The 60,948-nt window shown below is 43.7% G+C and overlaps 2 protein-coding genes across 2 annotated transcripts; both read left to right on the plus strand.

Moving 5' to 3' along the window:
- The first annotated feature begins 7,435 nt into the window (after positions 1–7,435).
- On the plus strand, positions 7,436–17,866 carry ASNSD1 (asparagine synthetase domain containing 1). Its single transcript, XM_033168619.1, has 5 exons — positions 7,436–7,509; positions 9,966–10,019; positions 11,392–12,953; positions 14,260–14,441; positions 17,283–17,866. Exons 3-5 carry the CDS (start codon positions 11,490–11,492, stop codon positions 17,536–17,538), a joined length of 1,902 nt encoding a protein of 633 aa, XP_033024510.1. The 5' UTR covers positions 7,436–7,509; positions 9,966–10,019; positions 11,392–11,489; the 3' UTR covers positions 17,539–17,866.
- Positions 17,867–23,119: 5,253 nt separating this feature from the next.
- Positions 23,120–60,709, plus strand: ANKAR (ankyrin and armadillo repeat containing). Its single transcript, XM_033150928.1, has 23 exons — positions 23,120–23,750; positions 26,361–26,798; positions 29,260–29,423; positions 29,954–30,069; positions 31,207–31,384; positions 33,057–33,286; positions 34,926–34,960; positions 36,203–36,410; positions 37,451–37,659; positions 39,082–39,186; positions 40,677–40,921; positions 42,501–42,669; positions 43,873–44,114; positions 44,316–44,469; positions 44,565–44,726; positions 46,507–46,613; positions 48,328–48,450; positions 51,098–51,256; positions 52,505–52,622; positions 55,179–55,288; positions 57,675–57,871; positions 59,189–59,235; positions 60,268–60,709. Exons 1-23 carry the CDS (start codon positions 23,153–23,155, stop codon positions 60,510–60,512), a joined length of 4,359 nt encoding a protein of 1,452 aa, XP_033006819.1. The 5' UTR covers positions 23,120–23,152; the 3' UTR covers positions 60,513–60,709.
- Positions 60,710–60,948: the final 239 nt, after the last annotated feature.

Raw genomic sequence — 60,948 nt, forward strand, 5'->3', positions numbered from 1 at the left:
CAGAAAGGCAAGGTTCTTTTTTCTTTTTTAAAATAAATTTATTAATTTTGTTTTCCAGATTAAAATTTTAGTCACATATCGAACATACAACATAAAAACAAGATTCCAAAGAATCTCCTGGACTTCCCAGGAAGTCTTCCAGAGAAGCGGACACGGGGCAATGGATTCAAACTACAAGAAAGAAGATTCCACCTAAACATTAGGAAGAACTTCCTGACAGTAAGAGCTGTTTGACAGTGGAATTTGCTGCCAAGGAGTGTGGTGGAGTCTCCTTCTTTGGAGGTCTTTAAGCGGAGGCTTGACAGCCATCTGTCAGGAATGCTTTGATGGTGTTTCCTGCTTGGCAGGGGGTTGGACTGGATGGCCCTTGTGGTCTCTTCCAACTCTATGATTCTATGATTCTATTCTATGATTCCCTTTTCTGCTTTGTGGGTCCTATTGTTAATCATTTCCCCCTGCATCTTTTATAATAATCCAAATCTTTTACCTCTCCATTGTGTCCAAAATTCACCATTAAACTACAAGTGTTATTCCAATCCTACTAACAATTTTAACTGTTTACTATGATTTTTAAGATAAATTATAAAGTTCCCCCATTTCTTATTAAAATTTTGGTCTTCCTGATTTCTGATTCTTCCGGTCATTCTAGCCATTTCGGTATAATCCATCAACTTGATCTGCCGTTCTTCTTTGGTAGAGACTTTATCTTCTTTCCATCTCTGGGCCAATAACATCCGCGCAGCCATGGTCGCATACATAAATAGTCTTTTCTGCTCCCTTGGGATTTCGGCTCCTAGAATTCCTAAAAGAAAGGCTTCGGGGGTTTTAGAAACAGAAAGGCAAGGTAAATAATAATAAATATGTTAAGTTTCCAGTTTCATAAAAGCAAATTTAAAAATGGAAATACAGGGGCACCCCCCCTTACACGGGGGTTCTGTTCCTGGCTGTTGCACACGTCAGCGCTGACCCTAATAAACAAGAAGAAACTACCTACCTGGTTGTGGCTAATCATGTGCAGGAGGGGGGGACAAGGGGGCATGGACACTGGGCGTTTTGGCATCCTCCTGCAAATGAAAACTCAACAGAGCTACATCATAGACTCCTCTCCCATCAGTCAAGGCTTCTGATATTGGCCTGATACAAATGACTAACTCACCAAAGCCCTATTCAAGCATTCTTGCTCCCATGTTTCCCAACAGGTTTCTTTCTAGGAAAAGTGCAACCATCTGTACTGATATAACCTTTGTGTGCTATATGTGCGTAAGATTCCACATTTCCTGCGGAAAACAGGGGACATCACCGCTGCATACCAGAATGGGGAGGGGTGAGGTGCCATCATGGTGCAAACACACCCGCAGGAACCTGTTTTCGGCGCCAAAAATGGTTTCGTGTCAACGGTCATACACATGCTGATCACACTCAGCAAGGGAGGAGCCTGTATCACTTTCCTTGAGTTTTCCAGTTTTAAGTATTTGAGCAACCACACCATCTTTACATTACATTGTAATTAATAAGTGTTGGAAATGTAAAGAGAAAGAAGGGTATGTGGTTTTTTTAGCATATGTGGTGGTCTTGTAGTAAGGTTAAAGCTTACTGGGAAATGATATATAATGAAATGAAAAGGATGTTTAAAATAACCTTTGTAAAAATAAACCAGAAGCTTTTCTTTGGGGAATTATAGGAACATACCTAAACTGTATAGAAACTTATTCATGTATGCTACAACAGCGGTAAGAATGTTACTTGCCCCAAAATGGAAAGAAGTCCCAGCAAAGGAATAATGGATACAAAAACTTACAGAATATGCAAAAATGGCGAAACTTACCGGAAGAAGAAGAAATCAAGATTATTTTTTAAAAAAATAAAAGAATGGAAATGGTTTATTGAATATTTACAGATAAATTGTAAACAGACAAGAACATTGGCAGGATTATTGTATTAACCTGCAGTTTCATAAGAGTATATATTTAAAGAAGTTGAATAAATGAGCAAGTTAAGTTAATTTGGATATGCAGAAGATATTAAAAATAAATTTAAGGAACCACAGAAAGCGGGGGAAGGAAGTCAAGTTTTGAAATGTCAGAATGATTGTAAAATTAGTGAAATGTATAAACCTGAAAAATTAGAAAATAAAAATAAAAATTGAGACATTAAAAAAACCCATTACATTGTAATTATGTTGTTATGTTGAAATAACCACTGGTGATACTAAATGTTTTCATCAGTGCAGGAGAAACATCATGCCATGCTTAACAATATTGTATAATATATGGATCCATAATGGGACCACCCATAAAGAAGGAGGTGTCAAGTGACTTAAGGACACCCCTGGATTTTCCAAATAATGTTGCACACCACCCCAATATTCTAGTGGGGCAAGATTCCAGGCATTCCAGGCGCTTACCCATCGTTTATGTTTCCTTTTGGAAATGAGGCACAGCAGAGACCGTGGTGTCTTTATGATATGTGGTTTATTTACACATATATACATCCTGAGCCTACGATGGAGGGGTTCACAGCACCAACACCCAAAATGGTCTTGTTTCTCCCATAGCTGCAGCCTTAGATTCAGATATAAGTCAACCATCTTGTTCTGACCCTCTCTCCAGCTTGCTGCTCTTTACCAGCCTGCAACCTTTTCCCCTCTAGGTCATATCACAACCAACCTTAAAGACATTAATTCAAGCTGTGGCTTTGTCTTCTAACTAACTCTGAGTTGATTTGTCATCTGGCACAGGGTCTTTGATTTCTCTAATGGCTCATTACCTTTCCTTTGTTCTCGTAATGGCCATTTCCCTGAACATAGAGAGCTAGGTCTGGGGATTAGGAGTCTAGCATCCAGTTTAACTCCCCAAGCCTTCTGAATTCTAACACCTGCTGGGCCTAGGAATTTAGGGAAGGCTGCCACCCACAAACTCATAGCAATGAAAAAAAAGGAGGGGGGACTAAGTCCCATCCCACTGCTAAAAAAAACAAAAAAACTAACCGAAAGAGAATTGAGCTCAGTCGCCACAGAATGTTGACTGACTGTTGAGGGAGGGAAACGGAAAACCAGAGGGTGGAGGAAGAATGGACTGGGTTGGCAGAATCCTGAACAGGGGTTAATTATGCCGCATTGCAACATTTGAAACTTCATGTTGTTAAGTTTGTGGTACTTCGGAGTGTTGATGGAGTGGTTTTTATGTAGGTGTTATTGGACTTTTACATGTGGTATGTTGCCTCCAAAAATGCAGTCTACTGACATTCCAGGAATCATGTTGAATAATCATTAGTTTTATATTACACACACACATCCTTTTTCTGAGGAATACACTCTCTCTCCCTCTCTCTCTCTCATACACACAACATACCGGTATATAGCTTTCTTTTTCAGTGCAATCAAACTTTCTCTTGAGGCACAGATGCCAGCACTCCCCAAAAAGGGGAAATGCAGCAAGTTTTAGGGCTATGCTGCAAATAAGTAGAAGTTACTTGCTAAAAAGAAAACCAAGATGTGTGCGATTTGGGGACAGTTTCACTCCCACCCTTGAAACCCCACCCACCCATCATGGCTTCGTTGCAAAGATCTTCAAGAACAGTTCAAGCCCAGCCAATAAAAGCTAAAATTTGACCAGATGACCACACAAAACACTATTAGAGAAAAGAAACAGGTCAAGTATTCTACCTGAAGTATGGGTTACACGGGCGAAGAGGCAAACGATTTAGAGGTTGTGTGTTTCCCAAGTTGAGGGGAATAGAGGAGAAGCAGAACTTACCCACACTGCGTCAGAAAAGCTTTTCTGTTTCTAGGTATGGCTCCGCACAGCTCTAAAGTTGACAGCCTGACATGATCCCAAGGCGTCCACTAGACGGCACTGCACACTTGTATTAAGAGACGGCTAGGGATTCCTGAGCTAACTTTTTAAGAGTGTTTGGAAAAGGACTTCTGCGAGTTAATTATCCCACTCCCCAAATGCTGATAAAGAGAATGCCACTAAAATCAGTTAGGTACTTTAGTAGTCCTAGTCTCTTTAATTATTATTGACATATTATTTGTCAAGAGACCCGAAAGTTTCAACTGGCCCAACCTCCTGCAACGCAGGGAATGTTTTGCCCAACGTGGGAATCTTTTGTGGAACAGCACCCCTGTTGAAACACAACAGCTGCCTCCTATTTGTAATTTCCAGGAAAAAAATTAAAAACAATTTTCTTCTGACAAACTTTTTCAGCTGGATTGGGGAAGAAACAGTCTCTGCCTCAGGTGTTTATTTGTATTGCTCCCAAACTTATTTTTAGATGTTTTATTGTATCGTTGTAAATTGCCTCGAAATGTTTATGAAGTGTGATTTATTAATATTCCAAACCTCGCTCTCTTTCAAGTGGTAAACCTGTGTTTGGCTGTATCATTTCAGACCACAGGGGACACGCAAAATGCTTCACACAGAATTCTAGGTGTCAGGGAGAAGGGTTTTTGCTTAGCCAGGAGGTTCAAAATATTGTTCGTACTTTTATCCTTGAATTATGCTGGCTACCTTCACCGAACAAAACAGCCCACCCGCCACAAAGCGTTGCGTTGCTCAAGCCTCGGGGTGGTCAGATTAAGCCTCTTCAATCTCAAGGTCGTGGGTTCGAGCATCACGTCGAGCAAAGCATTCCTGCATTGCAGGGGGTTGGACCAGATGAGACTCGTCGTGGTTCCTTTCCAACTCTTACGATTCCATGAAATGTAGGGGAATCGTCACCCTACAGCCACCTCTAACAGCGGCTGTTTGGGATTTGCAGCCCCTATCCACCCAAAATAGTCCCTTGCACGAAAGCACACCGAGGCTAGGGCAACAAACGAACCCGTATAAAAAAGCGAAATCTGGAGCGCTGCAGCGTCAGCCACCGATTTGCATGCAAAATGCGCCGGGGTCTGTTCCAGTAGTCGTAAAAGCAACCCAATGTAAACGGCAGCCTGCAAGCAGGCCACATTGCAGGCCAGGATTCCTTGCAATCATCAATCTAAAGCGAAATCTGGAGCGCTCTAGCCTTAGCCACCGATTGCATGCAAAAACGCGTCGGCGTTTGTTCCAGAAGGAAAAAACAACCCAATGTAAACGGCAGCCTGCAAGCCGGCCACATTGCAGGCCAGGATTCCCGGCAATCACCCATCTAACTCTTATAAACTGGTCCCCCCTCCCCAACCAGTCTGCCTCTTCTAGCTCCATTTCGTGCGTAAAAGCGCAGCGACTCTTTGCAATCCTTCCTTCCGTTTGCATAGTTTCTCCCTCCCCTCCCCCCCAGCTCTTGAGCGGATTTAAGCCGTCTTCATTGGTTCTCCAACACGTCCGTCATTCTGCCGACCCAATCGGATGAACCACAGTGATTCACCCACCCTGCTTCCGAGCCCAAGGCAAGAAGCGCGTCGTTGTGGGCGGAGAGGGTCGTTGGATGGCGGAAGAAGTGGAGCACCGGGTCCTCTGCACGTGTGAAATGTAAGGTGCCCGTGGGGAAGCCCTAGGGAGGTCTCAGGCAACCCTGACCTCGTTGGATTAGATTCTGAGTTAAAGTGGGACTTGTTCCCTAGTTAACTGTGCGCAATAGACACCAGAATCATTTGATGTTGTGATGGCTGCTGCCTCCAGCGCTCCACCCACCTGCGAAAGGCACCCGGGTTTTCCAGTGGGTTACCCTAGTTATGTCGTCTGAGGCAGCTGCTTCAGTGTGCCTCATGGGAGGGCCGGTCCTGTGATGGAGTCAGGAAGCGATCCGGGGTTTTAGCCTGGGAGGGGAGGTGGAAAATGGATATTCAACCTGAAGGACCATCTCCATCCCCATCATGCAGCCTGGACACTGAGGTCCAGCTCCGAGGGCCTTCTGGCGGTTCCCTCACTGCGAGAAGTGAAGCTACAGGGAATCAAGCTGAGGGCCTCCTTGGTAGTGGCACCCATCCTGTGGAACACCCTCCCATCAGATGTCAAAGAAATAAAAAACTATACAACTTTTAGAAGACATCTGAAGGCAGCCCTGTTCAGGAGGGTTTTCAATGATGGGTGTTTTATTGTGTTTTTAATATTTTGTTGGAAGCCGCCCAGAGTGGCTGGAGCAACTCAGTCAGATGGGCGGCATATAAATAATAAAATCGTTATTATTCAGAGAGTTGCATTTCCTTACTTTGCACCATGTGCAAAAATGGCATCATTTTCCACAGATCCAGCTTGTATAAATGGACTGGGGTGTGTGTGTCTATTTTTGAATGTAAGAAAGGGAGCCTTCGCCCATTTCCACCACAAACAAAAGTCCTGCTTAATATCAGCAACAGACTTTGGGCTTTCAAATTTCAGCAGCACCCTGTGCGATGCCAAAATTTGGTGCCCTCTGCCCTCACTTTCTCTTCTGCATTATTGTTGGGGTGCTCCCCCCCACCTGGCTTGGCGCCCAGTGTGGGTGAACCAGTCGCGCTCCCCTAAATCTGCCTCAGTTAAGCTAGTGCAGAGTTCTCCAAACCTGGGCCTCTAGCTGTTTTTGGACTACAACTCCCATTATCCCTAGATAGCAGGATCAGTGGTCAGGGATGATGGGAATTGTAGTCCAAAAACAGCCAGAGGCCCATGTTTTGGAAACCCTGATCTTATGGCATGAGTGCCTCTTTTATCCCTTCCTTCTAGTTTAAATTTATCTTGTGTTAGTTGGTGAACTTGCACTGGCTTTACTTCCCCTCAGAAGTGGGGTGATACTGCTTACTTGGCCTACCTGACACCTCTTACGGTGGCAGGAGGGGAAGAAGTGGGGCTGAGGCAGCAGCGAGGTCACTGCAGTTTAGTGAACCATAGTGACAGTGGTGAGGGGAATATGGGTAACCCATCTCCCCATCCCACTGTGGAAGGCATTGTGACTCTTGAGCAGGGGTCGGCAAGGTTTACCTCGCCTGGGCCAGTTCACTCCAGTGGAGATCCCTCTCTGGGCTGGATTGCGTACGCGCATGTGTGTACCTGTCCGCGATTTCCGGCGTCTGCATCTGCGCAGACATGACTTCCGGCGCTGCAGAAATGAGTCGCCGGCTGCGCAAGTTTAGCGCAGCGGCAGGGACTCGCCAAGCGGGCAGCTCGGTTTGGGGGCTGCTCAGGGGCCGGTTAACTTACCCCCGTGGGCCGCTTGTGGCCCGTGGGCCTTAGGTTGCCGACCCCTGCTCTTCAGTACCGGTTGCTGTGATTCACAGGTGTGGAGAGTGTTGTGGTGTTCAGGTCTTGCTTGTGGGCTTCCTACAGGAATATGTTGGGCCACTGTGCGAACAAGATGCTAGACTACATGGGCCTCTGGCCTGATCCTAAAGCTTCTCTTCCACCCCACCCCCCTTTCCTTCAGATCTCATGATCCTGACTGGTTTTGAGGTGCGATTTTCATCTGTCGCAAAAGCAACTGTTGATCACACCGTAAAAGAAGTGCGGGTGGCCTTGGAATAGCGCGGACTTGAAGCAAATGTCGAGCCAAATACCACAAAAGGCAGAGGAGATGAAGCTGTATGACAAAGAGGAGCTCAACAGAAAGGTGAATGGGAAAGGCATAACCTTAACTGAGGGAGGTGGCGCATCCAACACTTTGGTTTATTATGGAATTGGTGCTGTTCATGCATGCAAGTGGGGTTTGGGGATGTGGATTTATCTATCTGTCTATTTATTTATTTATAGCCACCTGATATTGTCCTCACCAAAAGGCCAAGCTGTGGTTTTTCCTATTTAATCAGGATTTAGCATTTCCATTGTTGTTCTTTTTTGTTGTTTGTTTGTTTTTTGTGGCTGTTTTGTATAACTTACTGGAATTTCTGTGCAAATGGTAAACTAAGATTAAATGGGGAAATAATGTGGGGCAGCATTTTCATGAAGACAGCGTTGTGTGGTTGTTGTGTAAAACTTGGACGCAGCTTCATTTTATGCCTTCTGCCTTCTGTAACAATCATGTTCTTTATAAATATATCATGGCAATTTTCCATTGTGGGGTGGGCAGCTCCAACGGTCAGCTACCTTAGCTTGTATGGATATGGCTTGTCTTATATTGGTACAATATTTGTGCTCTGCTGTTTTTCTATGCTTGGTTGATGTTATATTGTTAGTGGAAAACAATAATAATTCTTTTTACAAAATAAAACTTGTATGCATGAGCAGTGTTCGAAACTCCCATTGTTCTGGGCGCATCTTGCGACAGGGAATTTTAATTATCACAAGCAGTTTCTGAGCTCTGGGCGCAGAACTGCGCCTAAGGTTTCTGATTAAAACTGCACAGTGGAAGAAAAGGAGGACCTTTTTCTGCCTCCCCACTTTGAGCTACTGTCTGTCGACTGGAGAAGAGACCCTCTTAAGAATATTAGGGGGGTGGACAGAAGAAGGACTAGATCATGTGAAAATTGAACATAATATTTTAACTGCAGAGCGCCAATGTGGTGTAGTGGTTAAGAGCTGTAGACTCGTAATCTGGGGAACCGGGTTCGTGCCTCCACTCCTCCACATGCAGCTGCTGGGTGACCTTGGGCTAGTCACACTTCTCTGAAGTCTCTCAGCCCCACTCACCTCACAGAGTGTTTGTTGTGGGGAAGGAAGGGAAAGGAGAATGTTAGCTGCTTTGAGACTCCTTCGGGTAGTGAAAAGCGGGATATCAAATCCAAACTCTTCTTCTTCTTCATTCATTCATTCATTTTCAGCTTTGTAAGCGCGCCTAGACATGCCTTTGTTGCGCCCATAACCTAGGTTTAAGGTGTCGTTTAGCTCCTAGCTTTCATATCTCAATTTCTAACACTGTGCATGAGCAGCACCAAGTCCATGGGAAACTGCCACACAGAGGCACCCTAAATTGTTGCTGTGTTTGCGTTGTTTCTGGTGGAAGAATCTTGAGCGAGCATTAAGCTCTGCTGTCAAGAGAGAGATAAAAGAACTTGCTGTGACATTTTAACATCGTGATGTCAACAGTCCATGATCTTACAACTGAAACCCTAAACACACTTATTAGAAAGAAAGCTCTGTTGTACACAGTGGGATTTACTTCTGAAGAAACATGCACTTGTGCCATCCTGTTGATGCAACAACTACCATATTTCTCGCTCCATAAGATGCACTTTTTTCCTCCTAAAAAGTAAGGGGAAATATCTGTGCGTCTTACGGAGTGAATGGTGGTCCCTGGAGCTGAATTGCCCACGGGCCAAAACCAGATCGTGCTTTTTATTTTACAAAGAGAAAAGGGGGTGTTGAAAGGACCCCCGCTCAGCAGCTGATCAGCAAGAGATCGGGAGAGAGATAAGTCCAGGCTCCCTTTCGGCCCCACCCCCTTGCCCAGGCCTCCTTTGTTGAATGTGCTGCAGAGGGAAGTTGTTTGTTTCCCCAGCGACATGTGACTGGCTGATTAGATTATCTGTCTGGAAACAGTAGAAACGGCTCCCTTTCCTTAAAATTTTTCAGAAATGTGAGTTGAACCCCATAAAAACGGGGCTTTTCCTCTTTGCTTTTCCCCCTTTGCAAAAAAAGCTGCAAAACCTTTAGCTGATCCTCAAAAAAACAGGGCTTTCCCCTTTGCAAAAAAAGCTGCAAAACTTTTAGCTGATCCTCAAAATAACAGGGCTTTTAGAGGAGGAAAACCAGAAAAAAATTTCTTGTTTCCTCTTCTAAAAACGAGGTGCACCCTATGGTCCGTTGCGCCCTATGGAGCGAAAAATATGGTATGTCTTGCAAATCATGAGAGTCCAATTAATGGAGTTGTTAATTCTCAAGGCATAGCTGCTGCCTTCAACACAGAAACACACATCAATAAAGCAGAATTCCACAACTATTTCTATTACTGTGTATTTGCAGAAGGTGCAACCACATTGCTTCTTCCCATTAATGTTGGAAGGAAACTCAAAAGTGTGCCTTCAAGGCCAGCCCCACGCTGTGCTCCTGTAACGTCCAAGCATATTGGTGGTATTGGATTTAGTTGCGGAACATTTGCATTTTCTCAGTTTCTTTCCCCTTTTGTTGCAGATTAAAGAGCAAAAAGTTGTAGTTGACGAAGTTTCCAACTTGAAGAAGAACCGGGTAATTCCTTTTGCTAAATTGTAACTGACTATATATGAAGAAACCTAGGGAGCTTTGAGAATGTGGTGTCTATAGATTTGTGCATAACTGCAGCAGTGCACAGAGTAAACTGAGTTGTGATAGCTTTGGTACCTTCCATTTTTGTTCTGAAAGATATCTGTTATGTATTAGGTACATGCAAAGCGGCAGCTACTTCATGGGTCCCTAGAAATGTCGAAACAGGAAATTTAATCACACGTGCATCCTTTGTGCCCACTGAATGAGTGGGATCCTAATCAATGAAAACCATGACACACTACTCTGGTGTCAAAGCTTTGTAAAAAAAATATTAAGATAAACCTGTTTATAGACTTTTATAATCTAATACCTGAAAAAGGTAGAGAAATAAGGTGATTTCTGATTTTTTTTAAAAAAAAATCAATTGTAATTTAAGATCAAAATTTAAAAACAATAATAAAAACCTCAGAAATAAGAACCATTATTTTCCCCCCAGTATAGTTAAACCTACTTGTTTTCTTCTTGTCTTGCAGAAAGTTTACAGGCAGCAGCCCAACAGCAACGTATTTTTTCTAGCAGACAGAACCCAAACACTATCCGAATGCAAAAGTATGTTCCTTGGCTCTCTTAATTTTTCATTTGTGATTGGATGTAGAGAAGTTGCGTGATGTTACATAGTACAGATTTTACATGGTATTACACTTGTACAGATAGCGTTCCTTTATATATGCCCAATTACATCCTTAATATAAGTAATCAAAATCATCATCATTAGAATGTAGGCAGCCACCCAGAAATCTGTATGATGATTAGTGCTATGGGGGCCTGTATTTCATGAACTAGCTAGGAATTTTTGGTTCTTGGACCCATATAAAGTGTGTTGTGTGATGGTGGGAAACATATCACTAGTCTGAAAATAGCCATGGATAGATGGATAGATAGATAGATAGATAGATAGTTCAGAAAGCTCAGGTTTACTGAGGATCAAAGTTGTATATTTACGGGGTTTCTGATATTAAGAAGAAGATTGAAATATTCTTCATATGTGGTTGAGATTAAGGTTAAATCAATTAGAATGATGTTTAAATGTAGATTTAAGAAGCTAGCTTACCTCAACAAAATAAACAGGGTGAATTGATGGATGGGTTTCATTATAAAATAGAAGTTCTTATACAGTGGTACCTTGGGTTAAGAACGTAATTCGTTCTGGAGGTCCATTCTTAACCTGAAAATGTTCTTAACCTGAGGTACCACTTTAGCTAATGGGGCCTTCCTCTGCCGCCGCACCACCACCGTGCGATTTCTGTTCTCATCATTTTATTTTGCAGTTTTTAACTGATGTGCTAAATACAGATTCCCCTCTCTTTTTTTACAGACACATTAGATGAACTGAAGAAGGCACACCAGGAAATGGAGAATTCGGAGAAAGTCAAAACCAAGAAATAAGCGAACACATCAAACACGCGTTTAACAATGTGTGGAATTTGCTGTGTGGTCAGCTTGTCTGTACGTCCCCCTGACGGCTTTTTCTTGAAAGAGGATATTTTATGTAATCTTAGGAGAAGAGGACCCAATAGTAGTCAACAACTGATAAAGACTGTACCCCAACTTCCATACCACTGCTTATTTTCTGGCCACGTGCTTCACTTAAGGGGACAGTTGACTCCACAGCCTGTGGAAGATCCTATGAGTGGCAATGTGTTTCTTTGGAACGGAGAAATCTTCAGCGGAGTTCCTGTAACGGCCGAAGAGAACGACACTCAAGTTATTTTTCGGCAACTTTGCTCGTGCCGTCGTGAATTGGATGTTTTGTCAGTGTTATCTTCCATTCAGGGTCCATGGTCTTTTGTTTTTTATCAGGCGTCGGAGCATTGCTTGTGGTTCGGCAGAGACTTCTTTGGCCGCCGCAGTCTGCTGTGGCAGTTCAATAAAGAAGTAGACAAAGTTCTCGTTCTTTCTTCCGTAAGTGCCGTCTCTGGTAATCCGTGGCAGGAAGTTCCGGCATCGGGAATCTTCAGATTGGATCTCAAGGCCTGCGCTGCGTCCGAAGCGGTGACTTTAACGCTGTATCCTTGGAAATACCCTTCCAGACAGAATGCTACCGAGAAAGCAGTCATTGGTGACTTCAATATGGCTTCCAATTATTTCCCAAGTTGCGTGACTCTTGTGGTGAATGAATCACACGCGTTGGTAGCGCCTGTCACTCCGTTAAATAAGGAGACCCTTAACATACGGGAGGAGTCCCGGTTATTTGATCCTACCAACAATGTAGCAGATGCGGAAATTCTGCAGATGTTTCTTGCAGAACGTCAAAAGAAGGAACTCGTCCGCCAGTTTATTGACGTGTTGAGTAGAGCAGTCGAAAGACGAGTTTTATGTCTGGCTAGAGAGGGCGATCATTTAAGAGGAGAAATGTCAGGGGCAGCTTCGAGGAAACCCCATGTCGCGGTGCTTTTTTCTGGGGGCATTGATTCCATTCTCATAGCAGCCCTTGCCGACAGGCACGTTCCCTCGGGAGAACCCATTGATCTTCTCAATGTGGCCTTCAAGGTAACAGACCAAGGAAGAAAAAGCAGTTCCACCAAGAAACACAGCAAGGAACAGAAACAGTCGCCCCCTAGTCAGGGATGTTTCAATGACACCGGCATTGTGAAGAGTGGCTCTTCGTCACCTTTTAACGTGCCTGACAGAATTACCGGCAAGGCAGGGCTGGAAGAACTGAAAACCGTCAGTCCTTCCAGATCGTGGAATTTCGTGGAAATCAACGTTACGCTTGAGGAGTTAAAAGCAATGAGACGACAACGCATAAGTCATTTAGTTTATCCATTGGGCACTGTTCTGGATGATAGCATTGGTTGTGCTGTGTGGTTTGCTTCCAGAGGAGAAGGCCTGATTACCAGCCAAGGAGATATAAGACCGTATAAAAGCATTGCGAAGGTATGAAGCTAGCTATCAATTTATGACCTAACGACTCTCTCACGCACATGTATTTTACTCCATAGTTGGTATTGCAATCCTGAGCCTACAAGGGAGTAAGCCCTGCTTAAACTGCAGGCATAACTGTGAAGTCCCTTTCTATTTTATTAGCTCTTTTGCCACACACGTGAAACTGAATATGGACAAGTTAAATGCATGTAAGTTGCGGGCTTACTGTCAGTAATAGAAACTGAGATACAAAAGTTAGGAGCTAAATGGCACCTTAAACCTAAGTTATGGGCACAACAACGGAATGTCTAGGCATGCTTTTTTATAACAAGAATACAAGCTGAAAATGAATGAACTGCAGTTAAAATATTATGTTCATTTTTCACATGGTCGAGTCCTTCTCCTGCCCACCCCCCTACTATTCTTAAGAGGGTCTCTTCTCCAGTCTTCAGAGAGTAGCTGGAAGGGGGGAGGCAGAAAAAGGTCATTCTTTCTTTCCAGTCTGCAGTTTTAATCTGAAATCTTGGGCGCAGTACTGTGCCCAGAGCTCAGAAACTGCTTGCGCTAATGAAATTCCTAGTTGCGAAATGCGCCTAGAGTGATGGGAGTTTTGAGCACCGCTTACTGTATTCTTTTTGTAACGATGATGGGTCTATAATTTAAATGGGATGAAAATCTGGCACATCCGTAATAGTCACCTTCTGCATATTTCCATCTGAATAAAATGCAATTCTGCTCCTGTCTAAATAGATTGCCAGTTCATTGGGACAGAATTGAACCTTATAAAACTCTTATTTGGAGCTCCCTTATCTAAATAGAGTTTAATTTGGATGTAGCTATAATTAGATTTACCAAAGTACAGGTGAAACTCGAAAAATTAGAATATTGTTGAAAAGTCCATTTATGTAAGCAATTGTTTTCATTAGCTACTGGAGTTTAATATATGAGATGGACTCATGACATGCAAAGCAAGATATGTCAAGCCTTTGCTTGTTATAATTGTGATGATTATGGCGTGCAGCTGATGAAAACCCCAAAGTTGAGATTGTGAATTTGGGGTTCTCATCAGCTGTACGCCATAATCATCACAATTATAACAGATAAAGGCTTGACATACCTCGCTTTGCATGTCACGAGTCTATCTCATATATTAGTTTCACCTTTTAAGTTGAATTACTGAAAGAAATGAACCTTTCCACGATATTCTAATTTTTCGAGTTTCACCTGTTTAATGCAAAATATTGCGGAGTAAAAGTGTTTTAGGGTACAGCTGGTTAAGTAAGTAAACGCTAAGACTGCAAGTTGTGTTCTGTTGCAGGTTGTACTTACTGGAATTGGAGCAGATGAGCAGCTCGCCGGCTATTCTAGGCACCGGGCTTGCTTTGAAAAACATGGTTTGGAGGGATTGAATGAAGAACTGGAAATGGAACTGGGGCGAATTTCATCTAGGAACCTTGGCCGAGATGATAGAGTTATTGGGGATCATGGCAAAGAAGCTAGGTAAGCTGTTTGGAGGGGGAAGTTACTGAGCTATTTCTTTTAAAATCATCATAACTGAGGATATTTCGTTAGCATCATTACTTCATTCAGGTGCAAGAAGTTGGAGTGATGATGATGATTTATTAAATTTCTATACTGCCCTTTATCTGAGGATCACAAGGCGGTTTTCAATATAAAAAGACAAAAAAATACATACCGTAATAGCAAACAAAATCAATACCCCACTCCACCCCACACCGGTTTAAAAGGCCATAGATTGTTTAATTAGCCAACGGTCTGGGAGAAGAGGAATGTTTCTGCCTGGCACCTAAATATATGCAGGAACTTGTAGTGCTGCTATCTAAACCACTGAGCCTCTTGGGCTTGCCAATCGGAAGGTTGGTGGTTCGAATCCCCGTGGCGGAATGAGCTCCCGTTGCTCTGTCCCAGCTCCTGCTGAGCTAGCAGTTTGAAAGCATACCAGTGCAAGTAGATAAATAGGTACCACTGCGGCAGGAAGGTAAACGGCATTCACATGCTCTGGCTTCCGTCATGGTGTCCCGTTGTGCCAGAAGCGGTTTAGTCATGCTGGCCACATGACCCGGAAAGCTGTCTGCGGACAAACGCCGGCTCCCTCGGCCTGAAGCGAGATGAGCGCTGCACCCCATAGTCAAGTTTGGACTTTTACCTTTACCAAATATATGCAATGAAGGAACTGGCTGAACCTCCTTCAGGAGAGCATTCCACAGACAGGGAGCCACCACAGAAAAAGCCTGTTCTCATGTTGGCGCCCTCCAGACCTGTTGTGGAGGAGGCACAGGAAGATTGCAGGGTTCAAGATTGGTTCATATGGGGAGAGGTATCATGGTCCTGAGCCGTTTAAGGCTTTATAGGTCAAAACCAGCACACTTAATTGAACCCAGAAACTTATAGGCAGCCTGCTCAGACCAGGATCTCTGTAACCATCTTGCCCTGTTGAGCAACCTGGCTGCAGAATTCTGCACTAGCTGAAGTTTCCGATCCATCTTTAGAGGCAGTGTGAGAGATCCAATTCCCTCCCCTTCAATACTTCCCCAACAGTGACTCTCCATAAGTTTCACTGACAACTAGGATGAATCCTTCAGTGTTCATACAGGAGTTGTCTCTGGGGTACCTCAGGGCTCCACGTTTGAAAACCTCTTGCCACCTATGGGATCTCCCTACCAGGGTTCCCAACTACTGCAGTTTGCCTCCCCTTTAGGCAAATAAGTGGCACACCTGGCTTCACTGTCCAGCCCTCTGTATGACAGGAGAATAAGCAAACAGTTTCCTCTTCCACAGGAAAGCTTTGTTCTCTCCTCTTAGTCACACCTCTTAAGGTACTGATACACTGCCACAGTCAGCGAACGTTTAAGCATATTTAACTTTATTAGGTAACTTGAAAACATGGATGTCTCGGGTTATTACTGGTACAAATCTTCTCATGTAATTCAGCTTTGTTATAATATTTCCTGCATCCCTTTAGCAATGGTAATGACCTTTCCTCCCATTCCCCAAAGCCTAACCTCCCATTTTCCCTCTCTAATCCTCCACCCCCAACTGCCAAAACCCCAAGTGCCTTTCATCGGTTGTTCCCCCTCCTTTTAGAATGCCAACTAGCTCCGCCTCCCAGGGAACACCTACCTAAAATGGGAGTGATAGGTTAGCCCATGATGAACCTGAATCATCAGCAGGCCTTATTCCGCCACAGGCAGCACCACGTATAATGTGTTGCAGTAATCTATCCTAGAGTTTACCAGAGCATGGATGACAGAAGTTAGGCTATCCCTGTCCAGATTAGGAAACAGCTGGGCCACCAGCCAAAGCTGATGGAAGGTGCTGCATGTCATCGAGGCCACCTGAGCCTCAAGCAACAGAATCCAGGCGTACCCCCAAACTGCGTACCCGCTCCTTCAGATGGCGTGTAACCCCATCAAGAGCAGGCAATCTCCCATCCATCCGGTCTAAGGAACCGCCCACTCACAGTGCCTCTGTCTTATCTGGATTGACCTTCAGTTTACACATCTCAGAGGGATGTGTGTCTCCACAGTTTCCCACAGTATCCTTGTCTAGCTCTGAGCTGCTTGGTTTTTTTTATAGGTGTATGTATGTACAGTCATACCTCGGGTTATGGCCGCTACAGGTTGCACGATTTCGGGTTGCACACTGCGCCGAACCCGGAAGTAACGGAATGGGTTACTTCCGGGTTTCGGCACTCGCGCATGCGCAGAAGCGCCTAATTGCATCATGTGTGCGCAGATGCAGCAGCGCGGGTTTGCGAACACACCTCCCGCACGGATCGCATTCGCAACTTGAGTGTCCAATGTATGTGGTGTGTGTGCGTGTGTGTGTTTTAAGTGTTATATGCTTTATTGAAATTGATTAATAACAAAACATTCTTATGTATGGAATATCCGAATATACAAATAGAACTTAATTCAATCTTACACAGTCCATTTCACCATACATTTTTACTAAGATACATAAGACTTCCCGTCACTTCCCAGTGTATTTACCATTTCTGTTATCGATTGTACTTATAACTTGGTTCTTTTTATGTTATCTTATACTTTCTTATACCTTTTCGTACCTATTTTCCTTATTTTTTGTTGTTACTTTACATAGAAGTCATTCAAACGCTGCCATAGATGCCACACCTAGGTGTATGTATGAATAGTTAACACATACGGATACTTTTAGGAAACTACTAATTAGCTCTAATTGTAACTGCCAAATAAAATGATTCAAAGATTTTCTAAAATATTTTTTCTCATTTTTCTCTTTGAATTCTCTTTAAAAAATAAGTTTTGCTTGGTGTTCTTTTTTTTTGTCTTTTCGTTTTAGGTTTCCGTTTCTTGACGAAGAAGTAGTATCTTTTCTCAATTCTCTTCCCATCTGGGAGAAAGCGAACTTGGCTCTACGTCGAGGGATCGGGGAGAAATTGCTTCTGCGCCTGGCAGCAGCTGAGCTTGGCTTGACAGCCTCGTCGGTCCTGCCAAAGAGGGCTATGCAGTTCGGTTCCAGGATTGCAAAAATGGAAAACAGCAGCGAAAAGGCATCTGACAAATGCACAAGACTCCAGTCACTTCCAGTCAAGTAGCTGCGTGCAGGATTCCGGGAAGCCTGTTAGGAACTCAATCACAACCGTAGTCACAGTTCAGGAAATGCCAGATATAGCCAAGGCAGTGGTTCATTGCGTTTAATTGGGAATCGGCCCCCGTGGGATCAGCACTGGGACTTACTTCTGAGTTAATGTGTGCAGGGTCAGTGCTAGAGATCCCGCCGAGAACAAACGCATGGAGTCTCACAACCCACGACGTTCTGTTGGCTTCAGTGGAACGCCGTCGTGACTAGCTAGCTAGATGGTCCCTGGTTTGTTCTGAAAGATGTTTCTGTGTTGTGAACGTGAAAGAAAATAAAGGGTTTTGTAAAAAAAAAATCTTGGACTTAGTCGTATCTTACCCAAGGGCATCAAAGCAAACACTCATGAACTGTAGTTCCTTCTTATGGTGTTCCCACAAAGGGAACCAGCAAGTAGTTGAAAGGTTATAGAGCTGCTCTGTGTGTGCAAACAGTTTAAGCCGTACGCTTGTAAAAAAAAAAAAAAAAAAAAAGTTATACAATGCCATTGTTTTTAGTTCCCAAGTATCTCTCCATAAGGAGCCATTGGTCAGTGCTGGCTCTGTACACTTGTACAGTTATTCCCATGTAACATGCATCGAGTGCACATTTTTTTTGTTCCTGCATGCAGAATACGTCTTTCACATAGAGCAGAGGGTTTTAACCTTTTTGAGTAGAAGAGTTTGAAGAAGAGTTTGAATTTGATATCCCGCTTTTCACTACCCGAAGGAGTCTCAAAGCGGCTCACATTCTCCTTTCCCTTCCTCCCCCACAACAAACACTCTGTGAGGCGAGTGGGGCTGAGAGACTTCAAAGAAGTGTGACTAGCCCAAGGTCACCCAGCAGCTGCATGTGGAGGAGTGGAGACGCGAACCCGGTTCCCCAGATAACGAGTCTACCGCTCTTAACCACTACACCACACTGGCTCCCCTGACTAGCTGGCAGCCTCTCGCCCTTTTTCAAACACCCTTGTGGAGTGTTCCCTGTAGCCTTCTCTCCTCTCTCCTTGGGAGTCCTCTGGGCAGTTGCTGCTGCTGTCCCTGGTCTCTGACCTCCAAAGAGAGGTGTCTACCAAAGTCACCATTTGCCTGGGGAGCTTGTAGCCAGGGCTGAGCTGCAACAAACAGCTGTGCAAGGCTTTGGGAGGCAGAGATGCAAGAGGGCATCAGAGGAGGGACAGAGGCCAGTGTTGCCCGCAGCACCCCAACCATCCTTCAAGGCACCCCAGGGTGCCACAGCACACTGGTTGAAAACCACTGGCAGAAAATACTTTTTGTGTATGCAATGGCCACACGGATGCTACGAGCCCAGAGATGGAAAGAAGATGAAAGTCCCTACCAGATAAGAATGGCAAACTTAAGCTGTTGGTCACTAGGCCGAAATGGCAAAACTGACCGGAATATTCAGGAATCAAGAAGACAAAAGTTTTAAGAAATAATGGGAAAGATTTATACTGTATTTAAGAGACCACTGTAAGTAAATGAAAACTTTAGGATTTTAACACTTGTAACAAATACGTTGGATAACATGGAGAGACTTAAAATATGGATGAAGAAATAAGACGCAGTTGAAAAAATACGACAATAGGACCCATGGAGGGGACGGAGGGAAGTCTTGAGTTTCAGAGGAATCTCTAAATTTGAGTGTGTATTTGATATTGATATAATTTTACACTTGTGAAATCAAATAAAAATTACTTATGAAAACCACTGGCATGAACACTTTTGATGAGTGTAGAAGCAGCATGTACCTGTGTGAAGAAGCCTATGGAATAGGTGTGCTGAATTTTCCAATAGGACCAAAATTGCTTAGCATCTTTGCTAAAGAATACTGCAAGTAAATTTAGGCAGCCAACCTTGGGCGCTAGAGGAGAAGAGTCTGATGATGGGCAGTCCCATCTTCTTCCTCTTCTCAAGGACATCTTAGCCGCTTGCTGTATTGCTCCCACCAGTTTCCTTTGCATAAGCGATGGGGAGGATGGTGGGGTGGCCCGAAATCGGAGTGCATTTTTATTGGGTAGATCAATACTGCAGCTGCACCCGAAATAAACATATGGTGCAGTTGCTGGCAGAGATATTGATGTAAATGACAACAAAACTGGTTCAGCCGCCAAGAGAACCTCACTAGAATGAATACATCAGCAAAGGTTTGCTGCAGTCATCGTATTGTTCAATGTGGATAATAAATTACTGTTGTAACAGTGATCAGGTGCCAAAATCTCTTTGCAGGTTGTTTGACCCACGCTTATCCCTAAACTCCCCACTTGAGCTGGAAGAAAATTATGCAACTGATGTTTGAAGAGCGGCACAAAGGCAACCGAAAGCAGAGTTAAGAATTCCACTGTTAGTAACTAATTCCAGAAGTAACCTACTAGGCTAACCCAAATTCACTACAAAGCCCAGTCCAGTGTGGGCCTTGAAGGAAACACAAAACAGATCACAACCTTTTTTGTGCAGATGAATGCAATCCTGAATTCAAGAATTAAAAGCTACTGTTAATATACCACAGGAATAATCTCTTTTGGAGGAGAAGGGATCCTGAAATGAAATTAAGATTGTTCCCGATTGCAGAGGCGTTTCTCTTTAAATGGTGGAATGGTAGTAAGTAATCTGAAGAGATTTGTTGATCGTAATAAAATTAGTGGTTATAAAACTGCTCATGGAACATGCTGACCCGAAGTTCTTAATATTTTTAAATGGCAGATCTGGAGCTGTTTTGTAGAACGGATTGCAACACAGGAGGTGAAACAGGAAGGATAAAGGAAATTTGCTTTTCTGTCTGGCATCAGCTGGATGGCTCCTTGCCGAAAGCTCTTGTCTCATCTGATTTTCATTTCTTGGGAGTCATTTTTCAGCTTGCTGGCAACAGCTGTGCATTTGTTGACAGAACCACTAAGAATTTGAAGTAGAAATACTGATTGGCCGGGCATAGGCAAACTCGGCCCTCCAGATGTTTTGAGACTACAATTCCCATCATCCCTGACCACTGGTCCTGTTAGCTAGGGATGATGGGAGTTGTAGTCCAAAAACATCTGGAGGGCCGAGTTTGCCTATGCCTGGACTAGGCTGCCTAGATTAGGCCACGGAAAGTTCTAGTGTGGCCACGATACCCCTCTCTATTTGGAAAGGCGAGCTGTTGGGTGTGAAATAGGGAAGGGGGCAGCCTTTCAGAGTCAGAAATCCCATCGGATGCAGGCAGACAAGCACAGTGAAGTTCCTAAAATACTTAATTTCATACTGAACTGTGGAAGGGACACTCAGAAACAGCACATAATACAATCAACGTTGTCTGGGTCCACTGAAGAGCTGTCTGCCCCCCAACAGAAAAGGTGGAAATTGCCCACCCGCAGTCTTTTTACTGACTCCATCCCACAGGCTCCCTCACAGTTGACTTCCCTCATTGTTCTTTGGTTTCCATGGCTACCACATCTAGTCAGCAGCTTCTCTTTCCACATTGTCTACTACACAACAGCTGAGGGAAACAAAACTGGGTGCTCCTTAGACCTGGGTCAAGAGACAAGGCCTCGCAGTTGCTTGCTGTGGTACCTGCACAGGCTTGGAAAAGCATTTTTCTGGTGATGCTTCTATTTTTTTCCTTCTGAGATTTTGGCAATATTGCACTTTCTCTCTTAACTACGGCAGTCTTCCGTTTCTCTCCCCCCCACACACACCCACATCCCGCAATCCAGAAAACATACAGTTTAGAATGGGTGTTCAAGATGGCAGGTGGTTTTTCCCCTTAAGGTTTTTCAATACAGTGGTGCCCCGCTAGACGAATGCCTCGCTAGACGAAAAACTCGCTAGACGAACGGCATTCGTCTAGCGGAAGCTGCCCCGCAAGACGAAAAAGTCAATGGGGCTGCTTCGCTAGATGAAAACCTCCGCGCTCCATTGCCACTTCACTAGACGAAAAATTCGCTCTACGAAAAAACTCGTAGAATGAATTATTTTCGTCTAGCGGGGCACCACTGTACCTTCATTTTCCAGTGTGGGTAGATAAGAAAAAGAAACAGTAACCAAGTAGACTTTCCCCCTTACCCTTACTTTTCAAGTCATGCTTAAATAAAAATGATAATATTATTGTGGTAGCTTTCATAAGGGTCCAATTCAAAATGGTGTCAGGGCTAGAATTGTCATAGTTGTTGAGGTATTTTTTTTTGGGGGGGGGGCAAAGTTGTTGAGCTTTTTAAAGTTTTGCCCCAAGTTGTTGAGAGATTTTTGAGCTATTTTTAAGAAAGTTCGCCAAAATCTACAATACCAACATGGCAGTTGCCTTACGTCCAGATTTTCCAGGACATTTTCAGTGATTTCCGCCTGGGCGCAGCTTCTGGCGGCCAAATCCCAGCTATCTGGAAGTATGGCAACCCTAGTCAGGGCAGGATATATAAGGGGACTTTCTTGTCTCATAAGAAATTGCTTAGTTATTGCAATTCTATTATTTATTTACTTATTGCCTGCTATCCACCCTAAGCCCCCAGTGCAGATTACAGTAATTAAAAGACAATATTAAATATTAATATTAAAATATTAAAAACAGGTTTGTTTAAAAAAACAACAACAACCTTACAATCACAGAAATAAAGCTGTGGCCAAAGCTGCATAAAGAAATGCACCTCTAGAGAGGCATTCTTCTCTAGTCCTATTTGAGTGCCCAGCTTCACCTGACAGTAATTTCTACATGTACCGTTGCGCACACAACACTGGTGGCCCCTCTGCATGAATTGAAGGCATACCCCCCCCCAATAATCATAATTTTATTGTTTATATGCTGCCCATCTGACTGGGTTGCCCCAGCCACTGTGGGCAGCTCCCAACAAAGTATTAAAAGCAGGTCTGTCTTAAGCTTATGCGGCACCAGGGTCAAAGATCTGCCTGGCGCCCCCCTCTCCTGGTTGCCCAGTCCCAGGCGCGGGTGGAGCCAGCCGGCCGCCTCAGCATCTTGCAGCCTCGGTCGCCCCCGAACTTGCAGCGCAGAGCCACCCGCAGCAGAAGAGCCCTTCCCCAGACTCAACTCTCGGGCCCCGGACTCTCAGCCTGGCGCGCCTGAGAGCCTGGCGCCTGGGTGCCCCGCACCCCATGCACCTTTGGGTAAGACGGCCCTGATTAAAAGCACAATAAAACATCAACCATTAAAAACCTTCCCTAAATAGGGCTGCCTTCAGTTGTCTTCTAAAAGTTGTATGGTTATCTACCTTCTTGATGGGAGGATGTTCCACAGGGTGGGTGCCACTACCAAGAAGGCCCTCTGCCTGGTTTCCTGTAGCTTCACATCTCACAATGAGGGAACCGCCAGAAGGCCCTCAGAGATGAACCTCAGTGTCTGGGCTGAACGACACTCCTTCAGGCATACAGGCCCGAGGCAGTTTAGGGCTTTAAAGATCAACACCGACACTTCGAATTGTGCTCGGAAATGTGCCTTGTTAAAGGTCAAGGAATATACTACTCAGGCTCTGTGTATTAGTCCTATCTTCCTAGGAATATTTCTGTTCCAACAACCCATAAGCCACTTGATTAACTCATGTGCATTACATATTCTCTCTCCCTCTTTTTTTTTAAGTATTTAGGAAACAATAAAACAGAAAAAGAGGCAATATTATGCTGAGACCACTAAAAAAGCCAGTGCTTAGGAATGAGCAAGCAGATGAGGCAGCTTATTTAGCTCACCTAGCTGCGCAGAGAAACGCCAGTGCCTTCTTCGAGAAGTACGAGCGAAGTGAGCTTCAGGAACTACTGACCACTTCATTTTGTAGCTGGTTGGCAACCAAAGATAACTTGCGCCAGACATTGGACCTCCCCACTGGGCTGCTGAGACAAATGAAAAGCGTAAATGTCCCAACGGCTATTTTTCTAACACCCGTGGAGCCCGACTTAGAGTTGGACTGCAGAGAAATCCATCAGATCATCAGAGAGTTGTCTGTTGGGATTTACTGTCTAAACCAAATTCCGTCCATCAGTTTGGATGCTAATTACGACCAAAGTACTTCTTGCTCCCTCCCTCCAGCGTACTTCGACACCCGAATCGGGCAAATGTTGATCGCCGTGGATTACATGCTGAAAGCCTTGTGGCATGGGGCATACATGCCCAAAGAAAAACGCGTCAGATTCTCTGAACTGTGGCGTTCTAGCATGGATATTGACGCAGACGGCATCCCTCAAACAGAAAGAACTGCGTGTGCAGAGTTCTGTCAAGCTGGTAAGACGGGGTTGTCATATTTCAGGAGGTGAAAATCCAAAACCCGGACAAAAAAGTTGCTGCCTAAAGTTTTTGCCCAAAGTTGTTGAGCTTTTTCTTTGCAAATCCCCGCAATTTAGGTTTAACATTTCGGCAAAAAATTATGCTTACACAATGGGTTGCCATACCCCTGGGTTTCCCTAGACATTTTGAACGGCTATTAAAATTTCCGCCTAGGTAAGAGTGATCTTGTATGCATCCCAGTCTCTAAGCCAGGGGTCCCCAAACTAAGGCCCAGGGGCCAGATGCGGCCCAATCGCCTTCTCAATCTGGCCCGCGGGAATCAGCGTGTTTTTAAATGAGTAGAATGTGTCCTTTTATTTAAAATGCATCTCTGGGTTATTTGTGGGGCATAGGAATTCATTCCCCCCCCCAAAAAAATATAGTCTGGCCCCCCACAAGGTCTGAGGGACAGTGGACCAGCCCCTTGCTGAAAAAGTTTGCTGACCCCTGCTCTAAGCAGTAACAGGTTGCAAGGGGCTCATCTGGTACCTTGGGTTTGGTTTCCTTGGAATGAAGGTCCTGGTGGCTGATGGCGATTCTGTGATATAAGGTTTTATTTAAATATACAGGCTGAGCATAAGAAGGACATTTACACCGCAACAAATCTAGACATCAACCTAGGTGCCTCTGTCGCTTTCAGATCCAGTTTTTATCTTCCCAGTCTATTCTCTTTCACACAGAGAAACTTGGAAGACACCACCTCCAGTGGGAGAGGAGAGAGACATTCCCTGTTCCAGAAGGATCTCTAGTTATTTTGTTCTCTGGCAACACATCACCTGTGCTTGGTCATCTCTTTAGTTATGCAAAGGCCCAGTCCCTCAATAAAAGGGTATTTTTTCTCTATGTTTGTCTACCCCAGGGGTAGCCAACTCCCAAGAGACTGAGATCTACTCACAGAGTTTAAAATTGGCAGTGATCTACCCCCTTTTGGGGGGGTTCAGGTCAAAGTTGTTGAGTTTTTCAGGTAGGAGATAAAAAGGTTGAGCTGATTTTAGGGGAGCCACAGTTCAGCTAATTTGGGGGGAGCCAATGATCTACCAGTGATCTACCACAGAGGTCCAGTGATCTACCGGTAGATCACGATCTACCTGTTGGAGATGCCTGGTCTACCCAATTCATTGTTTGTTTAAGATACTTATACAGTGGTACCCCGCAAGACGAATGCCTCGCACAACGAAAAACTCGCAAGACGAAAGGGTTTTGCGATTTTTTGGTTGACCCGCAAGACGAATTTCTCTATGGTCGTGCTTCGCAAGACGAAGCATTCGTCTTGCGCGGTACCACTGTAAGAAGAACCCTCCTGCTTGCGCTGGCCCTCCCTGCTTGCCGCTCACTAACGATCGCCCTCCCCGCGCTCCCTGATCGCACACCCGACACCCGGCTTCCTCCTGCTCGCCTTCCCCGCGCTCCCCATCGCACTCCCCACGCCTGGATCCTCCCGTTCGCGCTCCCCGATCGCACACCTGACACCCGGCTTCCTCCCGCTCGCCCTCCCCGCCTTCCCCAATCGCACACCCGACACCCGGCTTCCTCCTGCTCGCCCTCCCCACGCTCCCCATCGCACTCCCCACACCCGGCTTCCTCCCGCCACCGCCGCTCACTACAGTACAGTACTGTAAGTAACCGCTCTCCCCGCTCGCTTTCCCGACACCCGGCCCCGACTGGTTTTTTCCCATAGGAACGCATTAATTACGTTTCAATGCATTCCTATGGGAAACCGTGCTTCGCAAAACGAAATTTCCGCAAGACGAAAAGACTTGCGGAACGAATTAATTTCGTCTTGCGAGGCACCACTGTATAACACTTTTCAGACAGACTTCACAAAGCACCTTATGTGAGGTTATTACAAATAAAAGCATTAGTATTTGAAAAACTGTTTGTTCAGAAGTGCTTCTTCCCTGCTCTTCCCAGGGCAAGATGCTGCTGCAGAAGCCTCTGTGGTGAATACTGTCCGAAGAAAGGACCACTGCTGAGATCTAGAGGGTTGCAGATTACCATGGCTGTCCCTTTCTGCCCAGGCCCTTCAGGGCAAGAGATCTGACATGACCTCTTTGTCAGCCTCTTTTTTTGCAACCAGTCAGTAACAGGGATGGAAGTGGGGGAACCACGGCACTATTGATGTTGACACATTTGTGAGAACTGCATCAGACTTTATAGACTTCATGTATACTTGGAACACACTTGCGGGTGGCGCTGTGTTCTAAACCACTGAGCATCGTGGGCTTGCCAATCAAAAGGTCAGCGGTTCAAATCCCCACGATGGGTTGAGCTCCGGTTGCTCTGTCCCAGCTCCTGCCTACCTAGCAGTTCCGTGCACTCTGGTTTCTGTCACGGTGTTCTGTTGCACCAGAAGCAGTTTAGTCATGCTAGCCACATGACCCAGAAAGGTGTCTGTGGACAAACACCGGCTCCCTCAGCCTGAAAGCAAGATAAGCGCCGCAACCCCATAGTCGCCTTTGACTGGACTTAACCGTCTGGTCCTTATCTATGTAGGACAGGGAATATCTGTATTTTAACTGATCTGTTTTTATTTCATATATTTATATATCTTTTATATGTATGCTATAGGTCTAATGGATATTTCAAAAGAACCAGATTTCCTAGGAATCTATGAGGAAAACCTGAATGAAGATCCAACGTATGACCCTAACAGCCCAGAGGAAAAAGCATTCTTTATGCAGTTTGCGGACGACATATTTCTTAAGTTGACTTTTGCCACCACAGAGGTTCAGCAGTATGAAAATGTGTTCAAGTTTGATGCAGCATACAATCTTTGCAATGCGATAAGGATGACTGAGGACCGCCTCGATATGCATGGATATCAGAGGCTGCAGCAGAGGCTAGCTCTTCAACAAAAACTTGTCAAGAAATACCTAGAAAAAAAGGTCGAGATCCGGAAAAACATAGCATATCTAAAGCTAATGAGTTTTCTTATTCCATTTATTGTCAACTTGAAAAGGAAAAATAAAATCCCGAATTTAAATCGGCTTCTTCAGCCGTATTCAGGTAACACTATGTTCTATCCTTTTGCTGAGAGATTGCTTTTAATCCGTGAACAAGAAATAGGCCATATCTGTAAGAGCAAGCATATGAGCCCCTTACCAGTAGTCTAAAATGGTACAGTCCTGATTCAGGTTTACTGGCTCACTGAGAACTAGAAGTGCTTTTGAAATATACTCAGAGTCAAGTGTGGATTTCATGCTCTTTATTCAGCTCATTGTAACAGGAATGCAGTTTCCCCCAAACGTCTGCTTTATATACACTATTTACACACGTGATTGGCTAATTCCGGGATACTCCTGTATGCCAATCGGGTTGCGGATTCACTTCCACTTGGAGTTGGATTGGGTGGCTCCTGCGGACCAATCAGACTGCTGCATTCTGGATCCTATTCAACTCAATACATAACAGCTTTTTAAAAAACAAACAAGCAAACAACAATCAGGCCAACCAACAATGATACATCACACACAATCCACATTAGACAACAGTGGCATAAAGAAAAGAAAGCTAAAATGCAAGGAACACTTAGTAAACAAAAACAAAAAACCAGGCAATCAACATGACATGCTTGTATACCCTGCAATGGACTAAAACATATGAAACTTTGTGTTAACAAAACCATACGAGAGGCAATGCACCTGAAACGTACCCTCCAACATTTCTCTGATAAAAACAGTGATGTCCTATTCCATAATAATAAATCTACTGTTTATTAACCAGGCAGAGGGCCTTCTCAGTAGTGGCACCTGCCCTGTGGAACGCCCTCCCATCAGATGTCAAGGAAATAAGCAACTATCTTACTTTTAAAAGACACCTGAAGGCAGCCCTGTTTAGGGAAGTTTTTAATGTTTAATGCTGTATTGTGTTTTTAATATTCGGTTGGGAGCCACCCAGAGTGGCTGGGGAAATCCAGCCAGATGGGTGGGGTATAAATAATAATAATTATTATACCCCACCCATCTGACTGCCTTGCTCCAGTCACTCTGGGCAGCTTCCAACGCATATAAAAATATAATAAAAACATTTAACATTTAAAAAAACCTTCCCCGTACAGGGCTGCCTTTGGATGGCTCAGGGGCTGGATAACTCCAGATCCCCAAACATTTCTCTGATGACAATAGGGACATCCTAAGAAAAAGCAGGACATTCCGGGATCAGATCAGAAACTGGGACAGCTTCTGTAAATCAGGGACTGTCCCTGGAAAATAGGGACACTTGGAGGGTTTGCTAAAATTAAGGCACCAGTCCCCTTCCATATGAATGAATAACCATTGATTGGGGTTCCTTATGGCAATAATTAATAAGGGAAATAAAAGGGAACCAGTCACCCTGGAATTTGTTCCTCATGAACTAGAACTGGAACTAATACTTTTCGCTCCATAAGATGCACTTTCTTCTGCCTAAAAAGTAAGGGGGAATATCTGTGCGTCTTATGAAGCGAATGGTGGTCCCTGGAGCTGAATTGCCCAGGGGCCCAAACCAGATCTTGCTTTTTATTTTACAAGGAGATAAGGGGGTGTTGAAAGGACCCTGCTCAGCAGCTGATCAGCAAGAGATCGGGAGAGAGGTAAGAGTCCCGGCTCCCTTTCAGCCCCGCCCCCTTGCCCAGGCCTCCTTTGTTGAATGTGCTGCAGAGGGAGGTTGTTTGTTTCCCCAGTGACATGTGGCTGGCTGCAAAACTTTTAGCTGATCCTCAAAAAAACAGGGCTTTTCCCTTTTCAAAAAAAGCTGCAAAACCTTTAGCTGATCCTCAAAAAAAGGTGCTTTTCCCTTTGCAAAAAAGCGGCAAAACTTTTAGCTGATCCTAAAAAAAAAAAACCAGGGCTTTTCCCTTTTCAAAAAAAGCTGCAAAACTTTTAGCTGGTCCTCAAAAAAACAGGGCTTTTAGAGGAGGAAAACCAGGAAAAAAAATTCTGGGTTTCCTCCTCTAAAAACAAGGTGCGCCCTATGGTCCGGTGCGCCCTATGGAGCGAAAAATACAATACTTCTTAATCCTAAAAAAGTGTCAAAAGAGTACACTATGGCTCTATCTCCACCATACATTTAAAGCAGTATTATACCACTCCAGATAGCCATGGTTTTTCCCAAAGAATAATCAGAATTGTAGTTTGTGAAGGGTTTTGACAGATGTGAGGAGACCCATGTTACTCTCACGGAGATACAGAGTGGTTTAACAATCAACTCCTCTTCCCAGGGAACTCTTACAACTGTAGCCATAGTACACTCTTTTGACACCAAGCAGTTCTTTTTATGTGACGAAACTATGGGAAATTGCATTTTTGAAAGTGCTGCTTAAAGTTTTATATTTATATATATTTATATATTTTTATATATAATATATATTATATATATATTATATATTTATATTTATATTATTAGTAATGTCATTCATTCATGTCATTCGGTGAGAGCAGTGGCAGCTGCCTTCGCCTCTGTGTTAAAACCCAGTTATCCCTTTTTGTAGACGACAAAGTCAAAACGGAACGTGAACTGCCTCCAATTTTGCTCGGACCAGATTTTAAGTGCCAGCATTTTGTATATGCCCAGAATCAGTATTTCCATCTCCACGGTGGCATTGAATATGATGTCGGTACTCCCTCAGTTGAAGACCTTTCAGATGAGATTAAGGTACTAAATCGGCATTTTTGAAATAATTTAGCTTGCGATAAGGAGAGATTGTAGGGCTAGGGGATTTAAAGCTTCGGGGGGGGGGGGAGATTACATTCCACCTGCTCTGGAAAATAATAATTTGCTCTCACTGAAGGTTCAGCTTTACAGCTTGGGGGTGTCTCCTTTGTCATGGGAAGCTCATGAAGACTGCATACGTATGCACTATACCTTTTAAAGCTCATTCGAAGCAGAGTCTCCCTCAAAAGAATTCTGGGCACTGTAGATAATGTTAAGATTTACTGGGAAATGTAAATCTGTGACAGTTAAGCTACAGTGCTCAGAATTATTTGAGGGAAAGAAATTGCTTTATTAAAGATGTAGCATGGACACCGCCTTAAGTCTCCTTACCACAGAAACTCTTCCTACCACTAGCTGGGTCTGGTTCAGCAGCTCCAACCTCTCCAGAAGACAGGCCATCTAACCAGTCATCTATGCCCTGGTATAAATAAAGCATAAATATGGTCTGTTGTTTTTAACATTAATTGTAGGCTGCCTATGACGAAATGCATACATGTGCAGCAAATCACCTCGCTCAACTGTTGGACCCAGATGCACCCTATAGAGAACATTACCCCATACCAATAATGGATTTTCAAGGCAAGAGGTAAAGAGCACAGGCGTGAGATGCTTTCTATTGAGTTTTGGGGAATGTAACACTAGTTTAATGGTTGAGAGTCAAAAAGTGGCTCATATGTGTAAGTACCAGTAAACACTTGTGTACGTGCAGCAGATGTTACAGTATGCAAAATAATAATTGATTAGAAATAAGTTTGCTTAAAAGACATACTGACGATTAAGTATGGATGTTTATTATTTATTCATCGAGATTTTTTAATCTGAATGCAGAATTGAGTTTTGCTGCTTTTTAAAAACAAATTATTTTGACCATATCTCTTTGCCCACTGTGCATTATCATAAAGGGAATCCAGTCATGTAATGAAAATCTTGCAGATGGAATCCAGTCTGGCATAAAGCACGACACAATCTGTTGGGTTCTGAGTTGTTTGAGTACCAAGGTGTTTGAGAACCAAGGTACCACTGTACAAATAGTGTGGTGCAGTGGGTAGAGCATTGGACTAGGGTGATGGAGAGACCCAGATTAAAACTGACACTTTACCCATGAAGCTTGCTGCGGGAACCTTGGACCAGTCACACTCTCTTCCCCAAGCAACCAGGGTTGTCGCAAGGATAATGTTTGGGGAGGGTATGCTGCTGTATGCCATCTTGAGCTACTTAGAGGAAAGGCAGGATTAAAATGAATTAGAATGGTATGCCATGGTCCAATTTAGACAGGTGTACACAACCTGCGGCCCACTGAGTTAAATGCAGCTACTACAGCTTGATTTTTTAAAAATAAAGTCCTGTACATAAGAACCTGCTGAACCAGGTCAAAGGTGTCCACCCTGTCCAGCATCCTGTTCTCACAGTGGCCAACCAGATACCCATGGGAAGCCTGTAAACAGAACATGAGTGCAATAGCACTTGTGGCTCCCAGCAACTGATTTTGTGTATTGTGGCCTGCCTAGTGTTTAACCACGATCCCAATTTTGCAGTCTCGGAGACAGCAATAAATATATATTTATAAGCCTCAGGTGGTTGGGATGTCTTTGGTTTGGTGGGTCAGGAGATTCTCAGGCTCACTTTACAGGCATTGTGAAATATAGGCTACGAAATAATGTGTTAAAATATTCCAGTTTCTACTGTGCGTGTGTGTTCCTTCCCCACCCCCTGCATTTTCCAGCTATTATGTAATCGGGATCGAACTTGAACCATTTTATCTGCTTTTTAAGAGCCAATGGTGGGGTGCCATAAATGAAGTAGTAAGCACACTTAAACCCAAAAGGCTTCCATTAACTGATATTCAAGCAATGGACCAATTCAAGAAAAGATTTGGCTATAAGAAGGCTATTAAATGCAAGGTATGGTTTTTTGTTTTGTTTTTTAAGGGAATGGACCCTGTGAGGTCCACCACATTTATGGTCATCTTCCTTTAACAGCCCTTTCAGAACAGTTTTGCTCCTCTCCCTCACAAGATCCAACAGCAATGGGAGAATGAAAAATACTAACAGGGAGGTGTATACTAAATGTCCCTTCATCCTCTCTGGAAGACTCCTGGGGAGGTGGTCTCCACCACTTTTCTTCATCTGCCCAGTCCCTGACAGCTGGGCAGAAGCTTCCTGGGCTTTGAGAAGGATGCTGGAGCCTAAGGTGATGGGAGGACTCTTGGACCCGGTCAGAGCATCATGTCTCCCACCCTAAGCTGGGCAGAAGCTTCCCGGGGTTTGAGAAGCAGGCACCAGAGTATTAATACTTTAATACTCTAATTTACTGGGAACATTTAGGAGACTAGCCTAGTCCCCCTAGTCCACTGACTGCATGCAACTGGCAGGGTGATAATTTGGCTAAAATTTGTTGAGGGAGGGGGATATCTTGAGGATTCCATTAAGGGTCTCCCTACATTTCCCCCTATAAATTGAGTATTGGGCTGAAACTGGAATCTGGGGGTTGGGGCCAGGACTTCAGTGGCCTGTACACATCCTTGCCCATTCAATCTAATGAACCAGGATAGAACATGTGATACAGAACAAGTACAAAATTATATATAATGTGATGCAGAATAAGAGAGATCCTGTATCTTTCAGCAGTTGGCTGGCCTCAGGATTCAATGTACCATATTTTTCGCTCCATAGGACGCACCGGACCATAGGGCGCACCTCATTTTTAGAGGAGGAAACAAGAAAAAAAAAATTTTTCTGGTTATCCTCTAAAAGCCCTGTGTTTTGTTTTGTTTTGTTTTTTGAGGATCAGCTAAAAGTTTTGCAGCTTTTTTGCAAAGGGAAAAGCCCTGGCTTTTTTGAGGATCAGCTAAAAGTTTTGCAGCTGTTTTTGCAAAGGCAAAAGGCCTTTTTTTAAGGATCAGCAAAAGGTTTTGCAGCTTTTTTGGAAAGGGAAAAGCCCTGTGTTTTTTTTTGAGGATCAGTTAAAGGTTTTGCAGCTTTTTTTTGCAAAGGGGGGAAAGCAAAGCTCCTTTTGCAAAGGGGGAAAAGCAAAGAGGAAAAGCCCCATTTTTATGGGGTTTAACTCACATTTCTGAAAAAATCTTAAGGAAAGGGAGCCATTTCTACTGTTTCCAGACAGATAATCTAATCAGCCAGTCACATGTCCTGGGGAAACCAACAACCTCCCTCTGCAGCACATTCAACAAAGGAGGGCGGGGCTGAAAGGGAGCCAGGACTCTTATCTCTCTCCTGATCTCTTGCTGATCAGCTGCTTAGCGGGGTCCTTTCAACACTCCCTTTTCTCTTTGTAAAATAAAAACCACAATCTGCTTTTGGCCCCTGGGCAATTCAGCCCCAGGGACCACCATTCGCTCCATAAGACGCACAGGTATTTCCCCTTACTTTTTAGGAGGAAAAAAGTGCGTCTTATGGAGCGAAAAATGCGGTATCTTGGTACAGAGTTCTAACTGTTCTCTTTCTTTCAGGGCATGGTACGCACAGCCCAAATCAAAGTAGCTGGAGTGGGGGGAAAAATCACTGTATTGCTATTCTTGTTGTTTTTCTATGTGCCTTTTGCGCGTGTGACACTTAGAGCCTGCCATTTGGCATGAGGGCTGCTGCTGAAAGAGGGTTGGCTGCTATCTTCCTCACCTTCTGCCGCAAGACATCCCTCTCCAGCCTTGCTCTTTCAGACGAACATGGCTACGGTCTCATCCACTATGCTGCTATCTACAACCGTGTGTCAATCATATGCCAGTTGATTAAATCATATCTGACAATCAACCAGAGGCGCAGCATCCCAGTTAGCCAAGGTAGGAAATAGTATCTGCTGAGAAGTTAATAGAGTCACAACTCCCAGGGGTCCTGCCACAAGAAAAGCATCTCCCCTGTCCCCTTTCTTGGATGTAGAAAAGACACTGCGCAAGAACCACAGATATCTAAATCAGGCTTCCTCAAACTCAGCCCTCCAGATGTTTTGAGACTACAATTCCCATCATCCCTAGCCACTGGTCCTGCTAGCTAGGGATCATGGGAGTTGTAGGCCAAAAAACACCTGTAGGGCCGAGTTTGAGAAACCCTGATCTTAACCATTCACCTTTATTGGAATATGTGGGTCATAAAACCTTTGACCCATGTAGTGCTGCTGCCCAGAGCTGTAATCAATCAGCTTTACGATCCAGCCCGACATCTATGGCTGTCCAGTCACGCTCCTCTCTCAGGCTGCACGTTGAATTCTTATTGACAGTAGCAGAGCTTAGGACAATGACGTGATGGCAACAGGTCTGCATCTTCAGTGTTGTCTTAAATAAATCAGCTAGACAGCAGTGCTTCTAATCTAACAGAAGCTTTATTTCAGTTCAGAGAATAAACAGAACAGAACGTCCGAGAGACGCGAGCTGCATGGCTGCCACGTTCTCTCGGCACACAGAGACAAAAGCGAAACCAAAAACTCCCCTTTTCAAGACAAAGGAAAAATGCCCATATGCTGTGGGCGAGATACCCAGAATCAGAACACCTACTGGTGAACAGTTAACTCTGTGTTGACCAGAAACCTAACAACCTTTGTCAAGATCCCTCTTGATTCCAATTTTCTTTTCCGAAGTGTATGAGATACTTTATTGCTCCAGGCATCACTATTAGCCCTCATCTGACCTATTACCGACTCCAGTTCAGATACCTGTGTGGGCGAGCAGGCAGAGCAATCTGGCCCCACTTGGCTCCGGTGGGGGGTTGTTTTGGTGACGTGGGCTGGGCTGGAGTAGCGGGCTCTGTCCCCCGCCTGGCATATGTGCCCACCCACCCTGGGCCTCAGCAACACACGTTATGCTGCTGTGCTGGACAACAGCTCCCATCATCTGACCATTGGCCTTGCAGACTGAAATCCAGCAACATCTGGAGAGGAGAACCACAGATTCTTCATCTCTAAAATAACCTGTTTGGCGGAGGCTTTTATCATTAGAGTGAGAAGCATAGTGTATACTGCAAGAAAGAAAGAAAAAGACACAATAGCCCAGGGGTGCCCAAACTTTTTTCAAAGAGGGCCAGATTTGATGAAGTGAACATGCATGAAGTTGCTGAGCTTTTTTTTAGGATTGAAGTTGTTGAGCTTTTTTTACATTTTTTTTTTTACAATTTTACCACAAAGTTGTTGAGCCACGGGGGCCAGGGGGCAAGCAGCAAACGGACTTCAGACATGCCTGCAATAGCAAAATCATAATAAATACATTTTGTTCTAGGAAAACGTCCCCAGAAATCTGATCCAAAGGGTAAGTGATAGATATTTTGTTGTCCTCTAACATTTGTAATATATATACTGTAAGTATACAAAATAAAGTTGTGCTAGCTTTAGGAAAACTAGGGGATATAAATTAAAGGGCAAAGGCTTGCAGCTTCTGTACCTTAAGAGATAATGCTCTATAGTGTAGCTAGAACAGTTCATTTAGTGAAATATTTGAGTTAGTGGGAGCTTTGCTCTTGCCATTAAGGGGTGCACAGGTAAGCCCATTCGGAAGAAAATCTCTTTGGAATCCATTAAGCATGTGGCAGTTTTGTAATTTTGTTCCAGGAGTAAATTTAATGCAGAGATTACACGGGGTGGGGGTGGGGAGATATAAATAAATAATAATATTTAAAAAGAGTGACTGCACCGAAGTTGATAGTATTTTGTGACTGGAAATTCAGCATAGCCAAGAGCTTTGGAACCTATGAAATAATTAATCTTAATAAAGAACCTATGTCTATATATCACACTGACATGTAGGGATGTCACGGTTGGAGTGATTAAATAAATAAATATGCTTTGTTTCAGGAATAATGAGCTTGCACGATAAGGACACCGCAGGAGAGAAAAGTGGTGAGTTGCAAAAAGCAACAGCATTACTTTTTTATAGTCTACACTGATGAAAATTATTTAGTTTGCTGCCATTGATTTCTCTTTCTCCCTCCACTAAGGCTGGGCTATATGCTGTTCATATTCAGGGGTGGGCAGAGATTTTGCTTCGTGTTCCATGTTTAATGCTACAGTGCATGTCGTGTTCAATGCTTTTTTTAAAAATCCGATAAACTCACGTGCTATTTTTCTAGTGCTGGAAAGAGAAACAATATTGATTCTGTGAAAATTCAGTGTGGTGGAGAGGTGAAAGTGTGAAACTAGAGACCTTAGAGAGACTAGGTTTCAGATACCTACATGAAGCTTACTGGGTGACCTTGGGCCAGCTCCTGCCTCTCAGACTAACCTACCTTACTGGGCTGTCGTGGTTTTTAAATGAGGGTGAAGAAGCAAGCACATCACCTTGAGCTTTTGGGGGGAAAGGGCTATAAATTCAACACATACATACTTATATAGTCGTACCTTGGAAGTCGAACGGAATCCGTTCTGGAAGTCCGTTCGGCTTCCAAAACGTTCGGAAACCAAAGCGCGGCTTCTGATTGGCTGGAGGAAGCCAATCGGAAGCCGTGCTGGACATTCAGCTTCTGAAAATCGTTCGAAAAGAGGGAACACTCACTTCCAGTTTTCGATGGTTCAGGAGCTGAAACGTATGGGTTCCAAGGTGTTCAGCAACCAAGGTACGACTGTACAGTATACATAAAATAATAAAGGGGTGGTGTAGAAACAGCACTGATATAAAACTAGCAAATAATTATTCAAATCCTTGGGGGCTCTGCCTTAGATTTTGCCAACTGAAGTATACCATGCCTGTGTAGCTTATTCTATTGCATCTTCATTCCCTCTATCAGGTTTTGGTCCCACTGCTTTGCACCTATCAGCTCAATGCTCTTCCGTCGAAGCCCTCAATTTCCTCCTGGCCTTAAAAGCAGATTACGAAATACCCGATGAACGAGGGTGGCTGCCTGTACATTATGCTGCCTTCTATGACAATGTTACCTGCTTCATAGTTCTCTACCGAAAACACCCAGCTTCGTTAGAGGCTGAAACACGAAATGAGTAAGTAAGCAGAAAACAGCATGGGAATTTACGCCTCCTTGTTTCCTCTGGAATTCAAGTAAGGAACTCTAAATATTGTCAAGTTTCAGAGTTCAGAGGTTCGTGATTATGCATAATGTAGCACCAAATTGCCCAATCTTGGGTCAATCAATTTGAGACAAGGGCTCATAATGTGCCTGTCAGCTGGCTACATAACTATCCAGCCTTACATTTGCCTGCAAGGGAACAGGCTATTCTAGGGCGTGATCATGTTTTGAAATGTTTGCTGTGTCGACTTCTAATCAATCTAAAGGTGTACTGTCCCATATCAATCAAATCCTCCTGGAAGAGTCTACTAGGAGCGTGGAGGACCTTCAGATAGCCTAAGAATGCAGTCTAGACTAACGCTCACGGTTTCGAGCCTGGAATCCTTGATAAGAGTCCTTTTTAGAGCAATCAACATTGCAAAGTGGGAAGGTAAAGAGAGCGAGATAGGCAGGCAAGGAAGCTACCCAACCACAGCCAGCCCTGTTCAGCTCAACTGCGTTTCTGTTACATGCAAATTGTCTGGAAGGATAAAATAATAATAAATCCTATATAAACTTGCCAGTGCGTAGGTCCAAATGCACATTAGGGCTGGCCAATATCTGGTTGTCAACACTGTGATATATCCCCAGTTAAACATCACAATATACCCGTACCAATACATCACGGTGTCTGAAATAAGGATGGAGCTATGTAGAGGAATTGGCTGGCTTCACAGTTTCCCTCCACTTTGTGATTTTTCCATAGCACAAGCTTACATTATGAGCTGCAATATATTCCCAGGTCAGAAATTATGAAACCAGTACAGTCATACCTCATGTTGCGAACGCTGCAGGTCATGTGTTTTCGGGTTGCGCTCTGCGCCGAACCTGGAAGTATCAGAATGGGTTACTTCCAGGTTTCGGCGCTCGTGCGTGTGCTTGTCCTATATATGAAATGAAATGAAATCCATTTCATCATCCTATTTCTCTGAGTGTTTATCTGCATCGCAGTGATGTTTCTCCTCTCTACTACAGACAATGCTCCACCCCGCTTTTGCTTGCCGCTACATCTGGGGCATTAGATACGATCCAGTATTTGTTTTCTCTTGAAGCCAACTGGCTGAAAAAGGACAGCGAAGGGAATAATATCATTCATTTGGCAGTGCTGAACTTTCACACAGAGGTTCTGAAGCATCTGATTGAGCTGCACAACCCTGATCTCCCGGTTTGGAAAACTCTTGTCGGTAAGCGCATCAGTTCCTCTCCCTGCAAGTGGTTCTGAGTGGCCCTGACTCACTGCGATGTTTCAATTCATGAGGATGTAACAAGGTGGCCCATGGATGCAACAGCCCCCATAACCCAGTGATAACACATCTGACGCTGTATTATCTAGGAGCAGGATAGGAATAGAGGCAGAAGCTGGAGGGAACTCTGGAAAGGATTGCCCTGTAGTAGCAGCCCCCACTCACACCATAACGGATTTATCAGTAGGGACTTTGAACCACCACGTGGTGGCAACATAGGACTGAGCAGGCTGACAAGGAAATATTGGCAGACTAAATGCTTTCTATTAACCCACTAAAAAGGTAAAAGGTAAAGGTAAAGGGCCCCTGGGTGGTTAAGTACAGTCAAAGGTGACTATGGGGTTGTGGCGCTCCTCTCACTTTCAGGCTGAGGGAGCCGGCGTTTCTCCGCAGACAGCTTTTCGGTTCATGTGGCCAGCATGACTAAACCGCAACACTACCAAAACTAAAACAAAATAAAAACAAAACAACACAGTTTTAGCTGATGAATATGTTGGCCACCAAGTACTAAAGACCTGGGTAGACTAAAATGTTGTTTGAATGAGCTCTACCACTTCAGGATAATGGTGAGGAGGGATACCTCTTTTGAATGCCTCCAAGTTTTTAAAGCTTGCTCCAAGTAGAAAAGGAACTTTGTTTTAATGAAGGGGGGTATTAAAAAGAAATAAAATCCGCCAACTGTAGTCTGAAATGGTATAATCTAGAGGTTTTCAACCTTTTTTTGAGTCCACGGCTCCCTTAACCGACTACATTTTTTTCTGCAGCACCCCTGTGGGGCTCAGGAGCCCAGTTGTATCACCCGTTGCCTGCAGAGCTGCCAGCCTCTCACCCTTTTTTGAACACCCACCCTTGTGGAGTGTTCCCTCAGCCTCCTCTCCTCTCCCCTCTCCTTGGCAGTCCTCCAGGCAGCTGCAGCTGCTGCCATCCCTGGTCTCTGAACTGCCCCACACCTGCCCCAAAGAGAGGTGCCTCCCAGAGGCAACATTTGCCTGGGGAGCTTGTAGCTAGGGCTGCTGCAATAAACAGCCGTGCAAGTCTTTGGGAGGCAGAAACACAAAAGGGCATCAGAGGAGGGAGGGAAGGAAAGAGTAACAGAGGCCAGTGTTGCCCGCGGTACCCCTGACCATCATTCAGGGCACGCCAGGGTGCCTCAGCACACTGGTTGAAAACCACTGGTATAATCCATTCTACCTAGAGCTGCGTCACAGTTTTGAAAATGTGTTTCCTGGCCATTTATTGGCTGGATAAACTCCAATGAAAAACAATTCTGCAAGCTGGAGTTATTGCAAAAAGGTTCAGCTTGGATACATCCTTTGGGGTAACCAGCAAGTGTCTTCAGATTGCTTTGGGGATTCTCAACAGGTATGTTGGATTGCAAAGAGCAGAAAAGGAAAGAAATGGCAATACGGTGTTTGGAAGTACTTTGTCTCGCCAAAGATCATTATTGGAAGTGCATTTTGGATGCAGGTGAGATAAGCAGAACAAGATATGTTGCTGTCTTTATGCTGGGGGGGGGGGCAGTTGCTGTTGAATGACAGTTCCAATAATCCCTCTCATCACTGGCATGGCTGGCTGGGGCTGATGGAGTCCAATAACAACTTGGGGGTGCCAGAGGTTTCCCATTCCTGCTGTAGGTTTTCATATAAGTATCTGTGCATCAGCTACTAAATGCCCATATAAGGTGATTTCAAGCCTTATGAGGAACAGTTGAGGGAGCTGGTTGTGTTTGGCCTGGATAAGAGCAGATAATGATAGCTACCTTCAAATATCTAAAGGGCTGTCACTTGTCTTCTCCTGTTCTGGAGGCTAAGACCTAAACCAATGGCTTCAAGCTACAAGAAAAGACACTCCGACTAAGTATCAGGAGGAATTTTCTGATGGCAGGAGCTGTTTGACATTGAAATGGACACGCTTGGAAGGGGGTGGAGGTATTTAAGCAGAGGGTGGATGGCTGTCTGTCATAGATGCTTCAGCTGAGATTTCTGCATTGCAGGGGGTTGGACTAGATGACCCTTGGGATACCTTCCAACTCTACTGTTCTATGAACAGTAGAGAGATTTAAATTTTCTGTTTTACAATTTATAATATTCATTTAAACAACCTTAAAATGTCAATGACTTCCTTTCTTCTCTTTCCGTGGTTCATTTTGTATATCATAAATCCCTGCACAAACCAAACCATTCAGTATTCCATTATTACATCTATCGAAACTCGTTTGCACTGTTGAATTTATCTTAACGCTGCCTGCGTTTTCAAGTGTACACAATTTTCCTCCATATATTCGATAAACATTTCCCAATCATCTTTAAACGTATGTTCTTCTTGTTCTCTTATTCTATGAGTTGGGTCCGCTAGCTGCACATATTCCATCAGTTTAAGTTGCCATTCTTCTTTAGTTGGGACCTCGCCCCGTTTTCCATTTTTGGGCTAATGAAACATGGGCCACAGTAGTGGCATACATAAATAACCATTTCTGACACATGGGAATATCCATCTGAATTATCCCCAACGAAAATGACTCTGGGGTTGTTGGTTTTTTTGAAAAGTTCTTTTAACCATTTCCCCCCCCCAATTCATTATGGATTATTTCCCAATATTCTTTTACCCTTTTACAAGTCTGCCGCATGTGAAAGAAAGTGAGTGATCCCCACATGATTTAAAATCCTCTTTACTATTTTCCATTGTGCAGGAAACCTCCATGGGTTTGAGAGCGAGAAGGATGGTGAGGTTAGGGGTGTGAGGAGCATAATGCTCTCAATCCTACCCTGTCTTGCTCATGCGTAGGGTTACATGCACAAGTAGGGCTTCTGTGATCTCTCATACACCCCTCCCCTGCCAACACATACAGATTCTCCTGTTCTCTTCTAAACAAGTCAGAAGCTTTCAAGTGATTCACAGGACGTTGTGTTTGTGAAAGAAAGCTGTAACTGGCCCTTCGTTTGCGTTCTGCACCGCAGGTACCATACCCTCATTAATCAGCTTGTTAAAAAGTGGCAACGTCTACCTGGAGTGCATCACTGTGGGAGTACTGAGTAACATCTCAATCCACGAGTCCATCGCCAAAGCTTTTGTAGAAGCAGGAGGCATCACAGTATTAATTAAGCTACTGGCATCTCATGAACCTGAATTGCTTTCCCGTTGTGCTGTCCTTTTATATGATATTGCCCAGTTGGATAACAATCAGGTTATCATTGCTGAACAGGTAAGCCTAACCCTAAAAAACAACAATCCCTTAGTATTGTCTTTCATTCCCTCCTTTTTAAAATGTACTATAATCAAAAGAAAATAGGTTTGCTTTTACTTCAGGTGTGTTCAATTTGTAAAAGTATCCTATGTTAGATAGCCCCCTTTCTTCCTTCGAATCATAGAACTGTAGAGCTGTAAGGGACCCTGAGAATCATCTAGGTACATTGAAACTAATCTTAATTGTGCTTAAGGTTCCTAATAGTAATGTCAGGAGTCCAGGTTCCCAACTTGATAACACAGTACAGTGGTACCTCGACTTACGAATTACTCGACATACGAATTTTTCGACTTATGGATGAAAAGAATGCCTGCACGCCTACGAATTTTTCGACATCCGAAGGACATCCGTTGGCGGTTTTAGATGGGGTTTACTCTTACGAATTTTAGATGCGGTTTACTCGACACGAATTTTTCCGAATTTTTCGTTTCCAATGCATCCCTATGGGAAAAATCGCTTTTTTCGACTTACGAATTTTTTGACCTATGAATGTGCATTCGGAACAGATTAAATTCGTATGTCGAGGTACCACTGTAAGTGTAGGTAATTAAAAATGAGGATATATTGCAAAAACAAACAGATAGCTCTGGACGGCTCTGAGAAAGCCTCTGGCATCATTACTTAAGATGACCCTTCTGAAGACTCCTTCCGGCGTCGACAGAAGATATTGAACTTACGACCCGTAAGTCTCTTGTTTTGCTTCCTATCTAGCAGCCCTCCCATTTGTTGACTTCGGACTTAGTGGATCAGCTCCAACCTCTTCCTGTTCTGAGAGGCTGACTCTGAGTCTATTCACGCCTATTTGTATTTCCTGCGAGCTTTGGCTATGTTCCAGCCTGCTCTCAGCTACTGCCTTATCAGCCTGCCTGTCAAGGTCAGGAAGAGCCAGTTTGCAGCTGCCGGCTCTCCCCTGCCTGACTAACATCTAAGCCTCTCTGTTCCTGGCTGCTTTCTGCAGTTGGCTGTAAACCTTCGCTTGGAGCTGGCTCATTCCTGACAAGTAACTAGAGTTCTCCTCAGTGGTGGAAGCTGGCCCGACATTCTGCCGTGAGCCACCACCATGCTCACTTACCGTGGGTGGCACTCTAAGCACTGGGTTGTCAGCCTCCTCCTCCTTAGTGTTGCCTTTGTAGAATTCAGTAGGGAAAATGGGGTCAAAACTAGAATTAGTTGGCTCTGCCTGTTTTTGGCTCTAGCTCCCATCAGCTCTGGCTCCACCTTTTGCTGTATTCCCTGCCATCTGCCCTACCAGGCCCTATAAGGACCAGTCTCCTCTGTTCCTAAACCCAGGATCTGGAACCCACATCAAGCCAAGAGATTCAGATCCCAGGTTAGAAAGAAGTACTGGTCAGCTTTAAGAGGGGGTGAAGACGTATTTACTAATTGTGGCTAGATAAAGAGGGAACATTCTCAAAGTTGGCATCTGATGAGCAGAGAACCAGAGTCGTGTCTGCACTATCAACAGTTTGGTATATGTGACTGAATGGATCTTGCTGGTTTCTTCAACGCTATTTATCTTTCTTTCTTTTTCCTGCAGGGTGGAATTCCTGCGCTTGTCAATCTGTTGCAGTACAACATAGAAGACCTGCTTGTGAACGTTATAAATTGCATTCGAGTACTGTGCGTTAACAACCAAGAGAACCAGTTGAAAGTGAAAGATGCCAGGGGGATCGAGCCACTTGTCAACTTCTTGCAGTCAGATTCAGGTAGAGCAAAGGAACAAAATGCAGAGTCACAAGTACTGCTATCCATACACAGGGGAGTGGGCACAGTGCACGTTCTCCTGGACCCCCTTTTTGGAGGAGGGCAACAGAACATCTAAGCTGCAAGGAGTGGATACTGGGGGTGCAGCAGGGACAGATTTAGGGCAGTCCAATTGGTGTAGTCACACCAGGCGTTCAATTGAGAAGGGTGCGTTCGCAATGCCTGCTAAATGCTTCCTGGCTTTGGGAATGAGGTGTGAGGGTTCTGGCAGGGTCCTAGAATCCTCCTGTGAGCCAGCGTGGTGTAGTGGTTAAGAGCAGTGGACTCGTAATTTGGTGAACTGGGTTCGCTTCCCCCGCTCCTTCACATGCAGCTGCTGGGTGACCTTGGGCTAGTCACACTTCTCTGAAGTCTCTCAGCCTCACTCACCTCACAGAGGGTTTGTTGTGGGGGAGGAAGGGAGATTGTTAGCCGCTTTGAGACTCCTTAAGGGGAGTGAAAGGCGGGATATCATCCAAACTCCTCCTCCTCCTCCTCCTCCTCCTCCTCCTCCTCCTCCTCCTTCTTCTTCCTGCCTCCTTCCCAAAGCTGGACAAGTACTTACCAGACTTTGGAAAGGTTGGAGGAGGGCCCTAGGAACATGCCAGAACCTTGTGTCTCTTTTCTAAAGCCCCAGCTTAAGCCAGTGAATGGCCTCGCACAGGGCGGCATATTACCAAGGTCTGCTCCTGAGCACAGAGATAGAACTTCTAGAGAGGCTGCTTTTTAGGGGAGGGGGCAAATCAAGGAGGGGTGAGGCCCAAGTAGCAAGTTTGGGTTAAACATGGATATGGATTATGGATTTACTGGCTCGGTTGAGAGCCTATATTGCAGGGATAAGGAACCTGTGACCCTCCATATGCTGTCAAACTACAACTCCCACCATCCCTTACCATTGGCCTATCTGGTTGGGACCAATGAGAACTGGAGGACCACAGGCTCTCCCCCATCCCTGCAGTATCACTTGACAAACATTGTCTTAGGTAACAGAATACTAGAGTAGGAGGTAGCTTAGTTGCATGCCATCTCGTTTATTACTACATCAAATCTCTGATCTGCAAATGAAACGTAAAATAATAACAGCGAAAACAGTAACAGGGCTGTTATTTGCTGTGGTCTTACATGTGGCTGGCTCTTACTGTTTTGTTATCTTTTTCTGCATAAAGATGTGCTGCTGGCCGTGGCTTCGGCAGCGATTGCAGAACTTGCTCGTGGGAATTTTAGAATGCAGAACGCCATTGCTGATGCCCAAGTCATCGCCCCTCTAGTGGAACTTCTCAGAGGAAGGAAAATCAGTGTCCAAGTGAAAGGAGCAATGGCGATCGAGGCACTCGCTGAAAGGAACGCTAACATCCAGATGAGATTTCTAGCCAAGTCTGTGACCAAATTCCTTTTAAAGCTCCTGAAGGCAAGTATTTTTTACATCTTTTCTCTGGGATTTGCAGAGCAGCTGAGTAGGCTGTTATATGACCTCACCGGAGAACTTTGTAGCTTGGTCCTACTGAGTTCAGTGGAGCTTATTTATCTGCTTGGGATTGCATCTTCTCAGATGTTAACACTTTGAAATATAGCCAGGAACATTATTATTATTATTTTGCCCAATCTGCAGGCTTTTCACCTGAAAGTTAAAGAACAAGGTGCTGCCACACTTTGGGCACTGGCAGGGCAAACCTTGAAGCAGCAGAAATACATGGCAGAACAGATTGGATACAACCTTATTATCGATATGCTGCTGTCACCCTCTGATAAAATGCAGTGTGTTGGTAAGTCAATCTTTTCCGTTACAATTCTGAAAGAAAAACTGCATGGCATGGGGCTGAAGGTTGCTAAACGTGTGTTGCTGTGGTTGTTTTGGAAGGAGGTGAAGCAGTCATAGCTCTTAGCAAGGAGAGCGAAATGCACCAGAACCAGATCTGCGAAGGGAACGGAATTTCCCCTTTGGTTCGGCTGCTAAGGAGCGGAAGGATAGCAGAGGGCACCCTGCTCAGTGTCATCAGAGCCTTGGGGACCATTTGTATTGGTTCGTAGTTCATTTTATGTTGCACCAAGGTTAAAAAGAATTAAGCAGTTTAGAACAATGCAAGGACGTTGGAAGCTGGGTTATATACGATTACGTTCTACTCAGACTAGTCATGTTAATTAACTTCAGTGGATCTGCTCTTAAGTAGGACTGGCGGAGGCTATAACCCCTAATACATTTTTAGTGATATAAGTATTCTTTTCCATTAACAAAGCCGCGTATGGTATTTGACCAGGGCCTTGATAAATCTCCTGGTTTTGCCAGTCTGTAGTTGCACAAAGAGTTTGTCCAGTAGGGATGGGGGAGAAATTTGATTCACTTGACATTAGAAGACAAACCTGCCCAATTCTCTATTTCCCGCAACAGTAGGTGAATGGGAACACAGACATCCTTCTAAATTCACACTGCTCTGAATTTTGCAATGCAGTTCTCCAGCCAGGTGATGGGTACAAAAATGCATTTTTACTAGTCCGCATAAAAATGCATATATTTGTGAAAACAGCATGCAAAAATAATCGGGGAAAGTGGGTGGCAGAAAATGTGCATATTAGGTAAAGTTGCATTAAAATGTGTAAATTGGCAGAAGAAATTCACATTAGATTGCTGATGAATTTTCATGAGGACTTTTTTTTTTCCTAATCACAAGCAGTTGTGGAAATGTGGAGAACTGAATTTAAGATGGGGGAAATTGGAAACTGACTTCCTAGTGTTAACTGCCTAGAAGGCCTAGTTGGCTAGTCCATGGCTGGTGACCTGCATTTGGCTTGTGCCCCAAGTTTTCATAAGGACAATGTTGGTGAGCAGGCATAGAGCCTCTTTCTACTGCATGACTATGCAGATGTGTGAGCTTTATGAAAGGTGGACCGCTATCACTCTCTAACCTAGTTGCTATCTATGGGCCAATACACACAAACAGCCAGCAAGAGGCTACCTTGAATTGTTCTCGTCGGCAACCGCATAATTCAGGCTTAATTGACACTGAATTAACTGACACGCTTAGAGGAGGAAGTCTCCTTCCATGTCTCTTTTTGGTACTTATCTGTTCAGGGCAAAAACAGAATTATCTGCAAACACACATCTCACATCTGGACCTAAACTCTATAAAGCCCACATTTTATTTTTATCTTATTTCATTGTTATTCTTTATTAATGTAAAATCAAAAATGCAAACAAACAAAACGTAAGTCTGAGTTACAGCCTCCGTATTGTTTGCACGTTTTGCGTTTTCCAAATAGGTAGAGAGCAGATAATGTAGAAAAATAAAAGCAGCAAAACACGTGATGAAAGCCAAATTTTGCTCTCTTTTTTGGAGGAAGAGAGGGCTCGTTCACATTTGTCCTGAAAGCACGGGTCTGGGCGGTTTTCTGCTTTCCCCAGGAAAACCTGCTCTTTACTGCCAAATCAGAGCAAACAGCAATTCCCAGAAAACCTGATTGACATTTGTTCTGATTCAGCGGTAAAGAGCAAGTTTTCCCGGGCGAAAGTGGCTGGACAAGGGGAAGTGTGGATGAGCGCAGGGTTTCATATGTCTGAATTCAACACATAAGAAATGAAATCCCACCAAACGGCACAGAAATGTTCCAGGTCTTCCACATTCCGTGATAATGCTCCCTAGACTAGAGGTAGCCGTTTGGAACATGTTCTTGTCTAAAAAGTTAAGAACACAGAATAGTTGCAAATATGAGGTTTGCTTGTGCTGACGTTACATTTTCTGATTATCTTTTCCATTTTTCCTGTGCTCCTTATGGGGGGCTCTCTGCCTGGCTTGTTGGACCTTCAGGTGAAGCTAACATAAACAATCCAGTCAGTCAAGAGAACGTAGTGGATGAAGGAGCCTTGCCAATATTGGTCCACTTACTGAAACATCATAGTTCTCTTCACATAAAGGTGGGTTTTAAGTGGTAGCCTTCTTCAGTATAGAGGTGAACTCCTTCAAAGCATTTCTTGAGTAGGTTTAAGTGTTGGCATCTGTCTTTCTCGGAAGACAGTGGAAAAGTGCGCCATCAAACCATTTGAGAAGTCAAACCATTTGAGAATTACAGCACCTGCTGTGGCTGTAGAAACATGTTTTGTTGCAGCTGGAGAAGATGAAGGCGTCCGATTGTGCTGCTGCAGATGAACTAAGGTGTTTATTCTCTCTGCGCTCCCCCGGTAGTCACTTTCCCTCTGATTACTGCTGGGGATACATGACCTGTCTATCTGCAGGCATTGCGGTCGTCTGCAAGGAATTACCAGATGGTGGGGTTGATGTTGCCAGTCTTCATATCACATTTGCAGACATCTTTGTAACTCTAGAGTTGGTTGGTCTGCCAACAGGCCTGGTACCTGAAGCCAGCTCCCCATAAAGCACATCCTTGGGGGTACAACACTTCTTGACAGTGCTATTTTTCTAGAAAAAGAGGTGCCAGAACTCACCATAAACTCTCTTATAATGGCAATGGCGCCCATCTGAGAAGTGCCAGAACTGAGTTCCATTGAGTTCCAGCTGGGCCGGGGGGGGGGAGCCCTGATTATTGTGTAGGTTTAAGTCAGGGGTCCCCAAACTAAGTCCCAGGGGCCGGATGCGGCCCAATCGCCTTCTAAATCCAGCCCGCGGATGGTCCGGGAATCAGTGTGTTTTTACATGAGTAGAATGTGTGCTTTTATTTAAAATGCATCTCTGGGTTATTTGTGAGGCATAGGAATTTGTTCATATTTTTTCCAAAATATAGTCCGCCCCCCCCCCACAAGGTCTGAGGGTTTGCTGACCCCTGGACTAGGACCTGGCAGACCACAGTTCAAATCCACACTTGGCCATGAAGCTCACTGGGTGACTTTGGACCAGTCACAGTCTCTGAATCTAGCCTATTGCACAGGGTTTTTTTTGTGAGGATACAATTAGGGGGAAGGAGAACTATGTATATCAGTAAATATATTTGGAAACCTCAGGGCAAGACAAAACTATTCATCAAGCAGTATTGAACTGTTGTGCTGTGAGGTACAGAAATAATAATAATAATAATATTTATTATTTGTACCCCGCCCATCTGGCTGGATTTCCCCAGCCACTCTGGGCGGCTTCCAACAGAAACCAAATACAACAATATCAAACATTAAAAACTTCCCTAAAAAGAAAGAGTCCAGTTTGTTATAAGTGCACATATTATAACAACTCTGGATGAGATTGAGGCTTTTTATGGTGTAAATGTCCTTGTACTGCAGCTTGTTGTTGTTCAGTCGTTCAGTCGTGTCCGACTCTTCGTGACCCCATGGACCAGAGCACGCCAGGCACGCCTATTCTTCACTGCCTCCCGCAGTTTGGCCAAAACTCATGTTAGTAGCTTCGAGAATACTTAAAGGGATTGTTCATTGGGGATTGAGGGATAGTCAGCAAGTTCTGAAGAACATTTGGAATGGGGCTAAAAATAATTGAATTTAACCAATGTGTTCAAGATCACCTATTAAATCAGTAAAAATATGTTTGCATATATTTATAAATATTCTTTATATGCAGTGTATATGTCTGAATCCCATTCTGAACTTTGATGTATATAGGATAGGATATGATCTGTTATATAAAAATGATATTTCCTTTTTCTTTTCCATTCAACTGATTGTTTAGGTTGAAGTTGCATATTCTTTGGCTTGCATTGTTCTAAAGAACGATAACCTGCAGAGTGTGTTGCGAGAGAAGGAAGGCTTTAGTTATTCCGATGTACTTGGGCTCCTTTACGTACCGGAGAAGGTACTGGCTTTGCTGGAGAACATCATAGTGCCCATTTAAGAGAAAAGATTAAATACCTTTCACGCTGTAATAAGGCACGGACATTCTTTCTTTCTCTGTTTCAATTAATGTCAGTGCCTGATTACAGGAACGGATCCTTTTCCCAAAGCTGTGAGCAAATACTCCTTTCCATGTACAGATCTGCTCCCGCCATTAGAACGAAAGGGCCAGTGCACACATACAAGAGATTAAGGGGGATCTCCGAGCTCACAGGTGGATCAAAGCAGGCTGTTTTGCAGCACGGCGTAAGAACAATTGGCAGTTAATTGTTAATTGCACAGAACCACCTTAGAACTACACCATAAGCTGGAGGACCAATGAGTATATGCACCGGCCAAACGTGATGGATGCAGCTAGGTAAATTTTAGATCCAAACTTGGGTCTCCAGCTGCTTTTGGACTACAATTCCCATCATCCCTGACCACTTGTCCTGCTAGCTATGGATGATGGTAGTTGTAGTCCAAAAACTGCTGGAGACCCAAGTTTTGAGAAACCCTGGACTTAATGGTGTGGGGAACAGAGGCTTTACATGATCGTGTGTGTTTCTTAGTTCAGTTATGAAGTGCACAATCAACAATTAACCTCCACCCATGCTTTACAATTGCATCTACATTCCTGATACACTTGAGCCACAAATGATTTAAAAAACCACAACTCTGAGCATGTGCCATTATTATTCCAAGCTCACTTAAACCTTGCCTGGCAGCTTCATTATACACCTTTTAGGCACCAGGCAAAAACATTCCTCCTTGACCGTGCCTTTGGCTGACTGACATCCAATTCCCTTTTAAGAAGAAGAAGAAGAAGAAGAGTTTGGATTTGATATCCCGCTTTTCACTACCCGAAGGAGTCTCAAAGCGGCTCACATTCTCCTTTCCCTTCCTCCCCCACAACAAACACTCTGTGAGGTGAGTGGGGCTGAGAGACTTCAGAGAAGTGTGACTAGCCCAAGGTCACCCAGCAGCTGCATGTGGAGGAGCGGAGACGCGAACCCAGTTCACCAGATTACAAGTCTACCACTCTTAACCACTACACCACACTGGCTCCATTTTAAAATGGAGGGTGGGTTGTTGTTGTTTTAGATTGTCTGTTTTGTGTTTTTGTGCTGTGATTTTATGTTGCAACCACCCTGAGACCTGCGAGTACAGGGCAGTATACAAATTTTAATAACGTTGTTGTTGTTGTTGTTGATGATGATGATGATAATAATAATAATAATAATAATAATAATAATAATAATAATAATAATAATAATACATTCATCCTGATCCATTGTTTCTTAGTGGGCATGGAATTTCATGGCCTCATTTAGCCTCTTCCTTCTCTCTATCAAACTAGCTACAGACAACACTGACACACTCTAGCCATATTCAGGTGTGCTGCATTTGCATTAACACATGAGTGGGAGCACTGAGGACAAGTGAGCTACCTCTGCCCCCCTCCCCCAGCACCAGTCAAATTGCCCTCCGTGAGGGCAGACCTAAGATGTGGGCAACCTTCTGTGCTCACGGAGGTTCCCTCTCTACTCAGGAATGCTGGGAATTTACAGTTCTGCAACATGCAGATAGCCTTCACAAGCCTCATTTCAGAAGATTGCTACCATGCTTGTCACCACTGCCCCTTCCCTGATGTGTAAACACAGGTACGGGATTGCCTGAAGAGCAGTGCTGTCAAGTATCCGGTTTTCCCTGGGATTCTCCCTTATTTCAAGCAGTTTCCCGCTGCTCTCCCTTATTTTTTATTTCCCTTAAATTTCCCGTTTTTAATGGAAGCAGCTCCTCCCCTGCTGGCCAGGGACTGGGTGGGAAGACCTCGCCTACTTGGAGAGAAAAGCCTCAGCCCTCAAAGCAAGTGGGAGCCGTTTCCCGTGCTTACAGGGGGGTGTATTCCTCCCCCTGCATCAGCCCCTATCCATTGCCGCCGAGCCCCTCAGCCGGCCAATAGGGTTAGCTGGAGGGCAGAGCCTGGGTGCCTTTGAGCAGCTGCTGCTTCCTGTCCTGTTTTGATGGGATCAGACAAGACGACGATGGGGCTCCATTGCGCAGAGCACATGGCTGCCCTGCTCTTTGCTCCGCTCCGAGCCCGAGCCCGCTTGGAGTTTACATTGCTGCTCCGCCCACTTTTGCTTCTGGCTCCACCCACCACTGACATGTGACTGTCCCCGGGATAGGTGAGACTGTTAATCCCTTATTTTCAAATCCAGAACTTGACAGCTATGCTGAAGAGCCACCGAAAAACAAACAATTGAAACCTTATGCCGCAATAAATGTGTCAGCTTTTAAGGTGGCGCAAGATTCCATTCTTCATACTGCAACAAATTTACGCAGCCACCCTCTGGAATTAAATAATACCACATGGAAAGTGCGCCCCCTAAATCTGTCCTAAAGGTTCCCCCAATCATCTGGAGCAGGTCTGGATAGGGTGTGGGGTGCTTGCTTGAGTGTGTGTTTTTGTATGTCGCCAACTGCACAAGCAGTAATTCTTGCACTGACAGAACTGGGTAGCTTAATACCACCCATGGTTGTGTGTGTGTGTGTTTGTGTGTATTTTTTATGTACTTTATATTTCATGGTTAATACAATTTACTTGTTTCTCTGATTGTTTTAAGGATATCTGTTTGCGAGCAGGAAATGCTATCGCCCTTTTTGCGTATAATAATCCCAGCCAGCAGTTATTGATTTTAGAGTCCGGACCGATATCTGTGTCTATATTTGAACCTTTTCTGGAATCGGAAGTAGAGACAGACAGAGCAATGGCTGCCTTTCAGGTACAAAACCAGAGAATCACGCTCGCAGTTCACCCAGAATGCATAAGCACGAGTTTGCCATTTTTGAAAATGGAGTTTTCCATAAAGGACTGTTTGAATGCTATGCCTCTGTCTTCTTGCTCAAATACAAGGGACTCTGCTCAATCTACTACATGGAGGAGATTTTCATCTTCTCCCTTTCGGCAGCAGCTTCTGATCCTTGTGGGTGTTCCATAAACATCTGGTTTGCCACTGTGAGAATAGGGTACCTCTGGTTAAGTACTTAAATTGTTCCGGAGGTCCGTTCTTAACCTGAAACTGTTCTTAACCTGAAGCACCACTTTAGCTAATGAGGCCTCCCGCTGCCGCTGCGCCACCAGAGCACAATTTCTGTTCTTATCCTGAAGCAAAGTTCTTAACCTGGAGCATTATTTCTGGGTTAGCAGAGTCTGTAACCTGAAGCGTATGTAACCCGAGGTACCACTGTATATGTAATGTGGATTTTGGATTTTTTCTTAAAGGCCACCATGGCTATTTTTGCTTTTTCTGTTATCAATGACTTGTGTCAACATAGCCTGTCCAATTGTTCCTTCAACCATTCATCTATTCTGAAGAGTCATTTTTGCCTGAGAAGTTTAAGGCATTGCTTGGGAACCTATGATCTCAACATTTTTAAAGTTATGCTCAATACCTCAATCTGTGCCCACTTCAAGTACTTCTGCTATTGTTACTTTATTGGTTGCAGTCTTGTATTTTTAGTATGCAGAGAAACATATATACACTAACAAGAGCATATGTACACGAATAAACACAATAGCATATCTTTGTAAAATATAAATAATATAGGAAAATTGCAAGCAAGAAATTTTTTAAAGAATTGGTTTGAAATACGGAAAAAGGTGTCGTGTTTTTACTTGCAAAGTGTGTATGCATGTCTTAATTTCTAGGGTAAATTCTCCCATGTATGTCTGCATATGATTGCATCATAGACTAATAAATGCTTCTGCAAACTCAGAAGTGTGAGGGCTGAGCTTTTGTGCTTTGTCTCCATCCGCAGGTAACACAAACATATTCTCTTCCATTCCTTTTGATTGTGTAGCCATAAACTACATTCTCATTAAAATATGCTTGCTTTGTACTAGGACCCCCCCCCCCAAAAAAAAATAATTCAATTTTTGCTGGAAGCAGGAAATGCAGAGAAATGGAAAAAATGTGTGAGGCTTGATTAACATATTAATGCATTGTGTAAAAATGTTTCTTTTATTTCAGATAGTTATACTAGCCAGAATTATAGTTGATATGGATAAAGTCAGTCTGTCTGCAAAAGGAGTTTCTATTTTGGTCGACCTGCTATGTTCGGAAAAGACAGCGACTCTGGTGTTAATAGGTAAGTAATGATGCAAAGAAAAGCACTGTTTTTCAAGGCAGCATGTTTATACAACACTAATATAGTGCAAAATCGTAAAATAGTAGGATGTGATTGTTGATATGCCTTTTCTTGGTTTCTATTACTCTGTAGAGGCAGTTGTTTATTCTGTCAAGACTATTATTATTATTATTATTATTATTATTATTATTATTATTATTATTGTCACCTATCTGACTGGGTTGCCCCAGCCAACAATACAGCAAAGGTTCTTGCTTCATTTAAATTAATAGCACACTGGAGCACACATTTTACCTAAAGCCATAAGTGTCAATATGTTCCAAGAGTACTGTCAGGGTGCTGCCCTCACCTCACGGAAAAGGGTTGCCAGGGCTTTCTGACTATCGCGAGCCCCCGCCCCACCTGCTCAGCAATTCGTCTTCCTCCAGTGAGGAAGGCAGTGATCCCTCTAGTGGGGAGGGAGAGATGGGAAGGGGAAGTAGGAGTCAGGGCTCTGACAGGGAAGGAGAGCACTTGCATCAAGTGGGGACTGGAGGCGAGGTGCCTCTTCCGTCTCCCCACTTGCGCAGGGGGGGGGAGGACGCAGAGGGGGGAGGCGGGGGTTCTGCATCCCGCGGCTTTTATGCTGGGCAAAGAACCGGAAAGAGTCATTCCCGGACTCTGCCGAAGGAGGAGCTAGACGTACCTTTTGTTGCTGCACTGTACATATCTGCACGATAAAGAAACTTAGTTTCAGAGACCTCGGCGTCAGGCTGGTTACTCATGAGCAATCACTGAAACAAGTACAATAAAAAGAATACTGAAAAGTGTGGCTATAGAAATTATACTGGGGTTCTTGAAATGTTTCAGAAATGGACTTCCGGTTGAGCGCGGAGCTCCATCAGTCGCAGGTTTTGCTCGGCTGAGCAAACCTGAGTGCGGCAGGGATGGGGTGTCTTCTACAGCGCAGAAGACCCCCAAGGAACCCCAAATCGAGAGTTTTGGGGGCATGGTCGTCCGGCTGGTGCCAGAAGGGTGCTCCTCCCTCCCCGGTAAGGCTCTGTTTTGAGCCCCCGAGAGTGAGGGAGTGGAGCCCCGGCAAATCGGACATACTGCTTTCCCTGCCTGCATGAAGCTGCGATACTGAGGGGCTACAGCGTTTCAATTCTTCCAAGTAAATAAAAAATGGACAAATGAACAAATCTGAAGAGAAAACTGTAAGTAATTTGATTTGATTTGGCTTCGGAGGGGATTTTAAAAACGGAAGTCAATCCCTCTCTGCTGAGATTAAGAGACAGTGCGACTTTGTAACTGAAGCTATTTTCAATGCGATTGAAACAAAGAAACTTTTGTAAGGGTGTTTTTAGTTTTAAAAGTGGATTGGATCTATTTTCCTCTTTTCCGGAGGTCCAGATGGAGTGGATATTACAAACTTTGGCAATGATTAAAAATAAAAATGGTGTACTTATGCAGTAAGGATCTACGTAGCAAGAAATAAATTGTTGTGACTAGCAACTTGAAGCTCGACCTTGAAATGACAAAGGGAAAACTGTCCTCGCGGTTTGTAAAGCAAGCTTTGGAACTTTTGCAGCAAGTAGCCGTGGGAATCAACAGCATTGCACAATTGGCACATAAAGAATTGGAGATTGAGACTGTGGACAATTTGGAGGACTTTACATTGGAACAGAAGGAAAAGGAAGAAGGGAACAGTGACAATGCTGAAAAAGAAGAGCTGGAACAGGATATATAAATTGGAGCCTTTAGGCAAGAAGAATTTAACAGTGTTAAAGACTGGTTCCTGTTGCCACTGGATTGTCAAAAGACTACAGACCTGCGATTAGTTGGACAGTTACAGGATCTTCTTTTTTATGTTTCATGGGCCGGGTTCTTTGAAAGGGAGGGTATAGGGTAAAATATCAGAATTTAAAAATGAAATGGTATTTTATTACGGTTATGACAATTGGATATGGACACTGCGATAACGGACAATGCTTTGAAAGATAAATTCTGGGACCATAAGGGAGGGAGGTGTATGAGCAATATGAATAATTTTGGTTAAGATAACGAGAAATTACAGAAGTATTTTGAGGCGGAGGTAGAGAAATGTTCAATAGGTAAAATGATGAGATGGATATTAAATTAGAGTTTAAAGGTAAATAAAGCTGCAACTATGTAATAATTTAGAAATCAGTAAGAGGAGGATTGAGGAAGTCATTGTAAAGGAATAAAGATTGGAATTTAATTGACTGACCCGGGAGGAGGGTCAGCATGCTGTGCTTTGGAAAGTATGTGGTTAAATGTAAAATGATTGTTGCTACCTCTGTGAGAGGGGGGTTTGGTGTGTATTGCTCCCCTCGGTGGGAGAGGGGGGAGCCTGGAGTGTTTAACCATGTATTATAATGTATTAGTTTTAATTGGTTTTTTAATTGGAAAATCTAATAAATTCTTATAAAAAAAATGAAATGTTTCAGAAATGGACACTTACCTGCTGAAGTTAATTGTTCCGAAAAGCTTTTTTGTATAATTTTAGCTCAATTTACTAGTAACATTTAATCTCAGTTATCTATTTCTCTGTAGGGAAGCTATTGGCTAGTTTGGCTCACACAAGAGCAGGTATTCCAGAAGCAATTACATGCTTAGGAACTGTCCGACGTCTTTGTTATCATTTATACGCAAAGGAAGAAGAGGTACAGCTATTTTATTTTGCAGTCGTCCCCCCCACCATTTGATCCATTCAGTCTAACTTTCTAATGCAACTAAACTGGTGAAATATAAAACAGCATGAAAATAAGCAACGTGGACCCTTTAATAGTATCAAAATATGATCACCTCCTTTTACCCTGAGCTTATTAATCCAAAATGAATGCCATATATTGGTTTTTCAGTAATGCACATTAGAAGCCATACTTTGCCAATATGCATACATTAGAAGGATGGCAGTGATGGTGGGGGAAACTCAACTTTTAAAGCAATTATTTAGCCACTCTGCATTAATTTCATAAAAACAAGAAATAATTAAAGGGTGGGTTGCTTTTGTTTTTTTTTGTTTTGGTATATATGCTCTCAGGGTGCTTCCAGACTGTTGCTATTTTGGAGTGATATTCAGTCACATAGTAGCAAATTCAGATTGCTCAATTAAAGACCATCTTTTTTGTAACATGGTTTTTTAAGAAAAGAGAGAGCCAGGGGAGATGATGGACCCGACAGGCTGGTTGTATTACCGTCTTTTCCTGGAAAATTGGTGGAAACGCTGGTGTAAATACAATAATGATGAATCTGTGTATAGGCAGGAAGTAGACCATCTTGTTTCGTGGTGCACCAGAAATAATTTGGTGCTAAATGCCCAAGACAGTGGAAATCAAACAGATGATGACCGGGATGCAAAGGACTCTATGCTACCCGAGTTAGGAAGAGAGCAGAGGGAATTGTTGCATATCCTTTGCATCCCTGTCATCATCTGTTTGATTTACTTCCATCTGGACATCGCTACAGGACTTTATATACAAAAATGGCTAGGCACAGGAACAGTTTCTTCCCTTGCGCCATTAAATTGTTAAATTCGTAGTTATGTAGCGGAAGGGGAGGCCAGTTATCGGTGGGGTTCCTTTGCTGTGTTATTGTATTGTGAGTGGAATAGTGTTGTATAAGGTACGTTTATATTGCAACGTAGCCGAAGCAAAATTCCAAATATGCTGGTACTTGGCCAATAAAATTATTCCTATTCCTATAACCATAGAACGTAATTAAAATATCACCACAGCATGAACTGCTCAATGATTAATTGTTTGTGTAAAATATATCACCTCCCACCACCACTCTTTATGTAGAAAACAGGTACTATGGAAGGTTGGCCTCCCAGTCACCATGGTAGAGAATACAAGAACAGACCAGATCCAACATGGATCACACATTCCAGGGTGTGGCGTGCAAGTCTTTTGACGCAGTAAACAGGGATCTGGAAGGTCTGAATTTCCATCACTTTAACTGACTTAATATAATAATTTACCCAGGGTAGCTAGAAAACATGTCAACCTACAAAGGACTAAGCTACATTAGTAAAAAAACAACAACGGTTTGAATGCATTATAAATATGCAACACCAGATGGTTCCAGCGAGCAAAATAATTTCTATGCTATTTTTACATAGCGCTTTTTTGGTCTTTCGTTATTACAATTTAATTTCTGACTTACTTATAGCATTTTTTTCCACCCAAGGTCTCACCTGTCTTAAGAACTTAAGAAGAACCCTGTTGGATGTCTTAGGCACCCCCAGCCAAGTCTTGATAGTTAATTCTTTATTGAAAAACATGCACTAACAGAAATTTCCATAGCACCCCAGATACAAACACACACACACACACTTCTAGGCAGCTGTTCCAGGGTCTGTTTTCTGCAGAAAAATTGTAGCAATAGTGGGACCACACCCCTCCAGGTTATGTACCCTCATCTGATGGGGTGTACCCTTGCAACCTGAGGCTTCTCCTACATGGAAGCCATCAGTGCTCTTTCCTCTTTCAAGCCCCTTGGTTCTAGAAGACAGCAGGGCAGAGGGTGGCAGAGATTTGACTGGCCTGTCCCTTACCTGAACAGCCTCTTCCTTTGACTTGTCTTGCACACACATCTCTGCCTCTGACCATTCCTCTTGGACACACACACACGCACACCTGCTCAGGCTCCTGCCTTGTAGGCAGTGCCAAACCCCATAAATCGCTAGCCCCTCTCTCCTGGCCTCCTTACTCTGCCCACACAGTCATCAGAGGCCTGCCAGTTCCTGACACTGGATCAGGCCAAAGGCCTATCTAGTCCAGTATCCTGTACCCACATGGGCAGGGAAGTGAAGATCTCCCAGGTGAGATGGTGGGAGTCTGGAAGCAGAAAGGAAATCTCCCAGGTGAGAGCTGGGAGGGTCCACCACTTTCTGTGGCATGACAAGGTCTACTTTTGAGAGAGAACTCTCTGTTTTAATTTCTCTTTCTTTCTCTGTTTGTGTTTCTATTTAGATGAGTTTCTTTTATTGCGTTATTTAAAAAGAGCTTTAATAAAATCTTACCTGAAAGCGAGATTCTTTTTCAGGTTCGTACATCTATGGCCTGTGCTCTGGGATATTTAACATTCAACCGAACTGCATATCGGCATTTGCTAGTACAATGTAGGAATAAGCCCAAGTTGTTCAAGAGGCTAATACTGAACCTTAGCAAGGATGCAAGAATAAATTCAGACTTTGTGAAAGAATTTAAGAGGCAAAAAAGAGTTGGGCTTCCATCTCTCAGGTAACAATTAGCAACCTTTCAATTATTTTATGGTGTTTTTTTTAAGGTTTTGAGTCCCTCGCTTTTCACATACTGAAAATCTTACTGATTTCTATTCAGTACCCCATGCAAAGTATCAGTTGACTGCAGGGTAACATTGATTCTGCTAATGCCCCATTTTGGGGGGACAGTGGTGGAGAGGGTTTTGGTGGGGGAGCTGCAAGCATTATTGAACGACACAGATTATTGGGATCCATTTCAATCTGGGTTCAGGCATGGACATAGGACTAATTAGCCTTGGTCCCCATGATCCCTTTGCAGAGCAGGACAGGCAGAACGCAACCTAGTTCCTGCTTCTTGATCTCTCATGAGTTGTTGCAATTTTTCTTTTAAATCCATTCAGTATGTATTGACGCTCTTAATTGTGTTTTTATGGACCCCTGTTGATTTTGTTTTTATATTCCACCTTACTGTTGTTGTTTTGTAATGACAGCGCAGCTTATAAATTCATAAATAAACATTTTTGGTAATCTCCAAAACCTTCAGGGAGCTTTATATTCAGTCGTATAGAGACTTTTTCCCAAAGCAATTTTTTTGTGTGAAGGGTTATTTCCTTTACAAAGTTCTCTAACTGAGAGGTATATATCAGCAATATTTGGATGTTTTAGCTTCATTTTTATCTCGTTGGACACTCTTGACGGTGAAGTTTTGTGAAAATCTGTTGAAGAAGAACATTTCCCGCCCCCCAGAAATAGGGGGGAGGGGGGAGCTATGCCCCATAAAACGAAAGCATTTTTTAATTTCCCAGTACAACCACAGAAAAAATCATAAACACAACAGCTTATTTCTAGTTTGTGTGGAAGATGATTACAGTCTAGCACTACAATTACATATCATTATATAAATAGGAAATGGCTGTTATATAACAAGCTGTGCATAAGATTTCTTCATTTTCTCCTGAGGTTAAGGACTACTGCCTAGATTAGGGGTGAGGAACCTGTAGCCCTCCAGATGTTGTTGGACTACAACTCCCATCATCCCTAGCTAGCAGGACCAGTGGTCAGGGATGATGGGAGTTGTAGTCCAAAAACAGCTGGAGCTTCAAGTTTGGGAAACCCTGGTCTAGATCCTTAATACATCCCCCAGCAAGAAACTCATTTAAGTAAGCAAAGTTTCTGCCGTCCGAGCTGTTTGGAAATCAGAGCTGAGGTTCAAAACAACGTTCCACATTTAATTGTTTAAATGCCTATCTCTTAATCAGAACACAGATCTTTTGTTGTCTTCACTTGTCATTATATGTCAAGAGTACTACTAACATTCTGCCTTTTTAATTTTCAGTTTGGAGATAAACGGAGGGCCGCCTGCAGTTCCTGTACACATACGAGGTAATTTATTCAGAAATAATTCCCACTGGCTAGACATCACATCATCAGCTCTGCCCTTTTAGCTCAGCTATATAATATACAGTATTATGACAAATCAAGGAAGTTCTCAATTACCCGTAAATAGCAAAGTGCAGGGGAAGCCGAGCATGTTAAATCTCTATCTATCTATCTATCTATCTATCTATCTATCTATCTATCTATCTATCTATCACCAGCTCATCAAATACATAAAATAAATGTTTGATTATTTGATTATATCTGGACAGAATCCAGAGAATTGAGGGGCCAATTCTGCCATCCAGTGGCAATCCCTCACACTTCACAGGCTGTTGTTCTGGAGGGCTCTTGATCTTTAGACATTACGTGAAAGGGGACAGACACGTTACCTGCGTGTAGACCAGGGGTGGGCAAACTTCAGGTGTGTCAAGATTTTCTTTGTTTTTTTTCTTTAGAAACACAAGTTCTACCAAACCGAGGCAGATGGAAAAAGCAATTAAAGAACTGGATGCAGTATGCTTGGGCTGTATCTCAATCCAAACAGTGTGTCTAAAGTTGTGTTTCCCAAACCTGGGTCTCCAGCTGGTTTTTTTTTTGGGGGGGACTACAACTCCCATCATCCCTAGCTAGCAACACCAGCGGCCAGGGGTGATGGGAATTGTAGTCCGAAAACAGCTGGAGACCCAAGTTTGGTCTAAAGCAAAGCAGTTATTTTTGCAAGTGAAGGGCAGTTTTTGTATGGCAAGGGTGCCAACTGTTCAGGGAGGAAAAGACAAATGCTTTACTTACGTAAGCTTAAGAATCCCTCTATTCTAGCCATTATACTTGCCAGTGCATAACAAGGGTGCCAACTTGAATAAAATATTGAAGGGTACAAGGTAAGCCCTGCGCCCCACAAAATTGATCACAAGACGGGGCACACACACCATTTGAGTGGCAATGGCTATCAACCGGGAGGGGGGAAGTGTGGCCCCCTCAAATATTCTAGGAGTCGGCTCCTCTGGTGCATAAGAAAGCAATGTTTTCATTTTGCAGACAAATCACAAACCAGTGGCGTCAAGATATACAAAACAAAGTGTCGTCCAAAGGATTCCCTCTTCTTGGTGCCCACGACGACTCACCTAATGGGAAGGTTCAAAACACCGGAGAAGCCCCGTGTCCCAGCAGCCGGCCACATTCCATTTCCACATGCCACAACATCGGACCTCATTCAAGTTTCGAGACCGAGAATTGTCAATGTCTCCGCGCTCCTCAGCAACTTGTCGGGAAAGAAATCTTGACTGTAGTGCCTGCACTGGGGCAGCAACGGAAATAGTAGTGTCTCTGCTAATACCTTTCAGATAATTAGAGTAAATATTACTGCTCTGTCCGTAACAGATATCCACAATGAAAGTTTGTCTATTAATAATGCAAAATAATAATAATAATTGCTGCTGTGGTAGAGAATAAAAAGGCTGGCAATTAACTGTAAGCATTCATGTCTGAAAAGAAACTTAGGTGCAGTATTGAAGCAGAAGTGTTTTTCCATAGCCTCCAGTGTTGCCTAGAGCAGTGTTTTTCAACCACTGTTCCGTGGCACACTAGTGTGCCGCGAGATGTTGCCTGGTGTGTCGTGGGAAAAATTGTGTTTATTTGATTCCTATTCAAGAGAATTACTTTATATATAGTCAATATAGGCACAGAGTTAATTTTTTTAACATTTTCTAATGGTAGTGT

This window comes from Lacerta agilis, chromosome 1 (assembly GCF_009819535.1).
Source record: "Lacerta agilis isolate rLacAgi1 chromosome 1, rLacAgi1.pri, whole genome shotgun sequence".
Classification (NCBI taxonomy): Eukaryota; Metazoa; Chordata; class Lepidosauria; order Squamata; family Lacertidae; genus Lacerta; species Lacerta agilis.

Bases quoted from the DNA above. Each gene is read 5' to 3' on its own strand.
- ASNSD1 (XM_033168619.1), top strand. From the start codon at position 11,490: ATGTGTGGAATTTGCTGTGTGGTCAGCTTGTCTGTACGTCCCCCTGAC. The intron at 12,954-14,259 runs GTATGAAGCTAG...GTTCTGTTGCAG, and splicing joins CGTATAAAAGCATTGCGAAG to GTTGTACTTACTGGAATTGG. The intron at 14,442-17,282 runs GTAAGCTGTTTG...TTTTCGTTTTAG, and splicing joins GATCATGGCAAAGAAGCTAG to GTTTCCGTTTCTTGACGAAG.
- ANKAR (XM_033150928.1), top strand. From the start codon at position 23,153: ATGCTGAGACCACTAAAAAAGCCAGTGCTTAGGAATGAGCAAGCAGAT. The intron at 30,070-31,206 runs GTAAAGAGCACA...TGCATTTTCCAG, and splicing joins ATGGATTTTCAAGGCAAGAG to CTATTATGTAATCGGGATCG. The intron at 34,961-36,202 runs GTAAGCCCATTC...TCCCTCTATCAG, and splicing joins TGCCATTAAGGGGTGCACAG to GTTTTGGTCCCACTGCTTTG.